The sequence below is a fragment of the Podarcis vaucheri genome, assembly GCF_965113315.1.
Source record: "Podarcis vaucheri genome assembly, chromosome: 7".
Taxonomy (NCBI): domain Eukaryota; kingdom Metazoa; phylum Chordata; class Lepidosauria; order Squamata; family Lacertidae; genus Podarcis; species Podarcis vaucheri.
Genome location: NC_138765.1, coordinates 90,188,208 through 90,246,814, shown reverse-complemented (window position 1 = coordinate 90,246,814; position 58,607 = coordinate 90,188,208). Strand labels below are relative to the sequence as shown.

The 58,607-nt window shown below is 50.5% G+C and overlaps 3 protein-coding genes across 4 annotated transcripts; 1 reads left to right on the top strand and 2 right to left on the bottom strand.

The window, feature by feature from the left end:
* The first annotated feature begins 3,368 nt into the window (after positions 1 to 3,368).
* On the top strand, positions 3,369 to 31,315 carry CNNM3 (cyclin and CBS domain divalent metal cation transport mediator 3). 2 transcript variants are annotated; one of them, XR_014221493.1, is made up of 9 exons: positions 3,369 to 4,848; positions 11,587 to 11,730; positions 13,184 to 13,336; positions 14,990 to 15,159; positions 23,767 to 23,863; positions 24,513 to 24,637; positions 25,214 to 25,349; positions 27,525 to 27,627; positions 29,378 to 31,315. XR_014221493.1 is itself a non-coding variant. In XM_082229981.1 (8 exons), the coding sequence occupies exons 1-8, from the start codon at positions 3,384 to 3,386 to the stop codon at positions 29,434 to 29,436; spliced, it is 2,349 nt and encodes a 782-aa protein (XP_082086107.1). In that variant the 5' UTR covers positions 3,369 to 3,383; the 3' UTR covers positions 29,437 to 31,315. The 2 variants fall into 2 exon arrangements, 1 of the variants encoding a protein (XP_082086107.1); XM_082229981.1 differs by lacking the exon at positions 27,525 to 27,627.
* A 991-nt stretch (positions 31,316 to 32,306) lies between these two features.
* ANKRD23 (ankyrin repeat domain 23) lies at positions 32,307 to 48,162 on the bottom strand. Its single transcript, XM_082230477.1, has 9 exons — positions 48,040 to 48,162; positions 43,401 to 43,556; positions 41,674 to 41,805; positions 40,292 to 40,399; positions 37,540 to 37,638; positions 36,997 to 37,095; positions 36,787 to 36,885; positions 35,951 to 36,049; positions 32,307 to 35,194 (listed from the first exon to the last, which is right to left on the bottom strand). The coding sequence occupies exons 1-9, from the start codon at positions 48,064 to 48,066 to the stop codon at positions 35,090 to 35,092; spliced, it is 924 nt and encodes a 307-aa protein (XP_082086603.1). The 5' UTR covers positions 48,067 to 48,162; the 3' UTR covers positions 32,307 to 35,089.
* A 4,880-nt stretch (positions 48,163 to 53,042) lies between these two features.
* On the bottom strand, positions 53,043 to 56,341 carry ANKRD39 (ankyrin repeat domain 39). Its single transcript, XM_082230666.1, has 4 exons — positions 55,811 to 56,341; positions 54,992 to 55,095; positions 53,996 to 54,199; positions 53,043 to 53,283 (listed from the first exon to the last, which is right to left on the bottom strand). Exons 1-4 carry the CDS (start codon positions 55,911 to 55,913, stop codon positions 53,140 to 53,142), a joined length of 555 nt encoding a protein of 184 aa, XP_082086792.1. The 5' UTR covers positions 55,914 to 56,341; the 3' UTR covers positions 53,043 to 53,139.
* Between the last annotated feature and the right edge of the window lie 2,266 nt (positions 56,342 to 58,607).

Below are 58,607 nucleotides of genomic sequence, written 5' to 3'. Positions count from 1 at the left end.
AATAACAAAAACAAAGCAGTAACAATGAAAAGAAACAAAATGGTGTGTGTTTTTATACTATTTTGGCCAGCCACCCCAGACAGGGTCCAGTCCCTGTACAGGGCCACTAAAAAAAATTTAAACTGCCCCCCAATTTTGTTTTTAGTTCCATATAAATGACAACAGTGAGAGAGCTGATTGTATTTCCTGAGGAAGCTCCATAAATGTGGAGCCACCACGGAAAAGGCCTTGCTTCTTGTGCTCAATAAGCTAATTTCCCTTCCTGGGAGGTGGACCAGCGGGTGATATTCATCTCCTTGCAGTTAGCAGATTTGTCAACTTAAATTAGCAGCTGCTATTAAAGGCAAAGGAGGAAACCAGGCTGAGTTTTTAATCTGGTCACTTGACAGTCTTATTTCTGCACTGATTTTAAATGGTGCTCCAGTAGGGTTTGGGTTTTTTTGGCCTGGGTCTGTGCCGCTTGTCCTATCACCTGTCCCGGGTGAACTGCAGTTCCCATTTTGCCTTTGGAGGAGACCTCATTTCAAAGCGTTAATCTGCATTGCTAGAGATAACTCTTGGCAAGCTGAGCCCCCCTCTGAACCTCTGACAGGGAATGCAGATGTGGGCACACGAGGCAGTGCTGGGGGCAGAGCTGGCTGTTTCCCATCCAGCAGCTGGCCAGATGTGTTCTGAACAGTTGACAGCATGATGGTCCTGCTCTACCTCTGGGGTCAGAGGCAATATGGAGGTTGCGCTCTCCTGCTTCTGGGCACCTTTTGCTATTACACTCCAGTGGTTGTACTGGTTTTGTTTTATGTTTGTGCTGTTGATATATAATAAAAAAAATTAAGCACAGCAGAATGAGGGACAGATAAATCTGACCCACGGGCACAATGTGCCAGGGAGATCAGCTATCAGATGAAATCAGCTGGAGTTGCAGAAGAGCAGAGCAAGGAGAAAGTATCAAGAACTAGAAGACGACCCTGGACATGCCCAGTTTGAAAGGATCAGGTTTCTGCCCCAGACCCTTCTTCTTTTGAAGAGAGAAGCCCGATGGCTAATGTCCCTGGCCTCCGGGGGGGGGGTGGACTTCCTGCTGTGTGGCATCTGCTTCAAGGTCCTTTTTGCTCTTTGGTGAGGAAGAGAAGAAGTTTGTGGGGTCAGCTGTAGAGGGTTGCAAGATCGGGCAGTCTTGCCAGGGAGCAGTTCGCACATCCCTCCTCTTCGAGGTTAAAGAGATTTGCTTGAGGGTCCCTTGCTGCAAGGCCCCTCAAATCCTACAACTGGCACTGCAAGCAAGAAGGTCCCAGGTCCTTGCGTATCCAGTTAAAGGAGCTAATGGGAGCTTCACACACACACATGCAAGTTGAAGGTGTAGGGTGCCACAATCTGCTTTGAGACCATAGTGGGGTACAATGGTTTAATCCCCCCCTCCCATGTCAGGTTCCCAAAACTGGACCAGGAGCCTACTGCAATCTACTTTTTAAAAGCCAGTTGCTAAATGTCTCTCCTTGGCCCTGAGGTTGCAGCAGAGGGAGAGAGAGAATGGGGGCACGCCATGACTCTGCTGCGAGTCCAGCAACATTTGGTCTCCCCTCACCTTAAACACTTCCCATTCCAGCTAGTCATTATAAGACCTTTGCAATTAAGAACCCGAGTCTGGATTTGCCCCCGCTTCTCAATCTCATTTCTTTTTCCTTTTGTGTTGTGTCTTTTGGACTGTAAGCTTGATGGCAGGACCTGTCTCTGTTAAGCCACCCCAGGAACCATTTTGCCTGAAGATTGGATAAGAATGCTTTAAATAAACATATAAATATAATAAACCACAACTGTTGCCTCTCAGCATAGACAATACTGGACTACATAGTTCGGATTAATGGTCTGGCTCACTAAATGGCACTTCTTGTGTTCTCGTCTGGCCTGGTGCCTTTGACTCAGATTGTGTTCAACATATATTTGAAGTGGGCCTCTGTCTCCATGACTGCACACAGGCTTTATGTTCACAAGATCCAGCATCTCCAGTGAAGAGGATCTCAGACAGCAGCCCTGCGGAAGACCCTTGCCTATCACCTTGGAGGGGCAGAGCAAGTGAGAGGACCAATCCTCTGAGATGATAGAAGTCCGCTTCCAATGTTGTTTGAGGAGAGGGATCATAGCACAGTGGGACAGAAATGGGAATGTAGATTGCAATTGTTGCTTGTGTGTCCCCATAGGAATAGCCTATGTGTGTCCCCATAGGAATAGCAGCTGCCCCCCCCCAGGTCCACAAATATTATTGAAAAGCATCGAAAGTACTCAATTATTTGAGGTACTGCCCCTCCTAGAAGCAGCCTGCCCCGGTATTTTTACCCACACCTTCCCAAGAAACTTTGATTTCTTAAAAAACAACTTTGGCTACTCTCCCCAACAAAAACCATGTCTGGAACAGAAAGCAATCCAGTGAAGTAATCCCCACTACTGCGGGGCTCAAATCCTCCGTGGCCCTGCTCCTGAGTAAGCATGCAACTGGGTCACATAGGAACGAGGGGGAGCAAGGAAGGGAGAAGCATCCTTCCGTACAGTTAAATGCTATTTGCACCTGTAATTCAGAGTAAGTACCAGTGAGCCGCACAGGGCTTTGCTCCTGAATAAGAATGCACAGAGTCTGAAGCGGCACTGCCCGGTGCTATTTGCGCTGGGTGGGGAGGGGGGAGGTCAGAGCCAGGACTCTTCGTGACCCCCTGGACCAGAGCAGGCCAGGCACTCCTGTCTTCCACTGCCTCCCGCAGTTTGGTCAAACTCATGCTGGTAGCTTCGAGAACACTGTCCAACCATCTCGTCCTCTGTCGTCCCCTTCTCCTTGTGCCCTCCATCTTTCCCAACATCAGGGTCTTTTCCAGGGAGTCTTCTCTTCTCCTGAGGGGGCCAAAGTATGGGAGTCTCAGCTTCAGGATCTGTCCTTCCAGTGAGCACTCAGGGCTGATGGATAGGTTTGATCTTCTTGCAGTCCATGGGTCTCTCAAGAGTCTCCTCCAGCACCAGAATTCAAAAGCATCCATTCTTCAGCGATCAGCTTTCTCGATGGTCCAGCTCTCGCTTCCACACATCTCTACTGCAGCCACGAGAAAGCGGCCCCGCCTCCCGAGACCAGCGCAGCGGAGGGAGGCGGCCCCTTTAAATCGCAGCTCCCCTTCCCTCCTCTTCGCCGCCTTGTTTATAACACGGCGGCGCCGAACTTGCTCCCCGCTCCTCGGCCACGCCCCCTGCGTGCCCATTGGCTGGACCCCTTCGGCTCCTGGCGCGCATTGGCCCGGGCGCCCGCAGGCAAGTTCGAAGGCGCCGGCGGCCTGGCGGTCAGCTGACCTTCGTGGGCGGCCCCTCCCCCTGTCGCTGCTGCTGCTGCGGCTGCGGCGGCTCTGGCGATGGTGGGCAGCGGCCGAGGGCCGGGGGGGCCGCCGCCGCCGCTCCTGCTGGCGCTGCCTCTGCTGCTGCTGCTGCTGGTGCCGCCGGGCGGGCGGGCCGCGCTGGGGCGGAGGGGCGCGGCGGGCGAGCTCCGGGCCCGCGCAGCCACCCAGGCCACCGCTTCCTCCGCCTCGCCGCCGCCGCCTCCGCCGCGGGTGATGGGCTTCCGGCTGGAGGAGGGCGCCTCGGCCGCCTGGGCCTCGGGGGGCCTGATCCGCGCCGCGCCGGGGGCCACGCTCCGCCTGCGCCTCTACGGCACCGGCCTCAGCAACCGCAGCTGGCCCTGGGGCGCCTTCGTGCCGGCCGAGGCCCCCTGCGCCCCCGCCTCCCCGCCGCCGCTGCCCCCCCAGGCGGCGCCCCAGGTCCTGGCTGAGGGCGCGCGGGCCGTGGGGGAGCACGCGGCGCTGGTGACGGTGCAGGTGGCGCCCGGCGGCCGCGGCGGCCGCTTCCAGCTGTGCAGCCCGGCGGGGCCCGGGCAGGCGTGGGCTCCGGCCGCCCCGGGCGACGCCATCCTGGTGACGGAGGAGGCGGGCGGCGCGGGGCGGGTGTCGGCCGTGGCCCTGGCTCCCTGGCTTCCGGCCTGGCTGCTGGGCTCGCTGGTGGCGCTGCTGCTGGCGCTGCTGGCCCTGCTGCGCACGCTGCAGCTCAGCACGCTGTGGCTGGAGCCGGCCGAGCTGTACGTGCTGCGCGACTGCGGCTCGGAGCGGGAGCGCGAGGCCTGCAAGGCGCTGGAGCCGCTCCGCCAGCGCGGGGCCTTCGTGCTGTGCTCGCTGCTGCTGCTGGGCTGCGTGGCGCACGCCGCCCTGGCCGTGCTCTTCTACCAGGCGGTGGGGATGCTGGCGCCGGCCGTGCTGGGCGCCGCCGGGCTGGTCTTCCTGCTGGCCGAGGTGCTGCCCTTCGCCCTCAGCTCGCGCTGGGGGCTCTCGCTGGCGCCGCGCGGGCTCTGGCTCACGCAGCTCTTCATGCTGCTCACTTTCCCGCTGTCGCTGCCGCTGAGCAAGGTGCTGGAACTGGCCCTGCAGCACGACACCAGCACCTGCCTCCTGCGGGAGAAGATCCTGGACATGGTGCGCAACAGTGACCCCTACAACGAGTTTGTTCGGGAAGAGTTCAGCAAGAGCGCCCTGCGCAACAAGACCGTGGAGGATGTGCTGACGCCGCTGGACGAGTGCTTCATGCTCAATGCCAAAGCTGTGCTGGACTTCAACAACATGTCAACGATCATGCAGAGCGGCTACACCCGCATCCCCATCTACGAGGACGAGCGCACCAACCTGGTGGACATGCTCTACGTAAAGGACCTGGCCCTGGTGGATCCTGATGACTGCACCCCTCTCAGCACCATCATCAAATTCTACAATCACCCACTCCACTTTGTCTTCAACGACACCAAGCTGGACGCTGTGCTGGAGGAGTTCAAGCGAGGTAAAAGGCATGCCCCTCAGTTAGGCCACTGACTTGGAAGGTCTGCCCAAGATTCTAGAGCCCTATTTCTCAACCTTGGGTCCCCAGCTGATCTTGGACTACAACTCCCATCATCCCAGACCACTGATCCTGCTAGTTAGGGATGATGGGAGTTGTAGTCCAACAACAGCTGGGGACCCAAGGTTGAGAAACTTCTCTAGAGAGTCATTGCCAGGAGAATAGACAACTGGTTTTCAAACTATCTTCTGTGAAGCCCCAGTTTCCTTAGAACAGACATGGGAAAGCTGCTTCTCTCCAGATGTCGTTGGACTTGAGTCCATCAGTCAGCATGGCCAGTGGTGAGGGGTAGTATTGCAGCTTCATCTGGAGGACCACAGGTTCCCCATACCAGCTCCCACCACCCCTGGCTTGCTGGGGCTGGAGGGCACCAGGTTGGCAGAGGCTGAGTCAGGCAGTACAGCAAGAGCTGTGCCAAGTACCTCAGCTTTGCTCCAGCTGTTCTATGAGCCACATGAGCAGGCCAGGTATAAGCTGACAAGTGGGGCTTTTGTAGGTTTGGGTTTTTTTGCTGCATACATGTAGTGTCCAAGTTGCAGCCAATCTCAGCATCCCAGCAAATACACACACTGAGGTAATGGCCAGGGGCAACCATGTGGCAGCCCTGTGGAGGTTTCATCTGCTTTCCTCCATGGACGTGGACAGCTAGGCACCGCTAATGCATAGGAACCTCATTTCTTCTTCTCCCACCCCACTTGGTTTTATTATGCTTTCCTGTACAGTCATACCTTGGAAGTCGAACAGAATCCTTTCTGGAAGCCTGTTCGACTTCCAAAACGTTCAGAAACCAAAGCGTGGCTTCTGATTGGCTGCAGGAAACTCCTGCAGCCAATTGTAAGCTGTGGAAGCCCCATTGAACATTCAGCTTCTAAAAAAACAGTACAACTCTATTTGGCTTAACAATCATACTCTGGCTCTCAAACGCCTTGTGAGTCAAACATTTTGGCTCCCGAACGCTGCAAACTCAGAAGTGAGTGTTACGGTTTGCAAATGCGCTTTGGAACCCGAACAGCCAACTGGAAGCTGCGCCTTGGTTTCCGAATGTTTTCGGAAGTTGAATGGACTTACGGAATGGATTTCGTTCAAGAACCAAGGTACTGCTGCAAATAAGTGTAGATATGTTACTAGTTCAGTAACTAGTCCTTTCCGGTCACCTGAGAGGCTGCAATAATGTCTCCAGCTATCTAGGCCTTGAACCTGCTGGAGTTAAGTGTGTAGGAACCTATTCTGCACTCAGAACTTTTCTGGGTAAGCACAGGCCCTCTAGATGCCGAGCAGAACAAACTCTTTGACTTAAGAAACTTGACCTTACTATATGCACCGTGCATGTATAATACTGCCTCTGGAATATATCACTTCTGAAAGGGCTCATATAATGGATTGTTCCTCTGAACCAGCAGAGCACCAACAACCACAGCAAAATGCTCTTCAAGTACAAAAAGGTGTATCTGGGAGGAAGCCAGGTCCAAACCTACCATGCTTCTATGGAGGAGCATTCCATCTTGTCATCTCCCACCTGAAGTGGTACAGTCCAGACACAGGTTGACCACCTCAAAGGCAGCAAGGCTAGTGGTTGCCCAGTGTGTAATGAACCACCCTCTGTTTCCATGGTAACCCTTTCACCATGGTGGTCTGTGGGTAGGGCAAGAGGCCAGTCTTCCTCCCGACTTCAGAGCTGCAGAGAGGGCTGGATGCCATCCTGTTGGGTGGCAATCTCTGCCCCAGCTCCAGTTCTAAGGTGGCTGCAAAGGAAGGCTCTTGAGTTGTGTGGCAGCTACACAGAAAAGGAGCTTGGAGAGTCTTGGCTCTGCGGGGCCATATTGGCAAAGAAAAAACCCAACTGCTGTTATTGTTTTATTCATTTATGGAAGTACTAATTTATTTAAGTTTCAAGGCAACTTACCATCGTACAAAAACCCCCAAAACTAATGATAGGTCTAAAAACAATACAAATAAGACCCAAAGTAGAGACCTAAAAACATTATTTTCAGAAGGCTGATTTGAAAAGTTAGTCGCAACAATAGAATCATAGAGTTGGAAGAGACCACAAGGGCCATCGAGTCCAACCCAATAATGTCACTTCAGTTGTTTCCGTAAACAGGGATCATACCTCAACAGGGATGCTGTTCTGCCAAGCAGGAGAAGCCCCACTGAAAGCCCCACTCCAGGTTGCTGTGGGGTGGGCTTCAGATACTTAAGGGACAGTAAGGAGAGGGATTCCCACAGGACGCAGTGGCTTGCTGGGTGTAGAAGGAATGAGGCGGTCTCTCAGGTCACCTGGTTCCAAGCTGTACAGGGCCTTGTGTGATGGGATCAAAACCTTGAACCTGGTCTGATGCTCCTGGTTTTCCCTGCTCCAGAGCAGAAAGGAAGGCAGCAGTGGGTTGGATGCCACTGTTGAAAAGTGCTCTGCATGTCCCTTCTCTAGTCATCTTCCAGTTCCCAGCTGCCCATTCTCCTCACCACCCCTTCCCCGAGGAAAAATCACAAGGAGTTTTAGGATTTTCTGTGCAGATGCATTCAGAGCACCTTTAAGGGACCAAACCAACAAGCTTCCCTTGTGTCCAGGCCTCCTTGCTTGGAGTGCCTGTAGCATAGGTTGTATCTGTGTAGGCTTTCCTTGAGCAGAGAAATATTCTTGTTTTTAAACTAGTAGGCCTTCCCCAAGACGTTTATCTCCTTTTCCTCCCCTAGCCCTTCTCCCTCCTGAAGCATTTTGGCAGGAATAGCTGGGTGGCACCCATGACCTTTGCATACCTGCAGGGATCTGGCTTGCCCTGCTGAGAAACAGAGCAGCCAAGTTCACGGGTTCAGTTCTCCAGCCTTACCACTTCCAAGCAGGCCCCAGGCCATTTTATTCTGGGAGAATAAGCCTCCTAAGAATCTTACACATCCAGCCCTCCCTCCCCCTCTCATGCACACAGATTGGTTGTCCTTACAACTAAGAAGCTGCTTCCCCTTCTCCTGGCATGTGACGAAAATGAACAGCTTTGCCCCCTTTCACCTCAACCTTTGGAACAAGATTGGCTGCTCCGTCTCCATCGCCTCCTTTCTGTGCTGCCTTTCATTTTGCTTATTTGTTTAGAGCAGAAATGAGGGAACTGTGGCCCTTCAGATTCTGTTGCACTACCAGCTGCATCGCCCTGACCGTTGTTAATGATGGCTGGGGCTGATGGGAGTTGTAGTTCAGCATCATCTGGTGGGGGGTAAGGTTTTCCGCATGCATTTGTACCCAGCTCTTCAGCCATAAGGATCCCAGAGCAACCTATGGACAAGTCAGTCCCTGCCCACAGGCTTTGCAATTGTTGAGACATGACACACAAGTAAAAAGGGACAGGGAGCAGAAAGTGGGGGTGCAGACTGCATGTCCCAGCACCGCTTTGGGAGTTAGAAATCCACAGTGGTGGGAGTCTGATCCTGCTCTAGTAGCACATAAACAAGGAGTAGCACACAGGAGAAAGGGAGAGACACAATAAATCACCGACAACATTGTCCAGCCTTCCCCAGCCTGGTGGCCACCAGATGGACTACAGCTCTTATCAGCCCAAGCCATGGCCGTGCTTGCTGGGGATAAAGGGAGCTGTAGTCCAAAGCACCCAGTGATCGTCATGTTGGGGAGCGGTGGCCTAGTCTGGCAGGCAGCTTTCAGGGCTATTGAGTAAAGTCCTTTCCCAGCTCTGCTTCTGGAGATCATTTTAAAGAGACCCTCGGAACTGAACTGGTGACTTCTGGGTTGCAAAGCAGTTGTTCTTCTACCGCTCAGTTGTGGTCATTGTCACAAACCCTGCTGGATGAGTCCAGTGGCCTACTAAGTCCAGCATCCTGTTTTTGCAGTGGCCAAAGAGATGCTCATGGGAAACCCTCGCACAGGACTTGTGCACAAAAGCCCCCTCCCCTCCTGTGGGTTCCAGCAACTGGCATTCAGAAGCAGTGCTGCGCCTGACTCCTACTGTGGAGGAAGAGCAGAGCAGAGCCATCAGGGCTAGTAGCCAGTGATAGCCTGATCCTCCTCCATTACTTTGTCTAATCTTCTCTAAGTCACCCACTTGGTGGCCATCACTGCTTCCTGCAGTTTAACTGTGTGCTGCAGGAAGAAGTGCTTGCTTTCATCTCTCCCAAACATTCTCGGGGTGTTGAAGTCTGTGGCCAGTTTCAACCCTGTTGCCTCTTCTGCCTTTTCTGTTCAGGCATCTTTGAGGGTGGCAGAGCAGACCCTGGAAGCAAAACCCACCAGGATAGGTGGGAAATCTCAGTCCCAGGGGCCAGGCATGGATGTCCAGATCTCTCTGTTTGGCCCTTGGAACTCTTTCCCCAGGCCACACCCTCACTTGTGTCTTTTTCCTGGCTTGAACATGGCCTTGGGCTGTGATTTATATCTCTCTATTTATTTGTTTATCAAAATTTATATACAACTTGATTGTAATAAAACCTTGAAGTGGTATACAAACTTTTAAAAGGTAGTTAAAATTAACAATTGGCTAAAAAGAGATTAAACCACATGTCAGTATTCTGCATGCCTGGGTAGGAATGCCCAGGGAAAATGTTTTAAGCAAGCACTGAAAAGGGCACTGCCAGGGCGCCTGTGTGAAGGCAATAGGCGGGGAAGTCCAAAGTATAGGTGCTGCTATTCCAAAAGATGGATTCTTCCAAGTGCAGAATGAGCTTGCTTGTCTAGATGAATAAATGGTGTGTAGAAAATTCTGGTCTTTATGTGGCTGGAGTGGAGAAGAACCACATCTATGGCTCTGCCCACTGTTTGGCCTCTTGCTCCTCCCACCCCTGGGAGGTTGCCCAGGAGAAAATGCCACCCCTGGGGTGAAAAATGTTCCCCATTCCTGCAGTAGGAATTTCTGCTGCACCTGCTGCTCTTGCACAGCTCCTGTTCAGTTCACTGGTGCTCACTCAGGAGAACTTTCAAGTGCATTGTGCCCCATGTTAACATGGGGTGCCGTTGGGATTTTCCTCCTTGGGCACCAGTAGTCCTAGCCACTGCAGCTGCTCTCTCTTGAGTTCATTCCACTAAGCTGGAGGAACCCCGATGGAAAACGGGGTTCTGCCGCTCTCTTCGACTCCCTCCTATCCTCAAACAAGGCCAGAAGCAGGCAGCCTTGGTGTAGGAGGTAACATTGCCAGCCTTTAAGGAGTTCAGAGTGTTTTCAAAGGAAGAAAACAGCTACCTTCTAATGCTGCAAAGGGCTCTGGTCGCTCCAGGTGGCACATGGCCAGAACTAGCAGATGGGGGCAAATTCCAGGGAGCCAGGCGTGGTCTAAAAACCTTGAGAAGCTCATTGAAGAGAGAGATGGGCTGTTTGGAGCCTTCACGTGAATGACCCTGCAGGAGATCCTTGGAGCCAGCAGGGGGACATTCCACTTGTTTTGCATTGCTCGGCTGAACCCAGCTATTATCGTCTGGATGCGAGCCGGCAGCCTCCACAGAGAAGCCTATGATCTGAGTCAGTCTGTGGGTGCAATGTTCTCGTAATCTGTCATCAGAGCAATTGGCTGGGCTAGAGGATATGTTTTAGCTAGTGAGATGAGGTTTGCATTGTTCACTTTGTATTTAAGAAATGCAAACAGCAAAAACAAGGATACATCTAATGATCCACTAAAAGCGAAACGGTGGGGTCAACAGCAGTAGCTTTAGAGCAAGACTCCCAAGAGACTGAGATTGCTAAATGCTTGGGGAAATTAAAAGTTTTCACCTGGCGCTTAAACGATGACATAGTAGGCACTAAACAAGTATAACCTCCCTCAGACCACATTCAGAAGGTGGGCTGTTAGTGCCTATAAATAAATGGAGAGGGTATTTCATAGTCAGGCTACCACTACAGAAAAGTCTGTCACAGGAGAGACTGAGCCCAAATTGGTGGCTCAGTTGATGGAGGACAGAGCTATCTGTGGCTACTGCCCGTCGCTCCCTGTGCCCTACCTCCAGCATCAGAGGCTGCTTGCCTCTGCATACTGCTTGCTTTGCAGCAGGCTTCCTATTGCCTGGTTGGGCACCGTGGAAACAGGATGCTAGATTGGCCTTTGATCTCATCCAGTAGGGCTCTTTTCATGAGGAAGTGAATATAGTTCTTTCCCTTTGCCAACCTGGTGCCCTCCCAAATATTTTGGATCACAGCACCCACCAGCTGCAGCCAGAAAGTGCCAAATGTGTGTTGCAGGCCGGAACATCTGGGGGGGCACCAGGTTGGCAAAGGCTTCTGTACCTCCATGTACTGCACCAGAAAACTTAGGACCCTGCCTTTGGAATGTTTGGTGCAATTGTGCATGGACCGCCTGTTTCCATGCTATTATTCTATTTGCACATTTAATTGTCAGGTGCTGAGTGGTAGGAATGTGAAATAGGAGGTGCTGGATGTTGCTGGAGGTAAAGTAGATGGGCAAGGATGGAGACTGTTGCCCAGCCAGGAATCCAGGGCTGCATTTTCTGTGGTTGCTCGGTCTGTCCAGGTAAAAATGCAGCCCGGTGGGCCTGGGAACCTTAGCCACTCAAAGCCTGCACAAACCACGTTATATTTTGAACCAGATGCAGGAATATTTTTGTCTGCAATGCTTCTCCTCTATCTGTTTTTATCTTGTGTATGAAGAGGGTCTTGTGGCAACCTGTGCCCATTTCTTCTTCTTAACGGTCTTGTTCTTTACCAATCCCCGTGCCTTCCTGTTCCTTTTCCCCAGGTAAATCGCACATGGCGATTGTTCAGAAGGTAAACAATGAAGGTGAAGGCGACCCTTTCTACGAAGTCATGGGCTTGGTGACATTGGAAGATGTCATTGAGGAGATAATAAAATCAGAGATCATGGATGAGTCAGATGACTACAGTAAGTGGGTTTTGTGCAGGTATGGCCTGTTTGGGGCTTCTCTTCTTCCGCTCCCCTCCCTCTCTTGCCCTTTTTGTTTAGCAAAGACATGTTTTAAACCTCCCTTCCCCTGTAAGGAGTGGACTTGCACCCTAGGTGGTGGTAGCTGCTTAATTTGCTGGTTCAGGTGGGCAGGGGAAGATACAAGGGGAGTATTCAGAAGTGTTATTTTTCACCTGTGTTGGAAGTGGTGCAGTTTACCACCTCATTTTGCTGCATTTATAGTCCTCGTATATAGCTACTAAGTTGGTGGGGTAGGATTTATACAAATTCCTTTTCCTACTCCAGAATTGGGAAATAGCTTGGCCTATTTATGCACGCGGGAGGATGAGGCAGTAGAAAGCTGATGGCAAAATGGGGGCTGCATCAGGTCAAGTTGCAAGAAGGGGATTACAGTTTTAGATGCTTCTCTTGACTTATTTAAAAACAATTGCAATTAAAACACTGGCACTAGAAAAGGTTCTCCTGCACCCTTTTGTCGGTTGGAGAGGTTTTCTATTTGACATAAACTTTTCATGTAGGAGAGCAAAGGAAAGTGATGACTGATGTGTGCCCTGACGTTCACTCAGCCAACGGGTTCTGCTGCAAGTCTTTTCACAGCTGGGGGAAGAAAAGCAGGGAAGCCCCAGATCCTCAGCTCAGAACCAGAGACAGTGTGTAGCTGCTGTCACAAGTATTTCACTCAGGAGATGGCAGTTCTGTACTGCTAATAAATGGATGTGTGCCCTGCAGGGAGATTTGTATTTGGAGAAGCAGGGAGCACGCTGGGGTGCCATTGAGCATGGGGACTCCTGCAGTGGAAATTCCATGGAATCAAAGATTCAAGTGTGTTGGAGATAACTGATCGCCCTCAGAGTGCAGTGCATTGCTTGCCCTTTTTAGGTAGTTGCAGCTGGAATGACAACTGGTGGTAGTTACTAAAAAAATGGCAAGGAAATTTGTTTAGTGCTCAGACTACACATCTTTATTCCTTGGAGCATCAGTGATTTTCATTTCCTCTTTACACCTAGGATTGTGTGTGTGTGCCTAAATAAATAAATCAAAAATCTGTACCAAGCTATCCTAACTTTTCCACCCTGAATAAATACTGCATAAATTTTCCACCCTGAATAAATACAAATTCACACAAAATAGGCTCACTTTCTGGGCTGCTGCATAATGGGCGCCGGGGGGGGGGGAGTTGTACACATGTGAACAACATGGGCTAGAAACTTGGGGGGGTATTAAAACTAAGATTCCCAGGAAACTCAGTTCTGCAGTCATAAGTATTCTGCACTTTTTCCTGTACTTGTGCAGAATTGTTGAATCCCTACCGTCATGTTTTACAAGAGAACCCACCAGTGCTAGTAAGGATGGATGGCTTGATTCTTCTGCCTCCTGTTGTCTTTTTTGGCTTTCTCTCCCATCCCTCTAGGGGAGAACAAATTGAAAAAGAAGCCGCCTGCACTTGGGACCTTGATGGACCGCAGGAAAGAAGATTTCTCCTTGTTCAAAGTGTCCGACAATGAGTACAAGGTGAAAATCTCTCCCCAGTTACTCCTGGCTACGCAGCGCTTCTTATCCAGAGGTAAGAGCAGGGAAGAGATCTTGCCGTCTGGCAGTTTTTGTTCCTTCCCTCCACCAGCACCACCTTCCACCATCTCTGCTCAAGGGGCTACACTGGGTTTGGATGCTTATTCCAAGGTTTATTTTCCCTCTGAAATGTGTGTTTTTAATCTAGTTAAGTGGCTGATAACTGTGTTACAAGGATGGGAGATGCTCAAAGTCCAGCTGATAGCTATGTCCCAGTCTGCAGATTAGTCCAAGAAGCAGGGAGCGCACCATGTCGTACAGCAGCTCTCCCCAACCTGGTGCCCTCCTGATGTTTTACACCACAGCTGGCATTTGTGCTGGCTGGGGCTGGTGGAAGTTGTAGTCCCACAGCATCTGATGTATGCCTCTGATGCATTGAAGAAGGTTGTCATTAGAGCATGTTAATTTTTTCATTTTTCAAATTCCCAAAATGAGGGGTGCTAAAAAGTTGCAACATAACTTGGGAATTCAAAATATATTTTGGTTATGTTAATATAATTTTGTTTTGCTTGGTAAGTAAAATGTGTGTAAAATTGCATAGAAATCATTAAAAATGATTGCCAGGTACTTGCAGTTATGGCATATATTCAGATTATTCATTATTATTATTGTTATTATTTACCATTGCCTGACATTTTCAGAAGGTTTTCGGAAAGCAGTTTATGTGCTTCTTCATTAGATGTAAACTTATCAAGCTAAATGTTGTCCATTCACAAAAATAACAGATTTGAATTCCTCACAACCAAAAACATATTTTTAAGACCTCTCACTGAAGAAATTAAGTTTCACCCCCTAAAATCACACGCCCTGTATGCCGTATGGGAATTTGCAAATACAGAAGTTGCTGAGCATCCCTTTCAGCAGCTAAGAGAGAGATTTGATTTTCATGCTCCCTAAGGACAGCACAGCAACGAAAGCCCCTCTGCAGATGCAAGACCACACACTATATTGCTGTAGCCTTCATTTAACCGTCTCTTTTGTCTGACGAGAGCCGGAGACTGAAGGGTCTCTTCCTCAAACTGATACATTTCAAGGCCATGCTGAAATTTAAACATACTCCACCAAAGGGCAGTGCTGGCGTGGCCAGTCTTCATGAATGAAGGAAGTTCTAGCTCATGTTCTGAATGAGAGCCAGTGTGGTTAGAGTGTCAGACTAGGGTTCAAATCCCCTGCATGGCCATGAAGCTGAGTGGGTCATTGTCTCTCAGCCTAACCTGCCTTACAGCGTTGTTGTGAAGATAAAATGGAAGAGAGGAAGAGCCATGTATGACACCTGTTCTCCTCCCAACTTGGGGAGAAAGAGGAGGCTGTGTGGCCTCACATCGCCACCTCCATTGGGCTGCTGTGAGTGAATAGGGCCTTTTTGGTGGCAGCACCTCCCCAGACACACTTGACTGCTCTGTATTCTTCTAACCTTTAAGGCACCAGGTTAAAATTTTATTTTCTCAGGCATTTAATGAGATGACTGTTTGCCATGCTGGGTCTTTTGTAAAGCAGTTTGTTCTTTGTTTTGTTGATGTTGAATCCTAAATGTGAAGTTTCTCCTTTTATTCTTTCTGCCTATTTTTACTGTTGTTTGATTTCTAAATTTCTAAGTCTGAACTGGCTGATGCTACCTTTTCTGTCTCCTCCACACGCTTCCCTGCAGAGGTGGATCTCTTCAGCCCAGCCCGAATCTCTGAGAAGGTTCTGCTGCAGCTGCTGAAACACCCCAGTGTCAACCAGGACGTCAAGTTTGATGACAGCAACCGCCTGGCTGCTGAGCATTACCTGTACCAGCGCAACCAGCCAGTCAATTACTTCATCCTCATCCTGCAGGTACCACACTTCAAACATGTGGCCCCCAAAGTCCCCATCTGGCCCTTACAATACCCCTCACTGGACCTATTTCACACAATCCTCAAATGTAGGGTTATATATAAAAAGAACACTATACAGTGGTACCTTGGTTGTCGAACTTAATCCGTTCTGGGAATCTGTTCGACTTCTGGAACCATTTGAAAACCAAGGCTCGGCTTCCGATTGGCTGCACTCAATTGGAAGTCACATTGGACGTTTGGCTCCCAAAAAACGTTTGCAAACCAGAACACTTGCTTCCAGGTTTGCGGTGTTCAGGAGCCGATTTGTACAGGAGCCAAGCCCTTCGGGAACCAAGGTACCACTAGGTACCACCAAGGTATATATCTAGAGAGGGGGGGGGGAGAGGGAGAGAGAGAGAGAGGTTTTATCCCCTCCTTCCTCCTAAGAGCTCATGGTTCTTGCCTCTCCTCCCATTTTTATTTTCACAACTACAGTGGTGCCTCGCAAGACGAAAAGAATTCGTTCCGTGAGTCTTTTCATCTTGCAATGTTTTTCGTCTTGCGAAGCACGGTCCGTCGCAACTGCGCCTCTTCAAGCGGCTTTAAAAAAAAAAGTGCAAGACGTTTTCATCTTGCGAAGCAAGCCCATAGGGAAATTCGTCTAGCGAAGCAACGCAAAACCAAAAAACCCTTTCGTCTAGCAAGTTTTTCGTCTTGCAAGGCATTCGTCTTGCGGGGCACCACTGTACTTCGCTTGGTGGATTAGGCAAAGCAGCTGGCCCAAGGTCACCCATTAAATTTCATGGCTGCACAAGGATTTTAACCCAGATCACCCCAGCCCTGGTCCAGCATTCTAATCACTGCACCTCTCTGCCTGTTCAGCTGTGAGACAGGCAGAAATAATGCAGGTAGAGCATGCAATGAAGTCGGGGGGAAGGGAAAGTTTTACCCTTCGAGTCAGCCTGGCGTGCAGCATTGGGGTAATATAATAATAATAATAATAATAATAATAATAATAATAATAATAATAATAATAATAATAAATTTATATCTCAGCCTCCCCAGCCAGAACCGGGCTCAGGGCAGCTAACATCAAAATATACAATATATTAAGACATAAAATTCAGCAATCGACTGAAATACAGCTTGAAATCGGATTAAAATCAAAATAAGAACAGTTGGCTACCCAATAATAAATTTTATTTAGAGTTATTTAGAGTAGAGTTAGAGGTGCCTTGGTTCAACCCCTGGATCCACTGTGAATCCACAGGTGACCTTGGGTCAGTCCTTCCCTCTTTTCTCCAGCATCGCCTACCTCACAGGGCTGTTGTAAAGATGAAATTCATGCACAGGAGCACTGTGGCAACATCTTGGTCTACAACCTACCATTTCAGATACTACTGCCATACAACTTTGTTTACAAATACTAATGGCATGTGGTTTTTTTAATATATTGTTTGCATTCTCTATCCTCTTACCGCCCCTCCCCTAAGGAGACCAAGGTGGAACACATGGATCTCCCCAGCCCAAGTTTTCCCCTCACAACCACCCTGTGAGGTCGGTTAGGCTAAGAGAGAGTGAATAGCCCCCGTGCTTCCCAGTGAGCATCCCAGGAGAGCGGCAGTGAAGTCTAGCGGAGGACAAACTCAGGTCCTCGACTCTCTTCTTCTGTGCAGAAGCCATGAGGTGACCTGCCAGACTTATTGACAGAGTCGCCTTGCACTTGCAAGGAATGAGGTGATAGCAGTTGCTTGTGATTGATTAGCATAAAGGAAATTGGAGAATGAGCAGAACATCCAGCCAGAGGCAGAACCCTTTATTTTGTTCCCTGCTTCCAACTAACCGTTTTCATGGTTCCACTTCTTTGCATTTCTAATGAAATCTAAAGGTTTCACTGCAGCTGACAGGAGAGCTTTTGTTAAAGCTTATATGTTTTGCAAAATAATTTTTTCTGTGACTCTCAGCTGATCCTAATTTTGCTCTGTGGGTGCAGTGCATGTATCTATATGGACCAGCAGAGGGGCTTGCACTTTGGGGCAAATTCTTGGAGGATAAGGCTAGCCACGGCTGCTGCTAGATGACAGCTATGTGCCGCCTCTCGCCCTGGAAACGGAAGGCTTCTGCATACCGCTAGCTGGGGAGCGCAAGGGAGCGCCGTTGCTCTCGTGTCTGGCTTCTGCCCAGAGGTCGACCTCTCTGAGAACAGAAGGATGGACTAGATGGGTCTTTGGTCTGCTCTGGCAGGGATCTTCCATCGTCGGAGTAGAGACTCCACAGGGCCATTGCAATGAGCCTCAGCGCTGCACGATTCACCGCTGCCTCACAGGAGGGAGGATTTATACCTGGGCTTCCCGACAGCCCCCGCCATCCTCCATCATCATCATCATTTATTTATTTGTATACTGCCCTTCACAGGGTATTGCTGGACATCTCCGTCACTTTTCTGCCAAGGCATCCAGGACTTAGCTATTAACCCAAACAAATGGTACCAAATAGCTCTGGCTCCCTATCAGTGGGATGCTCTTCCTGGGCTGACTCCTTTTCACCCTCCCCCCCCCCCGGCCTTTGGATAGACTGAGATGCTGCTGCTGTTTCTGGGGCGCTGGCAAATCTTCCTGAGGCTGTGGTGGGGCTGGTTCTGTTGCTGTGCTGTAACATACAGTGGTACCTTGGTCTACGAACAGCCTGCTTTCTGAACTTTTTGGATTACGAACACTTCAAACCCGGAAATGAGTGTTCCACGTTGCGTTTTTTTTTGGGGGGGGGTTGCGAACATACTCCGGGGTGCAGTTCCATTTTGTCGGCACAGCCTTCTGCCGCTCAGCCCTGGCTGTGGCAGCGTCACAGCACTCCCCAAGGAGTAGAGATTATCGGTGCGCCTTCGGCCTCCTTCTCCCCCGAGGTGCGCTGCATTTAGGGACTTGCTCGCGAGTCAGCCTGGCAGCTCCACCGAGCATGCTGTTGCTGACACGGACCGGCAGCGGCTCCCCGGGGTTTGGGGCAAGGAACGGGCTCCCTCTTTTCCCCGGGCCGACAGCAACTGGCATCTCTCTCGCTCTCTCTCCGTCTTCCCCGGCACTGGGTGCTTCTGGGTGGCGCTGCCATGGCCGGTGCTGAGCGACAAGGCCGTGCCGACAAAACGGAAGTGCACCACGAACGGAGTACGTTCTCAATCTCCCCCCCCAAAAAAAAAAAAACGCAACCTGGAGCACTCATTTCTGGGTTTGAAGTGTTCATAATCCAAAAAGTTTGTAAAGTAGGCTGTTTGTAGACCTCTGCCGTCGCCGCAGCATCAAAGGCTGTGCCACCCACCCCCTTCCCCTGGTACTGGGTGTCACCCGTGCAGCCGCCACTCCGGGCCCCAGAGCAGCGCCAAGCAGTTCAGCCCCAGAAGTGACTGCTGTAGCATTGGCTCTCAGGGCGCAGGACGGCGTGGGCAGGATGCTGGCGCCGCCACTGCAGTAAGGGTTTTTATACTGGGTAGTAGATTGCAGCCTGGTCTATTGCTTTCATTTTATGGATTAATGGCCTCGTTAGATAGTAAAATTCATGTGAAATTGCTGTTTTAGGGGTTGCTTTTCATCGTCTGGAATGGATTAATCTGTTTTACATTACTTTCTATGGGAAAGCACGCCTTGGTTTAAGAACGCTTTGGTTTAAGAACAGACTTCCGGAAGGGATTAAGTTCGTAAACCAAGGTACCACTGTATTTCAGTTCACATTTTTAAATGTTAAAGGACAAGCAGTTAAAATGTGTCATAAATAATAGTAATAGCATTATTTTTATTTATTTATTTGACAGGCTTCTGGAGCCGATAGTTTTGGGCTACCTGGTTTATGCCTTCTCTCAGGGCTATTGAGAGTTCAGATGTATATTTTTAGGACCCACCTCATTCCTTGATTGTAACTTGCTTTGGACTGGCTTTAATAATGTGTTTAAATGTTGTATCCTGCCCTGGGATGTGAGGGTGGAGGGTGCGATGATGATGATGACGATGAGAAGAAGAAGAGGAGGAGGAAAAGGAAGAGGTGGTCCTGGGGAAGGGTCTCTCAACCTCAGTCCATCAGGCTGTTGATGGTCCCTTCAGGAGCTGGCTGTTGTCTGTGCCCTGGCTGGCATAGAATCATAGAATCATAGAGTTGGAAGAGACCACAAGGGCCATCGAGTCCAACCCCCTGCCAAGCAGGAAACACCATCAGAGCACTCCTGACATATGGTTGTCAAGCCTCTGCTTAAAGACCTCCAAAGTAGGAGACTCCACCACACTCCTTGGCAGCAAATTCCACTGTCGAACAGCTCTTACTGTCAGGAAGTTCTTCCTAATGTTTAGGTGGAATCTTCTTTCTTGTAGTTTGGATCCATTGCTCCGTGTCCGCTTCTCCGGAGCAGCAGAAAACAACCTTTCTCCCTCCTCTATGTGACATCCTTTTATATATTTGAACATGGCTATCATATCACCCCTTAACCTCCTCTTCTCCAGGCTAAACATGCCCAGCTCCCTTAGCCGTTCCTCATAAGGCATCGTTTCCAGGCCTTTGACCATTTTGGTTGCCCTCCTCTGGACACGTTCCAGTTTGTCAGTGTCCTTCTTGAATTGTGGTGCCCAGAACTGGACACAGTACTCCAGGTGTGGTCTGACCAGAGCAGAATACAGTGGCACTATTACTTCCCTTGATCTAGATGCTATACTCCTATTGATGCATCCCAGAATTGCACTGGCTTTTTTAGCTGCCGCGTCACACTGTTGGCTCATGTCAAGTTTGTGGTCAACCAAGACTCCTAGATCCTTTTCACATGTACTGCTCTCAAGCCAGGTGTCACCCATCTTGTATTTGTGCCTCTCATTTTTTTTGCCCAAGTGCAATACTTTACATTTCTCCCTGTTAAAATTCATCTTGTTTATTTTTGCCCAGTTCTCTAATCTGTCAAGGTCGTTTTGAAGTGTGATCCTGTCCTCTGGGGTGTTAGCCACCCCTCCCAGTTTGGTGTCATCTGCAAATTTGATCAGGATGCCCTTGAGTCCATCTGCTTCTGCTTGTCAAGGCCTGCCCACCCCAGGAGCCCATGCTGGTGCGCCTCCTGCTCACTTCTGCGCCTGAAGAGGCCTCTGAGCATAGGGCTCTGCGCATAGGGAGCTCTGGCCTCAGGCTCAGCAGGAGGAGCTGGGAGCGTGCCACTTTAGATGGCAGCAGGGGGAGCAGGGAGTGAATGTTTTCAGGCGCTTCCCTCTCTCAAGAACTCTGTGCTGACTAGGAAACCTTCACGGCAGAAGACTGCCCAGAGACCTCTCTCTCTGACATGCTTCTTTGGCACCAATTAGCCGACAATGCCAAGAAAGGCCTCTGGTTTCTTCAAGAAGGTATATTTAAATACCTTTTTCAGTTCATTATATATCATTTCCCAGAAAGCCTTAATCCTTGGGCACGTCCACCAAAGGTGAAAGAATGTACCTTCCGTTTCTTTACATTTCCAGCATTTGTTATCGGGCAAATGATAAATTTTTGCAAGCTTGACTGGGGTCATGTACCACCTGTATATCATTTTCATAATATTCTCTCTTAAGGCATTAAGGTAAACTTCATACCTGTGGTCCATAACTGTTCCCAGTCAGCAAACATAATATTATGTCCAACATCTTATGCCCATTTAATCATAACAGATTTCACCGTTTCATCCTGAGTATTCCATTTCAACAGCAAGTTATACATTTTTGACAAATTCTTACTTTTGGGTTCTAGCAGTTCTGTTTCTAGTTTTGATTTTTCCACCTGGAAGCCAATTTTCTTATCCAAATTATATGCCTCCATTATCTGATAATAACGAAACCAATCTCTCACTTTGTTTTTTAATTTCTCGAAACTCTGCAATTTCAAATTGTCTCCTTCTTGTTCCAAAATTTCCCAATATTTCGGCCATTTGGCCTCCATATTGAGCTTTTTCTGAGCCTTTGCTTCCATCGGTGACAACCACCTTGGGGTTTTATTTTCAAGTAGGTCCTTATATCTTATCCAGACATTAAACAATGCTTTCCTGACAATATGATTTTTAAATGCTTTATGTGCTTTGACCTTATCATACCATAAATGTGCATGCCATCCAAATACGTTGTTAAAACCTTCTAAATCCAAAATGTCTGTATTTTCAAGGAGTAGCCATTCTTTCAACCAGCAAAAAGCTGCTGATTCATAATAAAGTTTAAAGTCTGGCAGGGCAAATCCACCTCTTTCCTTTGCATCAGTTAATATCTTAAATTTTATTCTAGGCTTCTTGCCCTGCCAGACAAATCTAGAGATATCTCTCTGCCACTTCTTGAAACTGTCCATCTTGTCCACAATTTTCAATGTCTGAAACAAAAACAACATTCTAGGCAATGCATTCATTTTTATCACAGCAATACGACCCAACAATGAAAGCTTCAAATTTGACCAAATTTCTAAATCTTTTTTCACTTCCGTCCAACATTTTTCATAATTATCTTTAAATAAGTTCCCATTTTTGGCTGTCATATTAATCCCCAAGTATTTCACTTTCTTAACCACAGTCAGACCTGTCTCAATCTGAAACCTCTCTCTTTCAATCGGTGTTAAATTTTTCTCTAAAACCTTAGTTTTTAACTTGTTCAGTTTAAATCCTGCTACTTGACCAAATTCTTGAATTAATTCTAAAACCCTTTTAGTGCTAGATTCTGGCTCCTGTAATGTCAATACTAAGTCATCTGCAAATGCTCTCAGTTTGTACTGTTTGGCTCCGACCTGTATACCTTTAACCAACCGGTCCCTTCTAATCATATTCAGCAGAACCTCCAGGACCGATATAAAAAGCAGTGGGGAGATTGGGCATCCCTGTCGTGTCCCTTTTTCTATCTTAAAATCTTCTGTCACCACATTATTTACAATTAATTTAGCCTTTTGTTCAGAGTATATTGCACCAATACCATTTTCAAAACCTTGGCCTACCCCCATCCCCTGTAGGTTCTTCTTCATGAAACTCCAAGAGATATTGTCAAAAGCTTTCTCCGCATCCACAAATATCAGAACTGCTTTAGTGTTTATATTCACTTCTAGTTTTTCCAAAATATCAATTATATTCCTCAAGTTATCAGACAAGTGTCTTCCCGGGAGAAAGCCCGCTTGGTCTTTATGAATCTCTTCCATCAAAACTTTTTTCAATCTCTTGGCCAAAATGTCTGCAAAGATTTTGCAATCCACGTTAAGTAACGATATAGGGCGGTAGTTCTTAAGCTGAGTCTTTTCAGTCTCTGTTTTCGGTGTAAGTGTAATGTACGCCTCTTTCCACGACTCTGGTGCCCCTTTCCCCTCCAAAATTTCATTGCAGACTTCCTTCAAAGGTTTCAATAACCACTCTTTCAAGGATCTATAATATCTAGAAGTCAGCCCATCCGGTCCTGGAGATTTGCCCAATTGCATGTTTTGAATGGCACCTTCCACTTCCTGTTCAGATATTTTATAGTTCAGCATTAATTTACTTTCTTGAGAGATTTTCTGTAATCCATTTGTCTTCAAGAATCGGTCTATGTCCATTTCTTTCTGTGGCCCTTGCGTATATAACTGTTTAAAGTACCTCTGGAAACCGTTTCTAATCTCAATTGGGTTGTGTATATTCTTTCCTTCCACTAGAGGTCCCCAGCCTTTTGGACACAGGAGCACATTTGGAAACCTAAGAATTTGTTCTGGGCACCACAGAATATCCATTTCACAGAGGAAAAACTGGTGTTGCTCAGAACACACTCCAGCACCTCTATACACCCCAAAACAAAACGCAGGCCTCCCAAAAACTGCTCAAATAAAATAAAATGGGAGTGTGTCAAGGGGTGCCCCCAGGGGCCATATCAGGGAAACCATAATCCTGCAGTAACCTTTGCCAGCCTAGAACTGTAGCCAAAGCTGGCCATCCAATCTAATGCTCAGAAGAGACCCACAGAAATAATACACACAGCTAACTTAAGTGCATTAATTTCATTAGGTCTACTCTGAGTAGAACTTGGTTGGATACAAAAATTAGTGTTTTTGGACCTCCACTCGGATCAGCCACAGTTAGTATGACTGTGCTTGCAGGGGTCTGGAGGGCATCAGGTTAGCAGAAGCTGTCCAGTACAAACGCCCCCCCCGAGAAACTTCCATGGCGGATTAGTGGCCATTTATCCAGCACATGAGCCCTCCAGGGGAAACTGTACCTGCCGTATTCTGTAAGATACTGTTGTGTTAACGTCTTCCTTTATATTGACATCAGTAACTTTCAGACTCTCCTCTTCAGGGCTTATATGAACTTTGCTATTGTTATTTAGATCTGAACTATGCCTTTAGGTTGGGTAAAAGGTGCTTAGTTTGTTACTTTTCTCTTTTTAATGCATAACATATTAAAACTTTGTTTTTTGCAACTCAAGAGTGGTAATACTAAAGTAAAAGCAGGGACTGTCTTAAACTAAAAAAAGGGTTGGTTTACGCAATAGAAACCAAACCAACTTGTGCTGAGTGAGCTACAAGAATATGGGATCAGGATCTAAGATTCAACAAGGTCAAATCTCACCTTGCTTTCTCCTCTCTCTGCATTGCTCCCTCCCTCCCTCTCACCTTGCCTTGCATTGCTTTGTCTTCTCCTTCCCAGGGCAGGGTTGAAGTCGAGATTGGGAAGGAGGGACTGAAGTTTGAGAACGGAGCCTTCACGTATTACGGTGTCTCTGCCCTGACAGCTCCTTCTTCAGGTGAGTCACACGTTTCTTCCCACCTCTCCCCGCCACTGAGAGCCCTTTCAGGATGAGAGATTTGCACCAGAGCTTGAGCTGCTGGCTACTTTTTTAAAGGGCCAGGGCTGTAGCTCAGCGGTAGAGCATCTGCTTTGCAATCCCTGGGAGTGTCCCTGTGTTGAAACCCTGGAGAGCCGCTGCTGGTGATTAGACCACACTGTGTTAGATGGTTGTGACTTGGTACTGGGCAGTTTCTTATGCTCCTGTATTTTGAACCGAGCACAGCCTTGAAGGACCGGCAGTGTTGGCTCTGCCCACAGATTGGACCCCTGCAAGCCCTTTAGCTCCCTCCTCTGCAGCCTGAGCGTCAAGAGAGGCATCCACAGACTTCTTCAGCTGCTGAGTCACTTGGTTGTCCATCGGCATTTATTGTTGGCTTTTTTAAACATACAAGAGCAGAGGAAGGGGAGCATTCAGGAAAAGCTACAGAACTGCATTTAACAAGAGCAGATAATAGGTTTAGATAGTTGTTGTTTCGGCTGCATTCATGAGAACTTGAAACACATTCTTTTTTTTAAAGGCAGGACTTGCAGAGTTCTGGGTTAGAAGCCATATTCCTAAACTCCCTGCCTCTCATTTGCAACACTGATGTGTTTTCCTTCAATAGTTCATCAGTCCCCAGTGTCCACTCTCAGGATGAACCGTCGTGATCAGGAGCTTGAATGCACAGAGACCACCACTTACTGTCCTGACTACACTGTCCGGGCACTCACTGATCTGCAGTTCATCAAGGTAAACACCATAAAAAGAAAGACTCTGGAGAAGTAGGCTGTTGACCACCAGCCAAAGATCTTTTGAAATCAGTTCAGCAAATAGGATTTCTCTTTGAAATCTGTAGCATTTCTCCATAGTGTGTGACTTGGGCTCACCTGCTTGAGTAAATTCCTTCTTTTGACCAAATTGCAATCTTAGGCCTCCATCCAGTCGTGTGCTGATCCACAGCATATATGATGCCCTGCTGGGGACTGGATCATCTCCCTGCTTTTGCAATCTCAAGAAAGTGACAAAAATATGAGGTATATTGAGCTCCTAGGGGGCCGCATTCAGCTAGGCAAGATGTACAGGCAAGACTTTGGCAAAATTCTCTGGTGATCACAGATCACGAGGGTCGCACCTTTAATTGATTGCATAACCAGTTAGAAACCCCCAAGGCTCACCTGGGAGGTCCGCAATTAGGATCTGAGTGTGATGGCACTTTCCCCTCTTTGCTCTTAGCCAGGGACCCTTGGCGAACACAGAACAAACCAAGCTGATGGTGGCTGTGAGGTGCAGATCATCTCTCACTGACCTGTGGCTTCTTTTCCGCAGGTTACCCGGTTGCAATATCTCAATGCTCTCATGGCCTCGAGGATACAGAACTCCCCACAGTCACCTGACACCGTTGAATTGAAAATCATCCCCAGTAGCCAGACAAAGCTTCTGAATGATAAAAATGCCACGCCAGGTATGTGCTTGTTCCGTTGTGGGTCACCAGGTGGCGCTGTGGCTCAGCTCCCTTATGCCACCCGTGCCGGGACCTGCCGCTTTCTCCTCCTGTTTGGACCACGGCTGCCTGCTTGGGTGGAGATGGGGCAGGATTCCTGCAGGCGCTGCAGATGCAACACCAGGGAAGAGGAGCAAGTCAGGAAAATTGGCTTGTGTATGTGCACAGAGTTATCATTATTGTCTAGTCAGTTTATTATGCACCCTTCATCCTCAATTCCGAGGGCAGGTTGCAATTTAAAATTCAGTATCAAAAGCACGTAAAGCAAATTACAACCACAGAAATAAGGTGGTTCCTAACTATATATACCTCAGGTGCCAAATGCCAAGGTAAAGAGGTTTGTCTTCAGCATTCCCTGAAAGCAGGACAGTGAAGGTGCCAGGCACAGCTCTGTGGGGAGGGAATTCCACAACGTGGGGCTGCCACAGAGATTGTCCTCCCTCAGGCCACCACCTCCCAAACTTCTGAAGAAGGTGGAACGACCGGGGGGGGGGGGGCTCTGCTGATCTTACATCTGTCTGAGAAAATTGGCAGGGAGGAAGGTGGCAAAAGTCGTTTTGGGCTTTAAACACTAGTATGAGCACCTTAAATTGTGCCCAGAAATGAAGTGGCAACCAATTGTCTCTCCAACTTCTGCCAAAAGATTTTGTGATGGCTGCTGGCTTAAATGACTTTAGATGTGGCTTAGACCATTTTGTGGAGGATTGGTCTCGCCATGGCCCGGTGGCTAGGTAGGAGCTCCGTGTGCCAAGGAATGACACAACGGAGCAATCCCTGCTGAGGAGCTTTAGTAGGCCTTTGTCTTCATGTCCTGCTTGTAGATTTTTAGAGGCTGTGGGATGCTGGACTAGGTAGACCAGAGGCAGCCAACGTGGGGCCCTCCAGGTGTTTCTGGACTGCAGCTCCCATCACCACTCACCACCAGCCAGTTGGAGCTCAGCAACACCTGCAGGGCATATCAGTTGATGACCCCTGATCTTCTCTAGCACAACTCTCCTTAGGCTTCATTCATTTTTTCCTTCCACGGACTTGAGCACTGGCTCCGGCTGATGGCAGTTGTAGTCCAAAAGAGGGGTTCCCAACCCCAACCCCCCCAGATTGACCACTTGGAAATTACTGAGGGTCTTGGCAGACCTCTAAATTATTTTTCTGCCTGTTCTGAAAACCTAAGAAGATCCTGCTTGCTCAGGCCAGTGGCCAATCTAGTCGAGAATTCTGTTCGCACAGCGGCCAAGCAGCTGCCTCCAAGGGAGACCCAGAAGCAGAGTCTCAGCACAAGAGCATCTCCCCTCCTGTAGCCTCCAGCAGCCGGGCTCAGAAACATGACTGCCTTCGACCGCAGAAGCCGAGCAGAGCCCTTGGGAACCTTAGCCTCCTCTGGGAGCACGTTCCATAGAAAGAAGGACTTTGTTTACCTGTCCTGAACCTTCCAACAGTCAGCTTCATGGGATGTCTGTGAATTCTCGTGTTATGAGAGAGGGGTGCACACTTCTCTCTATCCACTGCAGCAATTGTAATGTGCTATATGATTGCATTTTTATGGCTTCTTTTATTTATTATATTGTATTTTATTGTATTTCCGTAGACTTCAAATTGTTATGTGATAAAATAAAAATAAAATAAATAAAAAGAAGCAATAAAAATGCAATTAAGGCTCAGTATGAATGCTTAATGTGGACACACTTGAATGCATTCATTGCACCGCTGGCCTAAAACATCTGGCAGGGGGCACCTGGTTGGCGAAGGCTGCCAAAGGGCATGGGGATCAGGGGTGTTTACCAAAGGCTTCATGAAAAAGGGAGGTGGGGTTTCAAGGGAGGAGTTTGAAAGAAGGAAGGGAGAGGAGGCTTGATTTTCTGGGAGGCAGTCCCAGGCATGACAATGAGCCTGAGACACAGAAAGACATGACAGGGGCATAAGAGCTCAGAGACAGGCAGGTGGGGGAGGCAGTGAAGGTGAGAGTTTTGAAGGTGAGGAGGCGCGCTTGGTCTGGATGCAGGAGCACAGGGGCATTGTCAGTGGGGCTACTTGCCCAGCAAAGCTTTCCTTTCCACGCGTTTTCTTCTGCACTGTCCTTCCAGGAGCTAAACACTGCCATCTCTCCTCTTCTCTTTCTTTCTTCCTTTCTCCCTCCAGCCTTCCCGCTCAATCTCTCTTTCTTTGGCACAATTGAGAACTGCATTTAATACAGGCCTCTCTGCCATAGTCTGGAGTGCCTTTTTTGTTTGAAAACCACAAGGTAAATATATCCAGTTGGTTCCCTTCCTGCATTTCCCCTCCTTGCAGTGCCCTCTGGACCCAGGGGAAGGGGCAGCAGCAGGCCCTCTGGGGGTTACTGGCCTTCAGCCCCATCTGCATGGCTCATGGTCAGCAACACCTGGAGGGCCATAGGTTGCCTAGTCCTTGTTTAGTCTCCCAGTTGTGTGATTGCTGTACGACAAGCAGACCCCAGTCACTCCTCCCCTCCTTCCCCACGGAATCTGCATCTTATCAGGAGGGAGCTGCCAGGGGGAAAGGCTCAACTGATCAACCCCTGGCCTGATGGATGGGTCATTAAGAGCACCCATCTTAGCTTGGGTCTACTGTATCATGTCAGACTGCAAGTGGGAGACGCCAATTTGCATGCTTCCCTTACTTCTCTTCTGCAGGTTTTCTGCTTGCGGGGGTTTGTGTTTGTTGTTTAACGAGGGCAGCACCGACCCTCCTGGCTGCACCCTAAAGTGGAACAGTTCTTTCTACCATCTAATTTTTGTAGCATCTGCAAACCAGACCTTTGTCTGTTGGATCGCTAATTGCCCCCCCCCCCCAATCCTGCCTTTCCCACCTTAACCAGATGTGGCTCTTTTGTGCAGGGGAGGAAGGGGTGGGCCCACCTTGCAAGAGGGCAGGGGAGATCCCTGGGGGGGTGGTGGTTGGATTTCACTGTTCTGATTCCATGCTAGCCTGCTTTCCTCCTCCCTTCAGTGAGACTCGAGGGAGAGAATCTGTCTCATTCCCAGGGCTAAAGCATGTCTCCTCTCTTCACACGGCAAGAGTACAGGTGGTAGTTTATCAAGTGGGTATTTGCCACACTGTGTTATGCAAGCACTTGGTGAACTGGCTGACTGTATTATCCTACCCCCCACCATGCACAACCATATTTGCGGGGTTGTGTGTGTGTGTGTGTGTGTGTGTGTGTGTGTTCCAATTTCGTGGGAGCAGAGAAATCGGCACTGGACAAGATGTTCAGCTTCCCAGAATATCAACTTATTTGTTATTTATTTATTTCTTGCACCTTTCTCTCCCAAGGAGGTCAAGGTGGTGTGTACATGGTTCTTCCCTCCCTCCCCCACCTTCCTCATTTAATTCCCACAACAACCCTGTGAGGTGGATTAGGCTGAGAGGCAGAGTGACTGGCCCAAGGCCGCTTATGGCTGAGTGGGAATTTGAACCCTGGTTGCTTCTCCTTGAAGGCAGTGGTGTGCTTGAAAGAACCAGGGTGGCAGAGTGGTTGGCATTTCAGACTGCCAAGACCCAGGTTCACATCTCAGCTCAGCCATGAAGTGTACAGGGTAGCCTTGGGCTTCCTCTCAGTGCCTAACCTCCCTCGCAGGGCTGTTGCTTGCTATGAGGATGGAAAGCACACCACCTTGAGCCAGAGGCAAAGGTGAGCAGAGCGACCGCTGTGGAGCTGACCTTTCTGCAAGTGGCTGCTTTCTGCACACACCTCTCCATTCATTCAAACAAACAGACAAGCAAGAGGCAGGATTGGAGCTCAGGAAGGGTGAGGGCTAAGCCTGGGGAGAGAGCAGAGGGCCAAAGAGAGGGCCTTCCAGTCCTGAGGTCCCATTTGGAGAGCTGCAGGCTCCCCATTACTCTTTCTTTCATCCAGGATGCTCAGTTCCTGCTCATGGCTCAGTTCTTTGTTGCCAAACCACCGAGAGCCCAGCAGCGATGGGGTATAAACATTGCCATTCTTTCTCTTCCTTGCCACCTCCCCCCCATTCCAGGGAAAAGCAGAAGCAAGCTCAACCTTCTGGAAGAGGAGAGCCAGAGCACAGGGGTCTGACCCGCTAGAGGCTTTGGGGGCAAGGGGTCTCGGGAGGCCCCCTCTGAAATCTCGGTCGCCTTCTCCTGGAGTCCACCCGTCCTTCCGAGGAACCTTTCACTTTGGCTCCTGCGTCCCAGAGAGACTCCTGGAACTGTGAGGAAACTGGCCAGCAGCCTCTTGGGTTGCTTCTGGTGCTCTGACCCGGCTGCAGCACCCAGGACGTCCTCTGAGCAGCACTTGACGGACAAAGGGGGGTTGAGTTTGGGGGGTGGGAATCTCTAAGACACTGAACAGCAGAGAACAGCCACCCTGTGCCTACGGACTGGATTACTTTTGCAGGAGTCAGTGTGAGCAGGGACCGGCAAGGGTGTCATTGCAACAGCGTTCCCTCTGCTCCACTGACTGTGTTGATCTTTTCCTCCCCGCGTGCAACAGATCTCCCTTCCACCCAGCGGTCTCCTATGTACATTCCACCCACCCTCCAGGACACTTCAGTTTGTTAGTCCCCCACTGGTGGCTCCAGCGCTTGGCTCTGGGGCACCCCCACCCACCAGCCTCCCTCTGCAGCTGTTGCGCTTCCTGCCTTTGACTGTAGCTGCACCCAGCTGCCATGCCAGGCCTGACTCCAGGACCTGAAACTTGCTCCTCCCACATTCCAAGCACACCCGCCTTGCTGGTCGTCTGAACGCCAGCGCCAGGCTCCAAGGGCATTTGACCCAGCCGTGAGTCTCATCTGGCGCCAGGCAGGGCATCAAACCACCCTCCCCAAATTGTGCCAAAGTCCACACTCCCTAGAGCCACATGTGCAGCCTGACTCTGTCTTGCCAGGATTGCACTGCTCGCCCTCTTTCCAGAAAGTGGGTCCCCATGGCGATCAGGTGGTGGGCTCTGTCTGTGCCAACCCAGGAAATGCTGCTCTTCTGCAAAGCAGCCCTTCCTTCCCAGAGGATGCCTGTCTCCTGGCCACTTTCACCTAAAGTTTCATTCTCTTCCCCCTTGCTTTGCGTCTCTAGTTCTTAAATCCAACACAGGTTTAAAAAACAGTTTGCACAGGTGGGAACTGGGGTGGGAGCCATTTTGACCCCGTGCTGGTGTTTCCCAAATACTGGAGTTTAAGTGACTCCTCACATAAGCTGTTGAGTGGTTGGGGCTGGGACAACAGGATTTGCCCCATCAATCTGCCGGCATCCCAGGCACTGAGTCTCCCACCTTGTGAATGCTTGCAGTGCATGGAGGATCTGCAGCATTTTGCTGCAGTTTACCCAAGAAGGCCTGCTGGGTGGAAGAAAGTCCTAAAGGACCGCCATTCCTCCTCTAACTGCTCCTTCTGGCTCCTTGTGTTCATGCTTAGAAGAGCAGCTGCTGTTGCATTTCCCTCTGGACTAGCCTTCCCCAGCCTGTGCACTTCAGGTGTTTTGGACTACACCTTCGCATCAGCCCCATGTGGCACGGCTCCTGCTCAGTGGCTGATGGGAGCAGGAGTCCAGCACAACTGGAGGCCACCAGGTGGAGAAGGCTGTTCTCGGCTGTCCTCCTTGGCTGCCGGGTTCTGGCTGGAGAGGCAGCACAGGATGCTATGCTGGCCCTCCAAGCTAGCTTTGGCAGAGAGAAACAGTCCCCCCACCCTTAGTTGCTACTTACAGTATTCCCCCACTGGAGTTCTTGTTTTTAAAATGAAATAAAGGACTGAAGAGCAAGAGAGGGAAAGAGAGAAAGTTGGTTTCCCTTTCTCCCTCTCTCGTCCTCTCCCTGTCCATAACCAACAGCAGAAGTTGTCTAAAAGCAATGTATAATTTCAGGTAAATTATTTGTAACCTGCCTTTATGTTGTAGTTTTTCTGCAAGGACTGTACCTTCAAAATGGAATAGTCTAATCTTATATATCTATTTATAAGTTACTGGCTTTAAGGAGTGTTTGGTACGCTGCGTGTATAAGGACCTCTAAAAACAATTTGGGAGCTGTTACCAGGAGCGGCTTCTGCGAAGGGGATGTAAATGCCCCACCTTTCCTCTTACTCCTTAGCTTGCCCATGGCTCTGGGAAGGAGGACCTCCTTTGGTTTCCACCAAAGACAGTCTTGCTTACCTATGGTGACAGGGGCCACAGCCAGGCTCTTGCCAGGGTCGCCTCCCAGTCTGCCATGTCGGGTTGAGGAGTCCCAGGCTGGGGGCCCCCTTTCCACAGGCCACATCCCCAGTAGCCCTTTTCTCTGTCCTCCAGAGTTGGTGCTGGGCTCAAATGTGTCCTTGAACTGTGAAAATGGTCTCTGGGAGGAGTTGTAAAGGTAAAGGTACCCCTGCCCGTATGGGCCAGTCTTGCCAGACTCTAGGGTTGTGTGCTCATCTCACTCTATAGGCCGGGAGGCAGCGCTGTCCGCAGACATTTCCGGGTCGCGTGGCCAGCGTGACGAAGCTGCTCTGGCGAGCCAGTGCAGCACACACGGAACGCCATTTACCTTCCCACTGGTAAGCGGTCCCTATTTATCTACTTGCACCCAAGGGTGCTTTCAAACTGCTAGGTTGGCAGGCGCTGGGACCGAACAGCAGGAGCGCACCCCACTGCGGGGATTCGAACCGCCGACCATGCGATTGGCAAGTCCTAGGCGCTGAGGTTTAACTCCTGGGAGGAGTTGTAGAAAACTATAAATTGGTGGATGGCTGGCACATATGACCAGTCACCCTTGATCCTCCTCCCCACAGGTATGTGGCTCCCCAGAAGATTCCCCACCCCCCGATTGAGGCCATGGGCTGTGGGGTTACCAGCAGTGGTTGAGAGGGGGCCCTTTCTTGTTTCAACCTTTGAGGAGAAAGAGTTGATGCCAGAGCATTGGAGAGAGAGAGGATTTCAGGAGCAGCCCTTTCCTAAAACACAAAACTCTCTGCACAAAGCCAGGGCTTCCGATGATTTATTCTTCTTCAAAGAGGAATCGCCATATTCCAAAAAAACAAACACAAGCCTTTTGGGTGACGGGTTTAGCCATCCATAGTCAGCCCCTCGCAGTCCCTTAAGTAGGGCCTTGTTTGACATGCCAGTTGTGGGGGAGAGGAGGGCTGTCTTCTCGCAGATTGAAGGGCCAGAAATGTCAAGGTCAACAGCCTTTGAGAAACTTCCACCACCCGATTGGCAAAGAGAGCCCATTCTCCAGATGGCCATGCTGCCCAGAGCTGCTTGAATTTGTCAGAATTCCCCCCCCCCCAAAAAAAGTAGAGGCTAGAACATTGTTTTCGACACATTTAGATTCAAGATCAACTTGAGAAGAATTGAGACCTCACATTGGTTTGCAAAGATCCATTCAAGTAATTTCCTCCAATCCCCTCTGCACATTTCTCTGCAGAATGGAAGGGGCATAAAGGTACCCCTGACCGTTAGGTCCAGTTGCGGACGATTCGGGGGTTGCGCAATCATCTTGCTCTATAGGCCAAGGGAGCTGGCGTTTGTCCACAGACTGTTTAGCTTCCCGCTGGAGCGGTACCTATTTATCTACTTGCACTTGACGTGCTTTCGAACTGCTAGGTTGGCAGGAGCAGGGACCGAGCAACGGGAGCTCACCCCATCGTGGGGATTCGAACTGCCGACCTTCCGATCAGCAAGCCCTAGCTCTGTGGTTTAGACCACAGTGCCACCCGCGTCCCACGGAAGGGGCACAGACATGTATTAAAAGTTCATTCTCCAGAGTCCAGTGTGACCCATGTACCAGACAGCAAGGTCAACAAGGTAGACAATTGTGGTAACCAGACACTGAAGGGCAATGCCCATCCTGGCTCTGGGGCTCTTTCACTGATTACCTTGGAAAAAATCCATCAACAGGTATGTATGTCAGGTATACAGAACGTGAAACCCAGTTCCACGGTGAAGGTCAGTTAGCAGAAAGTCAGGGAGCTGCTCTGCACTCTCCAGAAACAACAACAACAGTAAGGGGATGATGCCAAGACCAGCTGTGCCAGCAGTCTGCAAACTCTGGAATCTGCAGCACTTGAGATCCATTTTGCATCAGAGAATAAATCCTTGGAGGATCATGTTTTGGTTGGGGGGTCATGGCCTGAACCAGCAGTGCCAAGATCCTGCTTCTCCAACAGACAAGGAATGAGAGGGCCGTGCCTGGAGGCATGTGGCTCCACAGCGGTGGCTGGGAATGGCAAGGAGGAGGCAGTCACTGGCACCTTTTAAGGGCTGGGAGCAAAGAGGTTATGCCCTTTGTGGCATGTGCAAAGCCCCACCCCAGGGCGTCTCCCAAGGGAACAGGCACAGGGATGCTTGACAGGAAAGAGCTGGGGTGCTTCCCTCAGGCCTCGAAGGGGAAATTACGGCAGCTGAGAGGATCCTTGTTTCTGCTTTTGGAGACCAGCAGAGGTTTGGCTCATAACCAGCCGTGGCCTAAGTGTCTCAGGCATGCCTCCCCAGTCTACAAGGAAGTTGCTTCCAGTCCTCACTATTGAACCAGGGAGGGCTGCAACTAAGCTCCAGAGGTGGCCTCCAGGATCTGTGAAAGGCAGAAGCTGTCTGCCTTTTGCTCCAAGGCCTCCTTGGACTCTCAGCCCCAACAGAACTGTTAAGAAGTGAAAGGCGCTTGGGAAGGGCAGTTCTCTGTCCCCCTATCATGCGGCAGAGTGAGGAGGCTGTCTAGGCAGTAGATGGGGAGGAGGCGCAGTACAAGAGGGCCAGCTCCTGCCCTCCCCAGACGTTCCTCCTGAGCTCCCTGTGACGATGCTGGTGGGCTGGCTGGCTGGCTACTTTGTCTCTTCCCAATGCCTCAACACACCCTCACCTGCAAGCGCCCTGGCTGGCTGCTCCAGCAGATGAGTTCAATGCGCTGCGCTGCTTACCCATTGCTGCAGCTAATGCCCTGCAACAGGCCCAGGCGGAGCAGTGGAGCATTGGAAGAAAAGCTGTGTCCCCCATGGCCTGGCCTGCACCCTCTAAGCTTGCGTGCCGCCCATCACCAGCACTGAAGTGAGAGTTGACTGCCATTAACAACCAGCTTCTGGGAGCAGAATGAAGCTGGTGGGCCATCCTGTCCTTTGCCTAGTGTCTGGCGGGGTGGGGGTGGGGACTAGCCCTGCAGCCCCCCTCCTAGGTGTTCCTGCGCAGCAGGACCACGGCCACAGCATTCCCCTCACCTCCTGCTTCCCTGCCTGATAGAGCTGCTTTGGGAGTTCCCGAAGGGGCTGTGCATCTACCCACCTCCCTGTAATAAAAGCCTTTTTTCCCCTCCACCCTTCTCGCTGGCCAGAGAGGACAGCGGATTTCCCTGTTTCCGAAGAAAGACCATCATTCCTGCACACGCCCCAGGTTTCCAAGTGCCATCTCTTGTGCCTTAGTTTCTCCTCGGGTAACAGCCTCCACAGAGAGCCACAAGAGGGAGGGAATTTGTCAGCTCCACCAGGAAGAGCAAGTGGGGGGCAGGTCCTGCATGGCTGGCTCCCAGCCCACTCCGAGGAGCAGAACACTGACCCTCAAAGCCTGTTGAGACAAAAGAGGGAGGCCTCAGGGACAATCTCTCACCCCGAGGGTACCAAATAAGTCCCTGGTGCCCCGCTGGCACCAGAGTCATGATGGGGTGGGGGCATATCTGCTGAAGGGCAAGGGGAGTGAGTTGGTCCCCAGCTGGTAGAGGGGTCGGGTGGAATGTCAGCTCACAGAGCCAGCACCCCACCACCCAAGATCCCCCACTCTCAGCAGCTCCTGAAGGGGCCTCGCTGCCGGTTGGCACAGGCCTGCAGTGTCTCTCGGATGCCCATCTGCCAGTCTTTCACCAGGTCCACTGGAGTCACCGCCTCCTGCCAGAACAAAAAACGGCATCAGAGAGCTCTGCCTGCCTCTCCTGCTTCCTGCCTCAAGCTGGCAGGCCAGGAAGAGGCAGAAAGAAGCCTTCCAAGCTCTCTGTTAGGGGTGGGGAGCCTGAGGCATGCCAGGGGTTGTGGCAGGACTGGCCACAGGGCAGCAGGCTGCACCCTGGAGAGCCGCGGCTTCCATGCTCCCCACACGACAGGCTCAGCCTGTTTGGGCTTCTTGACAGATGGGATGGCAGGCTATGGCACAGGCCCACCGCTGGCTGCAGAAGGCAAGCAATGGGGGCTTTTCTCGCCCAAGCAGCAGCCTCTACCCGTCCTCGTTGAGCATCAGCTTAGTTCTCACTCTGCCAGTAAATCTGCCTGGGCTTCTGAGTGCAGGTGTGGACACTCATTAAAAAAGCCCTCTATACTGGGAAATTACATGGTGCTGAGAAGGGTTATAGAGTGACCTTTGCCCTGAACTGCTACCTTTCTACGTGAAGGGCCCTTTTATGCAGGAGCATTTAGCATCTGAAGCTATCACCTGCAGCCTGCTATGATACAGCCCAGACACAAGTTTACAGACTCAGTGAGCCTAGAGTAGACTAGGCCTTAGAGTGGTGCAGAAAGCAAATGGTACATTTGCACCAAGGAGCAGTGCCATCATACCCACACCACACAAGCTCTGGGGGCCCAAGAATCTTCCCCACTTGCTGCCCATTCTGAAAGGGTGGTAAAACCTCCCCGCTGTCCATGCCTCACCTCATTCTGTATGGCCAGGTTTGCCCCGTACATCAGCAGCGTCTTCACAGCCTTGAAGCGTCCCAGCCTGACTGCGTCGTGAAGGGGCGTGTCTCCTTCCTGGGCATTGGGAGGCAGAGTAAGTGCGCCTGGCCTCCTCCACACCAGGGCCCGTCAAAGGGCAGATTCTTAGCTCAGCAGAAGAGCTGCTGCTTTGCATGCAAAAGGATCTCTGGGTCGATGTCCGGCTAAAAGGATCCCAGGCTAGGAAAAAGCTCTGCTGGAAGTCTCAAGGACCCACGGAAAATGGCAATGAAGAAACTGACCTGGGCTAGAAGGATGAATGCTCCAACTCAGTAAAAGGAGGGCTGTGTGCAGAGTGTGTCAGATAAAAAAAATTCTGTGTCTTGCATATATTATGCAAACAAGCGCAATTGCTTTTATTTTGCATAATTTCTTCTGCTAAAGCAAAGAGCTCACTGTTAGGCGAGGGCCATTTCTGAAAGTGCTTGAGGATACACCCCAAAGTGCCTGGAAGGAAAGACCATCAGAAGAGCCCTGCAGCTGGATCAGGCCAAAGGCTCGTCTGCTCCAGCATCCCATCCTCAAGGGCCATCCAGACACCAAAGAAACCTGAGCAGCCCCTCACTCCTCGCAGGGGCTTCCCAGCATTCAGAGGCGTAGCTCCTCTGGCGGCAGGGGGAGAACTCAGCTGCTGAACTCAGGAGGGTTTCTGCTGCCAGCTCGCCTCCCAAAAGCAGTGCAGACTTTCGGGCAGAGCCAAAACGAGGGCTTGGCCACCCCAGCTGCTCCCCACAGCCCAGAGGCAGAGAGCACCCCTCCCCTCCATCTCATACCTTGTCTTGCGCATTGATGTTTGCCCCGCAGGCAATGAGGTGCTCGGCGCAGTCACTGTGCCCTGTCCGGACGGCCACGTGCAGGGGGGTGCTCCACAGCTGCCAGAGAAAGAGAATTCCTCAGAGCCCACCCCGTTGTCCCGGTGGGGACTCAGTCACGGAGGCAGCGCCCCCCAGGTGGGGCAGGCAGCATTGGCTGAGGCTGCTCACCTTGTCCCGTGTGGAGATCTTGGCTCCCCTGCCCATCAAGCGCTTGAGGATCTCCAGCTGCCCCCCACGACAGGCCCAGAGCACAGGGGTCGCGTCCAGCTGTGTCAAAGCAGAGCCCACTCATTAGAGGGAGAAGATCATTCGGGGCACAAGAAAGTCTGGCTGCACAGGAGCGGGGAGGTGGGGAAGGGCAGTCTGTGGCATAAAGCAGCCTTCGCCAATGGGTGCCTGCCACATTTCGGACTACAAATCCCATCATCTTCAGCATCATGCAGCCGTGCTGGCTGGGGCTCTAGGGAGCTGTGCTCTAAAGAAAATGGTGGGGTGGGTGTACCCTTCCTACTTTTTGGAAATGGTCCCAACCTCTCCCTCCCTGCCTCTCTTTCCCTCTTCAACCACTAGAGCTTCAGCCAGACAGGAGAGCGCATGCCTGTCCTCTGGCCCCAACGACAGCCAGCCTGCCTTGCTCCTGCTTTTTAGCAATTTTAAGCCAGTGAGTGAAGTTGAAGTAGCGATTGATGTCAGGAATCCCTGGGGGCTCACCATGTCTCTTGGCTCCAGCTTGGCCCCAGCGTCCAACAGCTTGTCCACGATCTCTGCATGGCCCCGCAAGCAGGCCCGGTGCAGGGCTGTACATCTGAACTGCAGGAGGAAACACAAGGGAGCACCTTGGTTTGACGGGTCGGCACCCTGCAAGCCTGCCCACCCCTTTCACATCCACCCCGAGGGTCTTCTGTGATGGATACTTGGCACAGCCCATCAAGCCAAAACAGCATCTCCTGGGGCAGGGGAGCTCCTTCCTAGTGCAGAACTGCACATTACTCTAGGATAGCCTTTGCCAACCTCCAGACGGTTTCAGTTACAACTCCCATCAGCCACAGCCAGCACTGGAGGGCACCAGGTTGACAAGGGCTGCTCTAGCAAATGCAGACCTTTGTCAAAGTTATGCGACTTGAGGGACAGGGCAATGGGATGTTTGTAGGGGAGAACTGCTGGGAAGAAGGGCGCTTAAGCTTCTCCCTTCCACTGATTCCCCCTCTCCACACGTATCTCCACCCTCACTGCCAGGCTTATAGCCCAGCGGAGGAAACACTTCAGGGTAGGGGGACCCGGAAGAAGGATGTGGCAAGGAGGGAATTGTCCTTTGCAGGGGATTTAACCCCTGCAGTGAAACACATTTGCCTACAGAGAAACTGGTGATCAGAGCCACATAGCAGCTTTGACAAGCATTTGTTACTTTGGGGTTGGGGGAAGACAGCTTCATTCACCATGAACCATGACATTTTGAATCCCCTCCAAACCAATGGCAAAGTTTTGTAGTTGTTTTGTAAGTTTTTGATGCATCAAACAGAGGTTCATAGTTGATACTGTATATCAATTACTCAGTTTGGGGGGCTACAAAACCCCCCAAAGTTCATGCTACAAAAACCCATGAAACGACTACAGAGGTTCAGCACCCGTATGGAGGGGACCCAAAATCTTGGGGTTTGTAGTGAATGAAGCTGGGGAACACCAAAGGGGAAGTTTTATTTCCACCAGGGGGTTGTCTGCTTCTGGTGCCAAGCAGCTTAACAAGTTGCTGAGCAACTGTCTCCGTGTGAACATATTGTGCAGGGATAGTCTGCCTCTGGCTGCCAGATACCGAGAATCAAAAGTGGGGAAGCGAGGGCTCTTGGGCTCAGATCCTGCTTGCCGGTTTCCCACAGACATCTGGCTGGCCCCTGTGAGAAGAGGATGCTGGACAGGACAAGAGGACAGGACAAATTCATGGAGGAAGACAAGGCTCTCCTTGGCTGCTGGCCACAAGGGCTCGGCTCTCTCCCTGCTGAGATGCAGCGTGAGTCTGAATGGAGGCTGCTGGCCATCGCACGCAGAGAGACATCTGGCTTGGCCACTAAGAGAACAGGATGCTGGGGGGCCTTTGGCCTGATCCTGCAGCCACGCTCCACTTGCACTCTTGTGGATGTATATTTTTGATACAAGCACCTATCAAAACTGCAGATAGCAAAGGGCCATTTTAGCAACCATTCATCGTGTGAGAGGGAAGCAAGAACCTCACTTGTGAGGTGATGCCTGGCACAACACACCTGGAATTTTAAAACCAACCTTTGGGAATGATTGTTTTCCACTGATGCAAATTTAGACAGATGTCATCAATCAACTCAAACTCGTGCATTGAATCAGCTAAGATGGCTTTAGTGAGGCAATGGGGCACCTGCGGCTGGATCTTGGGGTTGTTGGCGCGTGGGGGGGGGCAATCAAATGACCATCCCAGAGAGTGGCAGCTGATGGAAGAAGTGACCAAAAGGCCCAACGTTGGTCCCTGAGCTGGCAGGGCTACCCCAGGCCCCTCCAGAACTGGCACTCATCACCGCAGCAACATCCTTCCTTTCAACTTATTTTTTATAGTTGGGGGTGGAAGCCTGAGCTCATGTTGTTATTTTTACTGTAAAATATATTATCCTCTTCTACACCAAAATGAGGCTATTCCAAAGTAAATGTGCTTTTGCATCAGGGCAGGAGGAAAAGCAAACTCAATTTTATTCCAGGAGCCTCGGTAGTGCCGTGATTTAAGTGAGTTTGGAATTCAAAGCTGCATATTCTGGGTCTTTTTGTTTTTTATCCTCAGAGCTGGCAAACTGCTTTTTGCTGCTGTTTGGTCTAATGCATCAGGAATGTGGAAGTGCTTATAGTGCAGGCAGGGGACGAAGAAGGGAAATGTTAATTGTGTGTTTCATAACTGAGTGTCTCAAGGGGGTTTCCCATAAGACCATTCAATCCAACCAAAGAAAACCAAGGCAGCTGCCTCCAATGGGGAGAATCCTGGGGAGCAATTTGGGGAGTCAGAGAGGCCTGACCGGGGGGGGGAAGGGGGGCTGATTCCAGCGAATGCTGTGAGAGCCCCTGATGCTGCAGCTGTGATGAAAGCTGCAGAGTTTTGGACTTAAGTGAAATGATCTAAAACAACCACACTCCCCAGAGAAGATCTCCTGCAGAGTGAGCGAGAGTTGCGCAATATCAGGTAGGTTCCTTTCAGTGGGGCTTGTGCAAGAGAACGTCCCAGCGGATTTCACCCTTTAAGGCTGAATAAAAGGGGAGGTGCTTTTTGGCTCTTGACACCAATATATCTTGGGCAAATTTGCCTCTTTCTCCCTTCCTTCGCTAATATCCTCCACCCCAGCTGCCATCCTTGCCTTTGCCGTGGGTTCCCTGGACTGACCCCCATCCCCCATTTCATCATTAGGCAAATTCCGGATGGAAGCAGGAGGCTTGCGTTTCTTAGCACCCCCTTTACCTTGTCGTGAGCATTGGGGTCCCCTCCATCTGCCAGGTATTTCTCAATCACAGGAATCCGGTTCTCCAGTGCTGCTTGGAGAAACTGCACTGGACCCACAGGCTCTGTCTATAGAGGGGAGGGATAGGAGTCAAACTCTGCTTTTCCACAAGGTGCCTGTCCCCTTTTGAAGGAGAGGGGACACTCAGTCTGCCTTGGCTGCAGCCTGGATAGCTCAGTTGGTTAGAGCGTGGTGCTGATAACGCCAAGGCTGCAGGTTCAATCCCTGTATGGGACAGCTGCATATTCCTGCATTGCTGGGGGTTGAATGATCCTCAAAGTCCCTTCCAATTCTAGGATTTAGGGCTTTTAAAGCTATGGTTTTATTTTTCCTGCTTGGCAGGGGGTTGGACTCGATGGCCCTTGTGGTCTCTTCCGATTCTATGATTCTATGATTGTCCACCTTCACCCCACCCCAAAACTAAGCAATACTATTACTACTACTACTAATAATAATAATAATAATAGGGTTTTTTCAGTGAACAATGTACAAATTCTGTTTAAATAATTAATAATTTTACTACTAATAATTCTACTAATAATTTTACTTACAAAAAGAAAGGTTTAGTTGGTGCCTCAGAGATAACAATATGGCTGTTCCATTGCAAAGTCTGCAGCCAACTTGCTTAGCCCTGAAGGTGGATGGACAGGCACAGCCCTACCATTAGGCAGAGGGAGGCATCTGCTTCAGGTGCCAATGCTGGTGGGCAGAGCATCCATCTCCCAGCATTCCCCTGGGGACCCTTAAGCCAGCCTCTGCTCCCAGGGATGCGGAGAAAGACACTGTCCTGCTGGTGGTGTGGAAGGTGAAACTTGAATTCCAGGAGTGGAATGTGATGGCACCATCTTGCCCTTTGCTTCAGGTAGCAAAATGTCTTGTCCCAGCCCTATAAAGGGGACCTCTGAAGCCGATCTGGGTATGTTGAATAAGTTCATATGAGAGATGCACCAGCCCCTAATTAATTTAGGACTTGCAAGGGGGCAGCACTTTGAATTGCACCCAAAAATAAATTGGAATCTGTCTTACGATGGGACCCAGTTGGTAACCTGGGCACCATAGTAGCTCGCAAGTGCTGATCACAGACAGTCCCACAGGCAGTCTATCTGGGATGCTATCGAAGCATGAATACCTGTGACTGACAAGACCAGGTTTTTCCGAGAAGAGATGCAATTGGTGGTGCACCAATGCAAGAACCTTTGGGGGATGAATGCCTGCCAAGCTAGGTCCAAGCCACAAACTTCCTCTTGCAGGGGAAGCGCAGCCCCCTCCCTCTAAAGCCGTGTGTCAAGGCTACCCCTGCGCTGCAGCACACAGTCTTCTGGCAAAGCCTGTGGAGACTCACCATCACTTCTGGCTCCCGTTCTTTGGGGCGGACCACTTTCTTCAACCTCTTCTTATTCTTGCGAAGCTTGATAATCGCCTCCAAGTCCTGCAGGCTGTCTAGCTTCAGCCTGGAATTGCTGAGTGTCTCAAGCTGGAAAGGAGACGAGGAAAAGGAGATGTGTGGGCAACCGGCTTCCCCCACAGCACCCGCCACAGTGGGGGAGGGGAGGCCTGGGACGCCCAGTGGGAGAGCTTTGCCGCGCCCCCTTGCAAAGCTTCCATTCATTTCAGTGGGGTTTGTGCAGGGCTGCTTCGCAGCAGGGAGGTGTTTGCTTGTCTGCCACAGTTCAACTTATCCTGCCGCTCTTCCTGGTGCTCACTGTATTCTGCTTCACAGTAAACCAGGGGTGGAGAATGGGATCCAGCTACTGGGCAGGATGCTGACAGCCCTCAACCTGCGTGGGCCACTTGGGGTGCAGCCACCCACCTGGTATCCCCTTGACAGGGAGCAGCTGCAGCTGCTTTTGGGCAGGACCCAGCTCCATGCAGGGGCTCCGACTGAGAGCTCCCGAGTAGAACCAGACCCAGAGAGAGTCATCAGGAGTGCCCTTTCAGGCTCCCAACTGTCTGTTGCTTTCTTGAAAAAAATGTTTTGTTATGAATGTGTTTGCTGCCCTGAGCTCCTTTAGGAGGAAAGACAGGATATAAATTCAATCAATCAATAAGTGCAACAGAGCCAACAGAATCTTGTGGCCCTTGAAGGGCTAAGAGATCAAAGCAGAAAGAGGATTCAGTCTTCAGTGACATTTAATAGAAGCAGAGCATCGAGACCATAATCTCCCTGAGGGTAGACCAGTTTTTCTTAACCTTGGGTCTCCAGCTGTTGCTGGACTACAACTCCCATCATCCTTGATCACTGGCCCTGCTAGCTAGGGATGGTGGGAGTTGTAGTCCAACAACAGCTGGAGACCCATGTTTGAGAAAAACTGGTGTGGATCCATTGCATTGCTATTCCAGATCTGTATTCATATAGATTGCTCAACCATTCTCTAGAATGTGCTCTAGCCATTTCCTTTTCTGTGGCCTGTCTCTCTTTTGTAGGAATCAGCTCTATCACTTTCACTCTCTCCTTCCCAAATATCATTGCCTTTACATCTGTTTACACACATACTCCAAACTGCTACAGGAAGCAGGGTGTGTGTGATCACATTCAGAGAATACAGTGCAGGGAGTATTTAGTCCTTTCCCCACATACAATAGTCCCATAGCATTTCCCCCTCCCCACATTGAAGTCTGGGGGGAAGTGGGGTGGACCTGCCCAGCTGACTACATTGAGTTAGAAACCTGGAAGCAGAGCTGCTCTTCCAATTCTGGCTTCAAGCAGAACTGCCTAAGTTTGCTGCTGCTAAATCGTCCATGTCTGGAAGCACCTTTCAAGTGCCATGTGATGCCTTGGGAATGCAGGTCAGCTTCTGGCTCAGCTGCCTGAAGAGATGCCAGGTGCACACCTTTGCGTTGTCTGTTTAACCCATTGACTGCTGGGGGACTAAGGAACAGCTGGCCAGCTGGCTTGCCAGACAAGAGCCTTCTTGTCCACTATTAGCCGCCCTGAGCCCAGTCTTGGCTGGGGAGGGCAGGCTATAAATAAAAATTTATTATTATTATCATTGCCCCCTTGTGGCTGCGGAGGAGATAGGCCCCTGCCCACCCCCCACCCCCACGAGCAAGGTGGAACTTCTCACCCACCTTTTTCTTCTTCGCATCTTCTGCCTTCTGCCTTTCCTTGCTGACTGCTTCCCACACGCCTGCCGGGCCTGACCGCCATCTCCCTGGCTCCCTGGCCGCGCTTCCTGCCAGCACTTCAAAACCTCTCCCTTTCTCGTCATGTCGTTCGCCACTTACCTGGCAGGAGAGGGAAAAAGGAAGGAGCATGAGGACTGTCTTGGGCCCCTCTCTCTCTTCCAGTAAAGTGTCTACCGTATATCCCTCCTTCTGGCCGCAAATTCTGATGGTGGGTGTCAATAGCTCAGCTGTGGAGCATCTCTTTGCATGCAGAAGGTGCCGGGTTCAATCCCCACCATCACCAGGGAGGGCTGGGAATGTCTCCTGCCTGAAACTCTGGAGACCTGCTGCCTGAAAGCACTGACATCACTGAGCTCACTCACTATAAGGCAGTTTCCTGCGCTGCTGGGATTGTAGCACTAGGTTGCATTAGGACCTGGGAGACCAGGGTTCAAATCCCACACTCAGCTGTGAAACTCACTGGGTCCCCCACCTTGATCTCCTTGTTGGAGGGAGGTCTTTATGACAGCAATGAATTCATAAAATGGACCAGGGCAGGGCAGGAGGGCGGGAAACAGGGTGGGAGGGAGCGGGAGAGCCCCAAGTTTTGCAGGTGTACAAAATAATGTGAGGAGGTCATCTCACAAATGCACCAAAGGTGCACAATCTGCCTCAGTTGCATCAGAATCCACAGCAGCCTGCCTGGCCCCAGAATGCCCATTGAAGTTCTTGAGCTGCTCTTAAGCTCCCACCCTGCCTACAGCCAGTTGCTCCCTCAGCCCAGTTTATATGTTTCTGCAAGTTGCTGATCCACCTTGCTCTCCCGCCAAGTGGAAAGGGTGCCCAGTGCCAGGGCCAACTTGCAACATCCCCCCCCCCTCCCTGCCGCCTGCTCCTCCTGTCCCTGATGAAGCAACTTCTATTTATATGGATATGTATATAAGCAGCAGCCCCTGGCTCAGGAACACACATCATGTGCGGCAAATGCTCCCTCCTCTCGCAAGGGCAAAGTCAGCATGGTCCGCAACAGGGCCAACTAGAGACATTTGGGCGCCTGAGGCAGGACGTCTCCAGGGTGGAAAATCCCCAGGCACTAGCAGGTGACTGGGGACAGCCGCTGGGCAAACTTCATTCCGATGAAGCCCCAGGCTCTCATGCCCGTCCCAGTCATTTCAAGAGGGCGATCATTTCCTGACTGCTTATAGCTCAGCATGGTCTGCCCACACCCAGCCCCACACTCTCCCTGGCCAAAGGAAAAGGCGCTGCTTGAGATGTCTGACATCAATACCAGGGAAGATTCTGGAGCAGATCATTAAGCAAACAGTCTGTGAGCACCTAGAAAGGAACGCTGTGATCACCAATAGTCAGCTTGGATTTCTGAAAAATAAGTCATGTCAGACTAACCTGATCTCGTTTTTTGACAGAATTACAAGCCTGGTAGATGAAGGGAACGCAGTGGATGTAGCCTTCTTGATTTCAGCAAGGCATTTGACAAGGTGCCCCATGATATTCTTGTAAAGAAGCTGGTAAAATGCGGTCTTGACTATGCTACCACTCAGTGGATTTGTAACTGGCTGACTGACCGAACCCAAAGGGTGCTCATCAATGGTTCCTCTTCATCCTGGAGAAGAGTGACTAGTGGGGTGCCACAGGGTTCTGTCTTGGGCCCGGTCTTATTCAACATCTTTATCAACAACTTGGATGATGGACTCAAGGGCATCCTGATCAAATTTGCAGATGACACCAAACTGGGAGGGGTGGCTAACATCCCAGAGGACAGGATTACACTTCAAAACGACCTTGACAGATTAGAGAACTGGGCCAAAACAAACAAGATGAATTTTAACAGGGAGAAATGTAAAGTATTGCACTTGGGCAAAAAAAAATGAGAGGCACAAATACAAGATGGGTGACACCTGGCTTGAGAGCAGTACATGTGAAAAAGATCTAGGAGTCTTGGTTGACCACAAACTTGACATGAGCCAACAGTGTGACGCGGCAGCTAAAAAAGCCAATGCAATTCTGGGCTGCATCAATAGGAGTAGAGCATCTAGATCAAAGGAAGTAATAGTGCCACTGTATTCTGCTCTGGTCAGACCTCACCTGGAGTACTGTGTCCAGTTCTGGGCACCACAGTTCAAGAAGGACACTGACAAACTGGAACGTGTCCAGAGGAGGGCAACCAAAATGGTCAAAGGCCTGGAAACGATGCCTTATGAGGAACGGCTAAGGGAGCTGGGCATGTTTAGCCTGGAGAAGAGGAGGTTAAGGGGTGATATGATAGCCATGTTCAAATATATAAAAGGATGTCACATAGAGGAGGGAGAAAGGTTGTTTTCTGCTGCTCCAGAGAAGCGGACACGGAGCAATGGATCCAAACTACAAGAAAGAAGATTCCACCTAAACCTTAGGAAGAACTTCCTGACAGTAAGAGCTGTTTGACAGTGGAATTTGCTGCCAAGGTCTTTAAGCAGAGGCTTGACAACCATATGTCAGGAGTGCTCTGATGGTGTTTCCTGCTTGGCAGGGGGTTGGACCCGATGGCCCTTGTGGTCTCTTCCAACTCTATGATTCTATGATTCTATGTCCATACAGAGACAACAGGAGACATGTGGGCAGCGAGGCAGAAAACCCAAACACCTAAGAGCCGTTCAAGTCCACCATCCTGTTCTCCCTGTGCCACCCAGATGCTTTTAGGAAGCCCAAGGGGAAGAAGCGCTGGGGGTCCAGGACTCTGGGGAGCAGAAGAGAGCCAGTGGGGGGGGGTGGAACTGGGCTCAGTCCTGGGAGGCCGGGGCTTACATTCAGTCACAGAGCTCACTAGCCTCTCAGCCCCACCTTCTTGGCAGGGTTGTTGTATTAAACAAGGAGCAGGGAGAACCATGTGTGTCACCTTCAGCTCGGGGGGTGGAGTGGAGTTGGGCTATAAATGTAGCAGATTAATTGTTGAATAAACTCTCCTGGCTTGCAATGGCCTTATGCCATCACTAGTACCCACTGATAGCCTCATCCTCCAGGAATTAGTCCATTCCTCTTTTAAAGCCTCCATTATGCTTCCTTTCCAAAATATATATTACAAATACATTTGGTTGCCTGGGATGGAATCCAAAGGGTGCCCCACTCAAACCCCCCCCCCCCACCTTCTGCTGGGGTCAATACTAAAAAGTCTTGCTGCAGCTTTTAGGCTCTGCTCCTGCCTTTCCTGATTCCCCCCTCCCCCACTTTCAGAGGACCCCCCTGAAGCTTGGCAGGGATGACCCCAGAAATAATGAAGGCAGCCTACAGGTTAGAAAACACATCCCACACACTTAAATAGTGTTTCAACATGTGCCACCTGAGGCAGCACCCCCCCCCGCTGCGCAGCGCCTGAGCATAACATTGGTGGAGTAATGCGATAGCTTCTAGGCCTTGCGGCTGCCACAGGCCAAGCATGAATGGAATGGCTCTTTTCTCCCCAGTTTCAGTCACTCCAGCGCAGTCAGCGGCTCCCTTCCTTCTTAGGTCTCCAGGGAAGAGGACACCCAGAGGTCTTGGGTGACCTCCATGAGGGAGCAAGCAGAGCTTCAGCTGGACACAGCAGCCAAAATAAGACACCAGCTTAAGCGCCAGGCCATCCTCACGCCGGGGAGGCCTAGGAGGCTTGCTTGTGACATCCCTCCATCTGCACATATAAGGCCGTTGAAGGAGTTCGTTCAGTCTCAGCTCGTTCAGCAAAGGAACATAGGAGGCTGCCTCCGACTGACCCATCTAGCTCACTATTGCCTGCACTGACTGGCAGCAGCATTTGGGGGGGGGGGTTAAGCAGCTTCTCGCCCAGCCCCACACCTGGAGATTCCATTGGGGATTGAATCAGGGACCTTCCAGATGCAAGGCAGATACTCCACCACTGAGCCACGACCCGTCCCTTGACAGCAAATTGAATTGTTGTTTCATACAAGAGACTTCCTCAGCCCCACCTGGAGATATGGGGCATTGACCCTAGAGCCTTCAGGTGGGCTACCATGCAGCTGCAGCAGGCACACCCCCATCACCTGCTGGTCGGCTGTATTGTACTGCATTCCTATTGAAATGAGCACCATTCTAAATTTGCATGTATACAACTAAATGGCCATATGGAAACTGCTGGCCCTTTTGTCTTCTTTTGGGGGCAATGCATAGCTGGCCACCCCAGCCCACACCGCCCGACCCTTGGAGTGTCCTGGATCAGAGAACCTTCCCACCCAAATAAGGTCTATGGCAGGTGTGGGAAGAAAGCACATTGGAGCCTGAGTAGATTTCTAGGTGATGTGCAGTCTGCCTGCAAGGGTTTCTAACTAATTGCCTCAACAATTGCAACAATCCAGCTCAGTCCTGGTCCTGGTCACAAATTCCTGGGCTGAGCAGACACTTCACAGAGACATGGTGTTCCTTAATTCTCAACGCACACATGCCTGGCACCAGACTGGTTTGCATCAAACTGTGGCTGGTGTACCTCAAGGCTCTCATTAAAAAAACAAAAGCCAAAGCCTGCCGTTTGCCCATCTCTGAGCTGAGAGCCCATCCCACTACTCCCACTTTGCTCTGGGTTGCCCTCAGCCCCCCACCCGACCCCTCCATCGCTTACCAACTGCTGAATACTGAAGATCTCCATGGTCCCCCCTCCTCAGAGCCACAACGCTCACTCCTTGGCCGCCAGGCACAGCAGCTGTTTTTATTCCACCCGGCGGGGGGGGGGGAAGGCTGCCTTTGGGCTTTGCTCCAAAGCTCTCCCTCCCCTCCAGCAAACTGGATAATTCAGGTGCCATGTCACGCGGGCTAAAATAACTTCATAGTTTAAAGGTTTCCAGAGCTTGCAATGGGATTCCCAGGTCCAGAGTGGGAAACGTGTGCAATTGTTTGGAATGAGAAGAACTCCAGATAAATCAGAGCCGTTGGGAGTCCCATGACATTGGGCACAGGCTCCCTACTGCCATGCTACTTGCTCCCAACGGTGCTGCATTGGCTGCCAATAAGCTACCGGCCCCGATTCAACATTGTTGGCCTTGACACACAAAGCCAGGACCAGCTGGGGGACCAAGTACCATAGGAAGCTGCCTTAGACCAAGTCAGCCCGTTAGTCTATCAAGCTTAGTGTTGCCTACACAGACCGGCAGCCCTCTCCAGGGTTTCAGGCAGGGGGCATTCCCAGATCTGCCTGCAGATGCCGAGCGTTGGACCCGGGACCTTTTGCATGCAAAGCAGATGCTCCGCTGCTGTGCTATGGCCCCTGCCTAGTTGCCGGCAGGACGCCTTCCCCAGAACATGCACTCTGGATTCAGGGTGGGTTAAAGAAGTGGGGAGCAGGTAACCAGGTGGAGTGAAGCCTGGATCTAAAAAGCAGCAGCCCAAACAGCAGCCTCTGCTTCCTGTGGATTTGCCGACAGTTGAGCAGAAGAGATCCTCCCAGAGCAGTTTAACAACCAATCCCTTTTCACAGGGGCCTCTGGGAATTGTAGCTCTGCGAGGGGAACAGGGGGTCTCTAACAACTCTCAACACCCTTAACAAAGCACAGCTCCCATTATTCTTTGAAGGGAAGCAACACCTGTTGACATGTAAGGTGTGGATGTGGTCTATGTCTACAATGTTTGATCATGCGTCATTGTTTTACCATTAAACCTGGGGATTTTGGTTTTTTTAATTGTAAGTCACCTAGGAAGCAGTTTTATATCAGACCAAAAAAACTGAATGAATGAATAATCTGGTCCAACAAGAGGGGAAATTTCAGAAGTAAATTACTCTCATGGACTGAATATAAATTACAAAAATGCATGAGATCAATAACACTTAAGAGGATTACTGAAGAAATGAAGTAAGACCTTTGAGCAGCTGAAACCAGGCAGGGAAACTTGTGGCTGGTCAGATGCTGTCAGCCCACCACCATCCAAAGCATCCAGGGAGCACCAAGTTGGCGAAGGGTGTCCCAAAGTGCCGCTCATTTGTTACTGTGAGCTGCAAGGCTTCTCTTTCTACCACCATATTGCTGGGTGGAGAAACGACGTGGCTGAAAACCTCTGGGGTGGAAGCCGTCCTCTGGCAGAATGCACTGGAGCCCCATTCCGCTCTGCCAGCCTCCTGCTGCTGCTGTCAAAGTCTCACAGATAAACTACTGAGGTCTGGTAGAAGGTGGGGAAGGGAGGAGGTTACAGGAATTTGAAAGCCAAGATTCTTTGTCGCTCAAGAGTTCATGTTACAGGTACAGGAGGAGCAGGATGGAAATAGCTGCCAGATAGGATGATATTCCATCTCGTTGAGATGCTATTCCCAAGCGCTCAAGGTGACATAAACACTCCAGGATTCTGCTTCAGGAAGTGCAGGCACTGGGTGTTTGGGGGAGGGGGGTGGGGGAGAAGAGAGCTGCTTTTTAATTTGTCAAAAGTTGATGCAAAAGCTAGTTGAGGAAATGCATGAAATCAGAGAGTTGGTTCAATTGTGTGATGGGTGATAGGAGAGAGGAAATTGTAAATATAAAAGGCTTCCATTGCTTAAATATCTAAAAAAAAAAATTGATAGGGATGTTGACAAAGATATTTTCCATACGGTAAGATTAAGAGGATACCGTGATAACTTCATTGATTATTGACTAGATGTGTGTGTATCTATCTATAAATCTCTATCTATACAGACACAGTCTTGGTAGTGTGATGTGCGAACAGTGTTATTATTTAGTGTTTGGTCACAAGGAATATTTCTTTAAAAGGAAACACTAAGTTGATTCAAAAGTTCAAGTGGGGAGACAGGTGAGCTCATTTCCCTTTGCTGATCTCAGTGGCCAAGGGCACAAGCGAGATCCCTCTGCTCGATAAACAGTATCCCGTTACAGGACAGCGCTGCATCAGCCGAGCCAAGAAGAGTTCATTCACCTGCTGCAACCCCCTGATGGAGAAGATGCCATCGCTGGCCAGTCCTGCCCTCTCCCAGCTTCCGTGTGGAGGTCCAGTCTGACCTCTTTGTAAAATAATGAATGAGCAATGAAGCTGAAAGCCTAAGGAGACCAGCTCAGAGAACGGTCCAGCCTCCTGGGCCATTTCATGTTCTGATCTTGCCCTACTTGATGAGCCAGATTAGATGCAACACAAGAGACACATGAAACAGCTCCTTCTCCAGATGTTTGGGACTAGAACTCCCATCAGCCATAGCCAGCACATGCTGATGCAGCTCCAACACATCTGGAGGGCACTGCATTCGGGAAGGCTGTTGCAGGGCCTTAATTACATTTTAATGCAGCTACACACAAGGTTGGTGGGTCCAAATTTAATTGGAGCAGCCGAGAAGGGCCAGACGAACCCTTTCCCTGGGGGATGCTATCTGATCAACCACCCCCTCCCCATCCCACCTCAGTCATTGTTCCATCCACAGGAAAAAATATATTGGGCCCATGTATCTTTTCAAATGTAACAAGAAAAACAGCTGGGATTGATTTTTAGTGGATAAAGAGCTTGCAGGAAAAGGGTTAAATGTGTGCCCCAGTCACATTCAAAGGCCCACCTCATTTGCACTGAAGTTTCTTTTTTTAAGTAGGACATTTCATACGGAGCCCCATGTCATGTCTGGTATAGTCAACTTCCCTACCTTGCCACTTCTGTGAAAGTGTGAAGCAAACTCATGGCTCTGACGCCATCTCCACCTACTGGATGGGTCCGTTGGGAGCGAGCTGGGTTTGGTGCCAGAGGCCTCTTGGTCGCTGCAGCAGAGCTCCTTTTGCACACTGATGAGCTGGTACAGTCCAAAAGGGCAGACTTCGCCATTTTGAGTCTGCAGGCTGTAGCTCATCTGGAAGGGTGGGGATGTGGTTGTTTGTTAAGAGCTGGAATTCATGTTTTGGATAGCCTGTGCTTTTCTTTAGGTGTGTACAGTTATTGGGAGTCTCTGATGGAGCTGATTAAGAATTCCATGTGACTAAGCTTCTGGTGAGAAAAAAGTTCTAAAGGGGAAATAAAATGCATACTTTTGATTCAGGCTTAGTCATCCTTACTTCGTCCCATTAAAAATCAATGGCTTTAAGTGAGCCGGGTTATTTTCCATGAATCTTCTCTAAGCAGGACTACACTAGTGGCCAAAATTGTGGAAACCTTTTGGATAAAGTGTATTTCCGAGGTTTGATGGCTCACAACACCACTTTTTTTTGGAGCAATACCATAAAATTATACATCAATGGAAAGATAATTTAATGAAGAATGTAATGCAACAATGTTTGTTCAATTATCAAAAGTTATAGCCAGATAACCAGAAAAAGAAGTGTTTAGAGAGCCAATCAGGTGTCATCTTGTTTTGGCAATGATGGCTTACAACACTACTTTTTCGGAGTAATATCATAAAATTATGTATCAATGGAAAGATAATTTAATGAAGAATGTAGTGCAATAACTTTTATGAAGGATTATTTACCGTATTTTTCGCCCCATAGGACGCACTTTTTCCCCTCCAAAAATGAAGGGGAAATCTGGGTGCGTCCTATGGGGCAAATGCAAGCCTCGCGCACCCGGCAGGAGGTCCCACCGGGTGCGCAAGGCTTGGGGCGGCAGCCTGTCGCCCAAAGCACGGGGAGCCCTCCGGAGGGCTCCCCCTGCTTCGGGCAAGTGTCTGCAAGCCTCGCGCGCCCGGCAGGAGGTCCCACCGGGCGCGCGAGGCTTGGGGTGGCAGCCTGTCGCCCGAAGCACGGGGAGCCCTCCGGAGGGCTCCCCCTGCTTCGGGCGAGTGTCTGCAAGCCTCGCGCGCCCGGCAGGAGGTCCCGCCGGGTGCGCGAGGCTTGGGGCGGCAGCCTGTCACCCCGAAGCACAGGGAGCCCTCCGGAGGGCTTCCCCTGCTTCGGGCAGGTGAGCGCAAGGCTTGGGGCGGCAGCCAGGGCTGGGGGGGGGGGGAAATATTTTTTTTTAATTCATTTCCCCCCCAAAAAATGAGGTGCGTCCTATGGGCCGGTGCACCTTATAGGACGAAAAATACGGTATTACAACATAAATAAGGAGGACATTTGTCAATATGTTATGTGATTGCTATCAGGTTGGTTGGGGGTTTTTTTGTTCTTTCATTTAGTGAGCTTGTAAAACATAATAAAATTAAAGAAATGGTGCAAAGAGTTGACTAGTCACCCAGAAGGTGATGTAGAATAGTACTATTAAGTGAAGAAGGCTACAGTTATGAAGAAATTAGAAGAAAAAAATGTGGAAACGTAACCAAAGGTCGAAACAAAATAAAAAATCCCTTCGAGAAGCACCTTAGAGACCAACTAAGTTTGCTGTTGGTATGAGCTTTCGTGTGAATGCACACTTCTTCAGATACTTTTCCCAGAGCCCCAAATCCAGGGACAGACGCCGTAAGCCGATTGAAGGAGCTTGACTGAGGAAGCCACCTGCCTAACACCTGAGCAATGGCCATTCCCAAGATCCAGCTGCTTTTAGGGGTGGGAGTAGCCCTCCCATACCCCACAAACTCTCCTTCAGCCACCACAGGGACCCCAGCATAATCCCAGAGTCACAGCCAGGGCCCCCTCTTACTTTGGTGGCTCCAAAATCTAGGCCAGGCCTTGAAGAAGAGCAATTAGAACTGTGCGACTGCTTACACCTCCTACACAAATACAGGTCACAAGTGGACTTGGTTCACACGCGCCTTTGTAATACCAGAGGGCGTTAGCAGGACGGTGGAAATGCTTGCTTAAGAGAGCACCTCGTCTCCTCAAGAATCAGTTCCCTACTCCAGAAGCTTCCTCAAGTCCTCGTTCGTGTCAGGAACCAAATCGCAGGCGCGACGAAGGCTCTTGTCCTGCAGGCGTCTCAGGTCAGAGTTGTGCTCCAGGAAGAGGAGGCAGAGGTCTCCGTGTCCATTCTCAGCTGCCTGCAGGGAGGGAGGGAGGGAGGGGTCCTCAGGCAAGCTGAGAGCAAAGGGTTGCCCCTTGTTTATTGCATTTATAGCCCCACCTTCTTTCCTCTAAGGAGCTCAAGGTGGAGTACAGTTCCCCCGACTGCAGAGTTAATCCCCACAACAACCCTGAGAGGGAGGTCAGGCCGAGAGACAGCGACTGACTCCAAGATCATCCGGTGAGCACCATGGCCAAGTGGGGATTTCAACCCTGATCTCCCAGGTCCTAGTCCAACATGCTCTAACCACTGTACTACTCTAGACCACCTTGGCCTCCCACGGAACAGCCAGACTCACAGGACGGTCCTCACGGGAGGGAGGTGCCAATGGGAGCAAGGGAAGGACATCGCATCCCCTCCCCGCCCCCACCCCCCAAAATAAGGAAAACCCACAGCCCATTAGGAACTGGAGGGGCAGGTGCTTGGCCTTCCTTGGGGCTTGTCTGGAATCAGCCCTGGGACTGTGACCCTCCTTGCAGAAGGCTTGCCTGAACAGAGACGTGTGGGCAACTTCTGCATGGCCAGAAGGCAGCTGACTGGAGAAAGGGAAGAGTCCCTTGCGTTGCTCCACCCACTCTGGCCCCACCCATACAACCGAGTGACCCTACGGGCAAAGGTGTCTCGGTGCATCACTACGCATTTGCCTGCGAATGAATGAAACGGCCAAGGAGCCACTCGGTGCCCCACACCTTGTGCAAGCAGGTCTTCCCGTCGTCATCTGTGGCTGCTGGATCAGCCCCGTAGGTCAGCAGGAGCTTAGCCACCTCCGTGTGCCCACAGTAAGAGGCTCGGTGCAGAGGGGTGGCCCCGCCATGGGTCTGAGCGTTGCAGGCAGCTCCGCTCTCCAGGAGGAATCGGCAGACGTCATAATGGCCATTGCGGCTGGCGTAGTGCTGCAAGGCAGAAAATGAGGCATCTTGGGGTGGTCTGGGCCATTTCAGGCAAGCCACCTTCCCTTGCGCCTTGTAAGACGTAGGATGTGAGATGTGGGGCAGCTGAAGACGCAGCTGGATTGAAAGGGCCCTGGCAGCCACCTGCAATCATGGGGCTTGCAACATGCCATGCACAAGTGCCTGCAGAGCCCCACTTCTGCCATCCCTGCCCCACACCTCCACGGCCTCCGTGTTGGGCAGGTGTGTGTGGCTTGGTTGAAACAGTCTGGTGGGTCAAATGGGGAGGCACTTGCTCAGCATGATGTCTGGCGCTTCGCACACAGAAAACAGGGGAAGCTGCCTCAACCCCCTCAGGCCACTGCTCCACCTTGCTCAGTACTGTCTGTGCTGACTGGCAGCAGCTCTCCAGGATTCCAGATGGAGGTTTCTCCCAGTCCTACCTGCAGGTGCCAGGGAATGAGCCTGGGGCCTTCTGCGTGCAAGGCAGGCGATCTGGCCCTGAGCGACGGCCCTCCCCCCTCAGCTGATCCTCAGCACTTGCAAATAACTGTGCCTTTGCGTGAATGGCTCTGCAGGCAAAAAGAGGTCACCTGACATCACTGTGATGTCACACCAGCATGAATGGAGCCCACCTGACAGCAGATGCATCTTCCTTCTCATAAAAGACAGAAGGTGCAGGCACTATGCATTGTTGGGGCATCTGGCAGGGGACACTAGTAGCCAACTCTCTTGTATGGTTGCATTCTCATGTATTTTTGAAATCTGACCCCCACAGTAACCTTGGACACTTACCAAAGCTGTGTATCCAAAGGGATCTGGCTCGCTGGGATTACTGCGGTTTAGGATCTGTTTTTTGACCTTCTCAAGGTCTCCATTCAGAGCAGCACACCAAATCCCTACACATAAATAAATTTCAATTTATCTTTATATTGGCACTAGTCTGTCATTGAGCAGCCCTGTGCCTAATCACCACTCTGCATTTACCTAACGTAATTTACCTGACGATGGGTACAATACAAAAAGCTAACACAACAAACTATTTGTCAACTCGTGTCTCTCTGCCCTCAAGTCTTGTTTTAAACCACCACATTTCCCCTCTGTGTCCTTCCCTGCTTGCTCCATTCAAAGCTTTGCCACTGTTTAGAACTACCAGTTTCCCCTCTTACCATTGCTGTTTTACTCAAACCTCTGCCATTGTTTGAAACTATCACTATTTTCCTCTCAATGCCCCTCTCTGTCTTCCAACCAGCAAGCAAGAGGCATTATCAGGGTTCAAAAATGCATTGCAGCCAAACAAGGGCCAGGGCAATGCAGGGCCAGTGAAGTGTAGCTTGGGGAGACAGGGGGTGGTTGGGAAAGGGGAGGGGCACAGGAAGAGTCTATTTTGCAGGCCAGACGGAGAGGCTCAGACAGCTGCATTTGGCTCCTAGGCCCTGGCTCTTCCCGCCCCTGCTTTGGACCATAACAACTTATCTTTTTTCTCTCCTCCAAACAGGATAAGGAGGCAAAGGAAGGGGGCAAAGAGAGTTTTAGTGAAAGCTCATCTCCTTATTCCCTTCTCACCCTTCCAAAGACCCACAACAGACTCAATGCCCCATTGAGCCTCTGTACCTCTCTCAAAATCCATCTCCTCCACAGTCTGGTGAACACTTGGCACGGCCACATGGTGGGAGCAACAGGAGCCATCCTTGGAGTGTCCAGGTGACAATGCCATTGTTAGCCCCTTTCAGGTTACTATTTTGGGAAGCAGCTGTAGGTCCTGCTGAAGAGGAAGAGAAAGGATGTGACACAAAGCAGAAGAGAAGGCTCCTCTCTCTAGCACAATGTCCAGAAAGAACAATTCCGAGCCCAAGATAATAATGAATGCTGGAACAAGCACAGGCAAAGCTTGGGGAAGTGACATTTTCTAACGTATAATGCCCAGCAGGTGACGGAGCACAACCTATGCTGGATCTGTCTGAACCATCTCTTTACTTAGCATCCAATTTCTACTGAAAGGAAGCAGGATGAAAGCAATTTTGTTCTGCATCTGCACTGTGTTTTTATTCTGGTCAATTCCCCATCTATCCAAGAATGACCAAGGTGAGGTTTAGAGCAGGGATGCCCTCCAGATGTTGTTGGACTCAAACTCCCACTACCAGCAACAGCAGGATATTAAGGTACATCCCAGATGTGGTGAATTCACCATAGCCAAGAGCAAAATGCGCCCTGAAGCTTCTCACAGGGTGAAGCCTTCAGCCATTCTATTTCTCAGAGCAGGTTCAGGTTCATATTGGTACAGTGGTGCCTCGCAAGACGAAATTAATTCGTTCCGCGAGCCTCTTCGTCTAGCGGTTTTTTCGTCTTGTGAAGCAACCCTATTAGCGGCTTAGCGGATTAGCGCTATTAGCGGTTTAGCGGCTATTAAAGGCTTAGCAGCTATTAAAGGCTTAGCGGATTAGAGGCTAAAAGGCTATTAGCGGCTTAGAAAAAAAGAGGGGGAGCAAAAAAAAATCGGAACACTTGCAAGACGTTTTCGTCTTGCAAAGCAAGCCCATAGGGAAAATCGTTTTGCGAAGCAGCTCAAAAACGGAAAACCCTTTCGTCTAGCGGGTTTTCCATCTTGCGAGGCATTCGTCTTGCGGGGCACCACTGTATAAGACAGCTTCCCAAAAACACTTCCCAGAAGGGTTACTGTGTTAGTCTGCCAGAGCAAAACCAGCAAAAAGCCTCAGGGCACCTGAACACTTTTTGGCATCTCTGTCTTGAGAGACAATGGGGTGCACCTCCAGGGGTGACGTCAAATCCCTGCATGAGCAGCACTGAAGTGACCTCCCTGGGGTGCTAGCCTGGGCAGTGTCTGGAGGTCCTGGGCTGCCCAGAGGACAAGACCAACCTCGCTGGTGTGGACCAAAGGAAAGCAGAGCAATATGTTTGGCACCAGCTTGGTTGCAGGAGTTGCCAGGAGGCGGCATAAAAGGCGCCATAGAGACTCCAGATTTCTGTAGGATTTCCTTAGCCTTTCCATCTCTCGAAGATGTCCCTTAACAGATACACCTTAAGAGATGTACAGTATAAGGAATGCGTGACTGAGATCAGCACAAATGCCACAAACTTAGTCTGTTTTCACAGTGAATTATAAGCACCTTTGAGCTTCTTTCACATGGTGTGTTCCAGAAACTGGGTTAGACAGACCAACAATCTGCTTTGATATAAACTGTTTCGTATGCTCTGGGGTTGGGGCCTGGCCTAGCGGGAGAGTCTGACCACTGGCCTTGCCGGCTGGGGTTCATGGGATGCTCAATGGCATCTGGAGGGCCACAGGTTCCACATCCCTGAATGAAAGGGATCCGACAGTGTGTGGTGGGAGGTTTCTTTCACTGAGACTCTAGAGAGCTACTCTCAGTCAGAATGGAGCAGAAATGGGAAGCAGGTAGATCTAGGAGCTACTTGTAGGCCTTTGGATGTTGGCAGAAGATAAGTTACAGAGAATCAGAAACACTGGGTTAACGGTAGCAACAAACAGCCCCCCTCCCAATCTAGATTCCCCTGTCCAGATGAAGAAGATTTAGGATGAAAGGAAGAGTAGCTTCTTCTTATGTGACAGGACTGTCAATGGAAACAAATTCCTGGACCAAGGACATGTTGCCCCAACTGAATTATTCTGCATGCAGTTCCTGTTGGGGGTCCCCAGCATCTTACGTTGAAAAAACAACACAGAGCCAACCAGCCTTATACTGCACACCCGTTATACTTGTCCATGCAATTAACTCATTTATACAAAATATAATATAGGTTAAAAATGGTAACTGTTAAGAATTGCTATAGACCCTTTTTTCTCTTTACACTTCCGGTTTTCTTTTTAAGAACTTCTTATGTGTTGCATTTAAATTTCAATAAATAATAATAGCAATATCTGTGCAGCCACGAAGCAGACCAGCCTTTCCCAACCAGGTGCCTCTCCTCAGTCCCAGCAGCACAGCTCTCTGACGGGAGGAAGACGCCAGAGCCCCGCCGGGCCAGACCCAAGGCCGGCTCCTGTCCCGGGGGGGGCGGGGCGGCCAGCCAGGAAGCCCTCCAGCGCGGACCTGGAGCCAGGCGGCTTCCTTCCAGCCCCCCTGGGCCTCGAGGGATGCTGGGGGCCAGGCGAGGCGGCTCCCCTCCAGCAAGCCTGGGCCGGGGAGTTGGGGCTGGGGGTTGTAGTTAGCCCCGCCCCCCTCCCGGGGCCGGGGGTCCTGCCGGGGGACCCGGGGCCCTCTCCCCCCCAGGTCACGTGGGCGCCGGCTGCTCCCAAGAAAGGGAGCCGGCCGCCATCTTAGCTCTTACCTGCCACGGCCGCCCGTTCCGCCCAATCGGAGAGGAGCCGGGCGGGGAAAGGCAGCCAATGCGGGCGCACGAAGGGAAGAAGACCGGAAGCAGCCCGGGGGCG

Bases quoted from the DNA above. Each gene is read 5' to 3' on its own strand.
- CNNM3 (XM_082229981.1), top strand. From the start codon at position 3,384: ATGGTGGGCAGCGGCCGAGGGCCGGGGGGGCCGCCGCCGCCGCTCCTG. The intron at 11,731-13,183 runs GTAAGTGGGTTT...CCATCCCTCTAG, and splicing joins GGATGAGTCAGATGACTACA to GGGAGAACAAATTGAAAAAG. The intron at 23,864-24,512 runs GTGAGTCACACG...TTCCTTCAATAG, and splicing joins CCTGACAGCTCCTTCTTCAG to TTCATCAGTCCCCAGTGTCC.
- ANKRD39 (XM_082230666.1), bottom strand. From the start codon at position 55,913: ATGGCATTGTCACCTGGACACTCCAAGGATGGCTCCTGTTGCTCCCAC. The intron at 55,096-55,810 runs GTACAGAGGCTC...ATTTATGTGTAG, and splicing joins GGAGATGGATTTTGAGAGAG to GGATTTGGTGTGCTGCTCTG. The intron at 53,284-53,995 runs GTGTGGGGCACC...CCCTCCCTGCAG, and splicing joins GGAAGACCTGCTTGCACAAG to GCAGCTGAGAATGGACACGG.
- ANKRD23 (XM_082230477.1), bottom strand. From the start codon at position 48,066: ATGGAGATCTTCAGTATTCAGCAGTTG. The intron at 43,557-48,039 runs GTAAGCGATGGA...CTCTCCTGCCAG, and splicing joins TCTTCAGTATTCAGCAGTTG to GTAAGTGGCGAACGACATGA. The intron at 37,096-37,539 runs GTGAGCCCCCAG...GCTTTGACACAG, and splicing joins AGCTGGAGCCAAGAGACATG to CTGGACGCGACCCCTGTGCT.